The 72,089-nt window shown below is 42.8% G+C and overlaps 1 pseudogene; it reads right to left on the bottom strand.

Moving 5' to 3' along the window:
- Positions 1 to 38,696: 38,696 nt before the first annotated feature.
- Positions 38,697 to 39,617, bottom strand: LOC129633361 (ribose-phosphate pyrophosphokinase 1-like; annotated as a pseudogene).
- Between the last annotated feature and the right edge of the window lie 32,472 nt (positions 39,618 to 72,089).

Below are 72,089 nucleotides of genomic sequence, written 5' to 3' on the forward strand. Positions count from 1 at the left end.
AGCTTGAACATCAGGAAGTTCACGGTTCACATATTGCTGAAGCCTGGCTTGGAGAATTTTGAGCATTACTTTACTAGCATGTGAGATGAGTGCAATTGTGTGGTAGTTTGAGAATTCTTTGGCATTGCCTTTCTTCAGGATTGGAATGAAAACTGACCTTTTCCAGACCTGTGGCCACTGCTGAGTTTTCCAAATTTGCTGGCATATTGAGTACAGCACTTTCTTTCACAGCATCATCTTTCAGGATTTGAAATAGCTCAACTGAAATTCCATCACCTCCACTAGCTTTGTTCATAGTGATGCTTTCTAAGGCCCACTTGACTTCACATTCCAGGATGTCTGGCTCTAGGTCAGTGATTACACCATCGTGATTATCTGGGTCATGAAGATCTTTTTTGTACAGTTCTGTGTACTCTTGCCATCGCTTCTTAATATCTTCTGCTTCTGTTAGGTCCATACCATTTCTGTCGTTTATCAAGCCCATCTTTGCATGAAATGTTCCTTTGGTATCTCTAATTTTCTTGAAGACATCTCTAGTCTTTCCCATTCTGTTGTTTTCCTGTATTTCTTTGCGTTGATCGCTGAAGAAGGCTTTCTTATCTCTTCTTGCTATTCTTTGGAACTCTGCATTCAGATGTTTATATCTTTCCTTTTCTCCTCTGCTTTTCGCTTCTCTTCTTTTCACAGCTATTTGTAAGGCCTCCTCAGACAGCCATTTTGCTTTTTTGCATTTCTTTTCCATGGGGATGGCCTTGATCCCTGTCTCCTGTACAATATCATGAACCTCATTCCATAGCTCATCAGGCACTCTATCTATGAGATCTAGGCCCTTAAATCTATTTCTCACTTCCACTGTACATTCAGAAAACGAAGATCATGGCATCCAGTCCCATCACTTCATGGGAAATAGATGGGGAAACAGTGGAAACAGTGTCAGACTTTATTTTTCTGGGCTCCAAAATCACTGCAGATGGTGACTGCAGCCATGAAATTAAAAGACGCTTACTCCTTGGAAGGAAAGTTATGACCAACCTAGACAGCATATTCAAAAGCAGAGACATTACTTTGCCAGCAAAGGTTCATCTAGTCAAGGCTATGGTTTTTCCTGTGGTCATGTATGGATGTGAGAGTTGGACTATGAAGAAGGCTGAGCACCAAAGAATTGATGCTTTTGAACTGTGGTGTTGAAGAAGACTCTTGAGAGTCCCTTGGACTGCAAGGAGATCCAACCAGTCCATTCTGAAGGAGATCAGCCCTGGGATATCTTTGGAAGGAATGATGCTAAAGCTGAAACTCCAGTACTTTGGCCACCTCCTGCGAAGAGTTGACTCATTGGCAAAGACTCTGATGCTGGGAGGGATTGGGGGCAGGAGGAGAAGGGGACGACAGAGGATGAGATGGCTGGATGGCATCACTGACTCTATGGACATGAGTCTGGGTGAACTCCGGGAGTTGGTGATGGACAGGGAGGCCTGGCGTGCTGCGATTCATGGGGTCTCAAAGAGTCGGACACGACTGAGCAACTGATCTGATTTTTGCTCTGAGGTAAGAATGTTGCCTATAGCCTGAAATATACAGGATAGCCCATCCTGAAGGCTCTGACCTCTAAGGGTATAATACTTTTCCATTCATACAGAGATAAAGAGTTGCAGAACAGAGAAAGACATTTGCCTTGTTGGTTTGCAAGAACATCATGACCTGACCTACATGCACAGCTGTAAGAACAAAAGATTCTGACACCAAGAGGTTTGCAACAACCAACCACATTCCGCCCTCATCTTACCTTTAAAAATACTTTTCTGAAACCCCTGGGGAGTTCAGAGTTTGGGGGCTTGAGCCACCTGTCTCCTTGCATGACCCTGCAAGAAAGGTTTCTCTGCTCTGAACTGTGACATTTTTGTTTGTTTGGCCTCACTGTGCTTCTAGCACAGGAACCTGTGTTTGGTAATATATATATATATATGTATGAGGGAGGGTGGAGAGAGAGACAGAAAATGCACCAAAGAGCAAAAGAAGTGGAAAAGCCTTGGAGATCTAATTCCAGCACTTTCTTTTACAGATGGGAAACTGATGCCCAAATGAAGGAAATGAGTTGACCAAGAAATATCTGGCTTCTGAGAGATGTGTATCCTGGTTGTAGAATAAAATTGAATTTTTCTGGCGTTATCTCTCTCAGTAGATCTCTGTTTGCCCAAAGCCTACTGCTGGGAAACAAAACATTCTTAACCTGAGGCTGGCACAGTCACCCCAGAGCCAGGCAGGTGGCTGCTGGAAAAGCAGAGCAGCTGGTGGGGTACGGACATATGGGAGTGGTGAGGTCTGTGGTTCACAGCAAGAACACTCTGGAGTGAAGGAGGCAGCTGCCACTCAGCACCAGGCAGGTATGGCTATGGGTGAAGGAGGCCCAGGAGCCCCAGGCTCCCGCCAGGCCTCAGGAATCTCAAGAGAATCCAGATCGTTTTCGTAAAGCACAGTCTCTACTTTGTTAAAAAACAAAACAAAACAAAAAAAAACAAAAACGTAGACAACCATTTAAAACTTTTTTCAACACTCTGACCCACAGAACTCATCTGCAATCAGAAGGGCACATAGCCCTGATTGTGACTACCTTCTGTTTTATTGATGGAAATACTGGGCTCCAGAGAGAATTTGAACCTGAACTTGAACCTTATGCTTCCTTGTACTGTATTATTTTTTTCCACTGCACCATACTGTGTATCTGTAGGTGTAAGGGTGTGTGTGTGTGTGTGTGCATGTGTGTGTGTGTGTGTGTGTGTGTACAGTTGGACACGATTTGCTAAAGAACCAGGACTCCACATACCAATATCTACAGCTCTTTATGGTATAGCATGATCTTTACCCACATCATCAGTACAGCTGTAGCAGGCTAAAAATGTTTCCATGTGTTTGTTCACTTTTTATCCAAGACTGCACAGTTCAGTTCAGTTCAGTTTAGTCACTCAGTCATGTCTGACTCTTTGTGAACCCATGAATTGCAGCATACCAGGCCTCCCTGTCCATCACCAACTCCCGGAGTTCACTCAGGCTCACGTCCATCGAGTCAGTGATGCCATCCAGCCATCTCATCCTCTGTCGTCCCCTTCTCCTCCTGCCCCCAATCCCTCCCAGCATCAGAGTCTTTTCCAATGAGTCAACTCTTCGCATGAGGTGGCCAAAGTACTGGAGTTTCAGCTTTAGCATCATTCCTTCCAAAGAAATCCCAGGGCTGATCTCCTTCAGAATGGACTGGTTGGATCTCCTTGCAGTCCAAGGGACTCTCAAGAGTCTTCTCCAACACTACAAGCATTTATCTATCGCTGCGTCAGTTTCCCTTACACATACTTTCTCATTTGTACTCCAGCCCTGGAACAGAGGAGACTTAAGTAACAGCATTATCCCCATTGACCAGATAAGGAGACTGAGGTCCAAGGTGGTGCACACACCAGCCCAAGGTCGCATAGGGAGAGAGTGAGAGGCAGAGGTGGAACTCAAATGCCTCCAGACTCCCGATGCAATGTTGATTCCCCCATGCTATTCTGCATTTGTTTGTTTCACCTCCTGACATGCGAGGCCTGCTTATGTTCCTTCCTGGTTTGGGTCCCTTCAGACATTCTTGAGCAAAGCAGCCTGGAATCCTCCCTAAACTCCAAAGAGACAAAAACTTCCCTGGAGACACTGGGAGGCAGTGGGGCTCAGAAGGGGAAAATCCAGCTCTTTTCCCTCCCGTGGCCTTCCAGCATAGTTTCATTATTTTCTGACATCCTCCTGGAGGGGTAGGACTTGGCTGAAGAAAAGACCATAATTTCAACCCTTTATTTCCTCCCCATGTCTGTATGGGACTAAAGCAGAAAATGGACTTCTGTAGCACAAATTAACCACCAAATTCTAGATATTTGCAGAATCTTGGCAAAATTTCAGCATGATGTCCCCAAGGACAGTTTATCACATTTCTGGTGTATTCTCAGAGTCTGGGACAGAGCTTGGCACAGGTGCTCAATAAATACAAGGGAGGGAAAAGGAAGGAAAGAGAGAGAAAGAAGGAAAAAGAGAAGAAGGAGGGAAATTTATATGTGGATGCCTACCATCGGAAGGACTGATGTTGAAGCTGAAACTCCAATACTTTGGCCACCTGATGTGAAGAATTGATTCATTTGAAAAGACTCTGATGCTGGGAAAAATTGAAGGCAGGAGGAGAAAGGGATGACAGAGGATGAGATGGTTGGATGGCATCACCGACTTAGTGGACATGAGTTTGGGTAAACTCCAGGAGTTGGTGATGGACAGGGAGGCTTGGCGTGCTGTAGTCCATAGGGTTGCAAAGAGTCGGACACGACTGAGTGACTGAATTGAACTGAACTGAATCCTGACAAACTCCAAAATTTAAGGCAGCACCCAGGCGCATGCATATATCTAGAACATTTTGGATAATTCATAGCAAAGAATTCCAGCTTCAGTTATGCTCCATAGACAGGTATAGGTAGCAACAGGTAAAATTTTATGATCACTGAATCAATCCTAACTATACCACTGACCTTGGACAAGGTGTTGTTTGTTTTAATCTTTCTCAGCTTCAATTTATCCACTATATTAATTTTCTATCATCACTGAAAAGACTTACCCCAAACTTAGAGTCTTAAAACAACACACATTTATTCACTTGCGGTTCTGGAAATCAGAAATCTAAAAGGGTTGGAGTCCTTCTAGAGGTTCCAGGGTAGAATCCATTCTCTTGCCTTTTAGAGGCTGCCTGCATTCCTTGGTTGGTAGCCCTGCTTCTCTCCAATCTCTGCTTCTATCGTTGTTGTAGTTCAGTTGCTAAGTCGTATCCGACTCTTTGCAACCCCATTAACTGCAGCACACCAGGTTTTCCTGTCCTTCACTATCTCCCAGAGTTTGCTCAAACTCATGTCCACTGAGTCAGTAATACTATTCTACCATCTCATCCTCTGTTGCCCCCTCAATCAGTCCAAGCATCAGGATCTTTTCCACTGAGTCTACTCTTTGCATCAGGTGGCCAAAGTATTGGAGCTTCAGCTTCAGCATCAGTCCTTCCAATGAATATTCAAGGTTGATTTCCTTTAAGATGGACTGGTGTGATCTCCTTGCAGTCCAAGGGACTCTCAAGAGTCTTCTCCAGCACCACAGTTTGAAAGCATCAATTCTTTGGCACTCAGCCTCCTTTCTGGTCCAATTCTCATCTTTAAAATTGACCCTCCTGCCTCCATCCTGTAAGGACCTTTGTGATTATATTGGACCAACCCAATGATCCAGAGTAACCAATCCATTTGAAGAACCTTAAGTTAATCACATTGGCATAGTCCCTTCTGCCATATAAGGTGACAGACAAACAAGTCTGGAGCCATTATTCTAGGACACACACACACACATATATACATGCATGAGATAGTACCTCACATGTCCTTTAAATCATCTCTAGGTTATCATCATACCTAATACAATATGAGTGCTATGCAAATAATTGTAAGGCCAGCATGAATTCTATGTAAATAGTTGCCAATGCAGACAATTCAAGTTTTGCTTTTTGAAACAGTCTGGATTTTTTTTTTCAATATTTTCCATCCACAGTTGGTTTTGGATGCAGAACCCCCAGATACAGAGAGCTGACTGTACTTCTTACCAGGTCTCAGGATATCCTTGTGTCTTGCTTGAGGACCATACAATTGTGAAACATCTTTCCCATACTGAGAAATGTGATACACTCTCAAAGAAGTGCTTGAAAAAAAGGCCCCGTGTCTCACTACCTGAGAGTAATTCTAGTTCTTGTCATCCTTCTAGTCTTCCCCAGAAAACAGATACATTTGACGTGGCTGCCCTCCTACTGCATGTGCCTGTCCATCAAACTTGCTTTTCCACCACTTCTCATGTACTTATTTGCCTTGTTCATGTTACACTGTCATGAAGTTATAACAAAGGGGTCTATCAGGATGCCCTGCAATTTCCTCAGCCATTCCCTAGTGTTAGGCAAACTCAAGGTGACTCTAATTTATTTGCTTTTTCATATAATTTTGGTTTTGTTGCCTTCAATAAAGTTACTAAGATTACCTTTATTGCATTCATAGTAAATATATACATAAATGTATATATTACATATTTACATATAATGCACATTTGTTATAGTCTATATGTGTGTATGATATATACATCATATATATGCATGCCTGCCAAGTCGTTTCAGTTGTTTCTGACTCTTTGCGACTCTGTAGTCAACCAGGCCCCTCCGTCCATGAGATTCTAATACTGGAGTGGTTGTCATGCTCTCATTCAGGGCATCTTCCCAACAGAGGGATCGAACCTACATGTCTTACAACTCCTGCATTGGCAGGCAGGTTCTTTACCACTAGGGCCACATGAGAGGCATATACATTATATGCATATTATATATTTATATAAATATCTTAAATATTTCAGCAAATAAAATTCTATATTTATAGGTATAAAAATACTGAGTAAGTGAATGAATGGACAAATTAATACATGAATAAGAAAGTCAATATATATATAGTGAAATAATTTCATTAGTAAGCAAATTGCTGAGTCATTCACTTGTTGCTTCTACAAATATTTACAAATATTTAAGTAACTAAAATGGATAAATGGGATTCCCTGGTGGCTCAGAAGGTAAAGAGTCTGCTTGCAATGCAAGAGACCTGGGTTTGACTCCTGGGTTGGGACGATCCCCTAGGAAATGGCAACCCACTCCAGAAAATCTCATCAATGGAAGAGGGGTTGCAAAGAGTCAGACATGACTGAGCAACTTCACTCTCGCTCAAAAAGGATAGTCAGACATGAACCCACCCTCATGAAACTTATATTCCAGAGGAGAAGGGAGAAAGAATAAGCAAATAAGTAAATGAATAAGATAATTTCAAATAATGATAGACAGTGTAAAAAAATAACCAGGGAAGAGGGCTGGAGGGAGACAGGAGAGGTTGGGGGTGAACTGTAGACAAGGTTTTGTCTACAGTTTTTTGCAAATGCTCCTCTGAAGATGGCAGCTCCAAGCTGAGACCCAGATGATGCAAAGGACCCAGGCTACAAACATCCCAGGGAGCAGGATCTAAGACAGAGAAAAAAATACAGGCAGTGGTAACTAAACCAGGAAAGATTGGTGTTCAAAAAGCTTGGCTACAGCAGAGTGAGAGAGACAGGGTGAAGCTCATACCCAACCAGGGCTCAGATCAGGAAGGCCTTGAAATGCCAAGGGAAGCTACTGGAAGGTTCTAAGCAGAGAAGGAGCTTGCATACATTAAATAAACGAATGACAAAATGACTGAATGGGTGAATGAGTGAGTCATGAAGGGAAACTCAGAGACATGCGTGCACAGATGAGTGGCCGTGGTGAAGGGTGTGTGGGGTGGGTACTGTGACGCACCATCCACATGGCCCCTCAGGAGTGAGGACGTCTCACCCCAGACACTGGCAGTGCTGCCAGCAGACCGCGCTCAGCTCTCAGCAGAAGAAGCCACCTCCCTTCACCACACTCCCTTTCCAGGGCAGCCCACATCCGACAACTGGTCAGCCTGCGGGCGTGAAGACTGGGCCCGCTTCACCCGACTTAGAAGAGCTCTGAAGGCTCATCCCAGCTTCAGAGCTTTCTTGGGGACAACTGAGGACTCCACTAGACTGCCTCACAGCCGTCTGTCCCCCTTCGCCCCTTCCCCTTTGCCCCTTCCCTCCTAAGGTGCTGGTCATAAGTTATACTCTCATGAACCTCCCCTCTGCTTAGCAGGGAATCCAACCCGAGACAATGTGAGAAGGAGAGGGAGAAAGAGAGAAGTGAATCAACTTCAATGTGTGGGATTCAGCCTCCTTCTAATCTGATCCTTCCGATCAGATTTGCATAACATCTGCTGAAAGTGTCTGCCAGAAAATGTCTCCCTTCCCTGGTGGCTCAGATAGATGGTAAAGAATCTGCCTGCAATGCAGGAGATGTGAGAGATGCGGGTTCCATCCCTGGGTCAGGAAGATCCCCTGGAGAAGGGAATGGCCACTCACTCTAGTATTCTTGCTGGGAAAATCCCATGCACAGAGGAGCCTGGTGGGCTACAGTCCATGAGGTCACAAAGAGTCAGACACAGCTGAGTGATTTTCACTTTTCAAGTTTTTCCCAAGTGCGAGTTTCACTCTTCCTGCAGATCTGCATGTGATGTTGGCATTTGATTCTAAGAGCTGGGAGTGGCAATGGCAGACAGAGGTGTCTGGAGGCCCTGCTATCCATACAAACTCAATTTCTCAGTCCACCAGCCCACCAGGCTCCCACCCCAAGACCCTCCCCTTCTCCTAACAACATGTGTTGGGAACACAGCACAGGGTGTCCTTTGGGAGACGTTTTTAAAACAAATTTTTGTTTAACCTCCTCTGTGACCCACAGAGTAAATTCATTCCTGAAATATACTCCATTTCTGTTTATTTAAAGAATGTTTGCTTATTTGGTGCTTGCTTGAGTGGAACCACTGTTATTATTCACTTCTCTGTGAGCGTTAACCTGACATGATTTGTCTGGCATCTTTAATTAGCCAGAGATTATTTTTCTGGGTATTTTTTGGTTTTCTCTGTTGGGGGGAAGGTGCGGGACAGGCAGCAAATACCAGCTTGAACTTCTGCTCCAACCTGGTGCTGGTTATTGAGAATCCAGACCACACTATCCAACATGGTAGCTCCCAGCCACATATGCTCAGAGAGCACTTGAAATGTGGGTTGTTCCCATTGAGATGTACTATCGGTATACCAGATTTCCAAGAGTTCGTGCAAAAAAGTGTACAGGCATAACTAGGAGATATTGTATATTTGGTTCCAGATCATTGCAATAAATTGAGTCACACAAATTTTCTGGTTTCCCAACACATATAAAAGTTATGTTTAGGTATAGAGGTTCTTTAAAAAACTAGAAATAGAGTTATCATATGATCTAGCAATCTCACTCATGGGCATATACCCAGAGAAAAGTCTAATTCAAAAAGGTCCATTGTACCCCAACATTCATAGCAGCACTATTTATAATGACCAAAACATGGAAGCAACCTAAGTGTCCATCAACAGATGAAAGGGTAAAGAAGACGTGGTATATGATGGAATACTACTCGGCCATGAAAAAGAACAAAATAATCCCATTTGTGGCAACATGGATGGACATAAAGATTATCATACTAAGTGAAGTAAGTAGGACAGAGAAAGACAAATATATGATATCACTTATATACGGAATCTAAAATACGGATATAGATGAACTTGTTTATGAAACAAAACAGACTCACAGTCGTGGAGAGCAAACTTACAGTTAGATCGCAGGGGGAGGAGATGAATTAGGAGTTTGGGATTAGCAGATGCACACTGTGCTGTGCTGGGCTTAGCTGCTCAGTTGTGTCCGACTCTGTGTCATCCCGTGGACTGCACCCACTAGGCTGCTTTGTCCATGGGATTTTCCAGGCAAGAATACTGGAGTGGGCTGTCATGCCCTCTTCCAGGGGATCTTCCCAATCCAAGGATCGAAACCCAGTCTCCCAAATTGCAGGCAGATTCTTTTACCAACTGAGCTACCAGGGAAGCCCAGATACACACTACTACATATAAAATAGATAAACAGCAAGGACCTACTCTATAGAACAGGAATCTATATTAAATGTCTCATAAGAAACCATAATGGAAAAGAATATAGGAAAGAATATTTATGTAACTGAATCACTTTGCTGTGTACCAGAAACTAATATATTGTCAATCAACTATATTTCAATAAAAAAATAAATAAAATAAATGAATCCTTAGAAACCAAAACAAAAAATGTTATGTTTTCACAATACTGTTGTCTATCAGGTGAGCAATAGCATTATGCCTGAAAAAAGCAAGATACATGCTTTAATTTAAAAATTCCTTATTACTAAAAAACACTAACCATCATTTTAAGCCTTCAGTGAGTGGAGGCAGTAACAATAAAGATCCCTGATCACAGATCGCCACAAGAAATATAAAAATAATGAAAAACTTTGAAATATTGCAAGAATTACCAAAACGGGACGGAGACATGAGCAGATGCTATTGGGAAAATGGTGTTCATAGACTAGACACAGGATTGCCACAAAACTTCAGTTTGTAAAAAACCCAGGATCTGCAAAGTGCAACAAATGGAAGCTTGATAAAAAGAGGTCTGCCTTTAAATGTAAAATATCTTTCATCTGTCTTTATACTGATGACCTGCTGAACTGTTCAAATAGCAATATTTAGAGTATTTTCTGTTCAATTAAAGTTTATCATTAAAATTAATTTACGTATTTCTTTTGACTTTTTTAATGTGACTACTAGAAAATTAAAAAGAACCTATGTGATTCGTGTTGTATTTTTACTGGACAGTGCTGGCTGGCCCCGGATTCTGTGCTGTGTGCCCAGGCAGAGCAAGATCTGGAGCTGACTCAGCAGCAGCACCTTCTACCGGGACTTGGCTGCCACCGGCTTCACACAGTCAGACTCTCAGAGAGAAAGACTCTCCTCTTCCCCGCCAGCCTCCTCCTTGTCCATATGAGTATGCTGCTGTCTCTTCTGCATACTTTGGACCAACTGTCGTTTGCTCCATTTGCATTTGCAATAGCTGCAAATTCTCTCTCATTATTTTGGTCTAGCCCTCCTACTCACGGCCAGCTTGTGCTGGCATTCAAGAGGTGTCAGGGAAGGCAGGGGGTTGCTGAGGTCTGTGTTGGTGTTTGTGGGATGCCAGACATCTGGGCTGCTGGAAAACTTCTGCACCAACTCTGATTTCTTTTTGCAGCTTCCATCCAGCTGTTTGGCAGCGGGGACCGCCGCCTCTGCTTGACTTGAAAATGTGTGGGAAAAGCTGTGTTTATACAACTGCAAACCCCAAGACTGAAAGTAGGCAGGGTACGTTCTTGGAGACTTCAGTGGCTCACTGACATGAATAAATTATTGGATTCAGAAAATCGGGCGGAAACTCATTACTGGAGAGAACAGAACAAGCTAAATAGCTCCAGCCAAACGGAGCCTCTCGAAGCCTATTTAAGATGTGCCCTGGCTTTTCATGTGATGGAGCCCCTATCTGCAGACACATCATTGTCTGTGACTTTACCTGGAGTCTGGATGGCATCTCCCAGGAACTTGTAGGAAATGTAGAATCTCCCATCCCCTGTATTAGTCAGGGTTCCCCAGGGAAACCGGCTTCCCAGGTGGTTCAGTAGGTAAAGAACCTGCCTGCAATGCAGGTGACACAGGAGATGCAGGTCTGAACCCTGGGTTGGGAAGATCCCCTGGAGGAGGGCATTGGCAACCCACTCCAGTATTCTTGCCTGGAGAATCCCATGAACAGAAGAGCCTGGGGGGCTACAGTCTACAGGGTGGCAAAGTATCAAACATGACTGAAGTGACTGAGCAAGCATGCACGCTTCAGAAAAACAGAACCAGTATATACATATACAAGATATCTATATATACAGACCAGCTTCCCTGGTGGCTCAGGTGATAAAAGCATCTGCTTGCAATGTGGGAGACATGGGTTCAATCCCTGGGTCGGGAAGATCCCCTGGAGAAGCAAATGGCAACCTACTCCAGTTCTCTTGCCTGGAAAATTCCATGGATGGAGGAGTCTCGTAGGTTACAGTCCATGGGGTCACAAAAGGACACGACTGAGCGACTTCACTTTCACTTCCATATATATAGACAAGATATCTTTCTATACATATTTACCCATGCATATATATCTATATCTCATTAATATGTGTTTATATAGATGACATGTAGAAATAATAATAGGGTTTTTTCTGTTAAGTAAAATATATTATTAAAATTAATTTGTTATTTATTATATCTTATTAAAATTAAAATATACTATTAAATATATTTAGTAATATATTATTAAATATAAAATGGGCTTCCCTGATAGCTCAGTTGGCAAAGAATCCACCTGCAATGCAGGAGACCCTGGTTCAATTGCTGCATTGTGAAGATCCCCTGGAAAAGGGATAGGCTACCCACTCCAGTATTCTGGCCTGGAGAATTCCATGGACTGTATAGTTCATGGGGTCGCAAAGAGTCAGGGTGTGTGTGTGTGTGTGTGTGTGAAGTCACTCAGTCATGTCTGACTCTTTGTGACCCCATGGACTGTAGCTTACCAGGCTCCTCCATCCATAGGATTCTCCAAGCAAGAATACTGGAGTGGGTTGCCATTTTAATAGACTATATTAATAGAATATATTTCTATTAATAATAGAAATAGTCATAGGGTATTTTCTGTTAAGTAAAATATATTATTAAAATTATTTTACTATTTATTATATGTTATTAAAATTATAAACTAAAATTAAAATATACTATTAAATGTACTTAATAATGTATTATTAAATATAAAATATATTCAGATCAGATCAGTCGCTCAGTATTAAAATTAATATATATGTTATCTATAGGTATCATCAATCCATCTATCTATCTAACTACAGAGAGAGAATGGGAGAGATTTTCAGGAACTGGCTCATGCAATTATGAAGGCTGGCAAGTCCAAAGTCTCCAAGGCAGTTTGGCAGACTGGCTACCCCCGGAAGAACCAATGTTGCAGCTCAAGTCCAAAGGTGGTCTGGAGCCAGAATTTCTTCTTCCTCAAGGAACCTCAGTGTTTTTTCTCAAAGCCCTCAGTTGATTGGATGAGGCCCACTCAGATTATGGAGGATACTCTGCTTTATTCAAAGTCCACTGGTTTCAATGTTAATCACATTTAACAAAGACCTTCACAGAGACATCTAGACTGGTGTTTCACCAAACAACTGCGTAGCATGGCCTAGCCAAGTGGAGACATGAAATACGCAATCACACTCTCCCATCCCCAACCCTACTGAATCAGCATCTGCATTTTTAAATTTTTTTCTAGACTTTAAATTTTTTATTTTGTATGGGGGCTATACCCGATCAACAACGTTGTGGTAGTTTCAGACAAACAGCGACAGGAGTCAGTCATACATATACGTGTGTTCCTTCTCCCGCATGAACTTGCTTACAAAACAGAAAGAGATTCACAGACTTAGAAAACAAACTCATGGTTGCCAGAGGGGAAGGGACAGTTAGGAAGTTCGGGAAGGTCATGTACATGCTGCTATATTTAAAATGGATAACCAACAAGGACTTATTGTATAGCACATGAAAGTCTGCTCAATGTTACGTACCAGGCTGGATGAGAGGAGGGTTTGGGGGAGAATTTGCATTTTAACAAGCTCCCTGGGAGAGTAGAAGTACACGATGATCTGAGAGGTAGCGCCTTTGAATTTATCTCTGAGAGCCTCCTCTGAATGAGTGGGGCCCCCTTCCCAAGCCCCCTCCAGCTCGGCTGTGCCCTGAACTTGGAACCAGCATTGTGGGAGGAGGCAGTGAGGTGCTCAGGCAACCAAGCTACATATGAAACACACAGTTTTTACACGCTGTGATTTGACCCCAGAGAAAACCAAAAGCCCAGAATCACTTTCTTGTGAACGCCAAAAACTTCCTGTGAGAAGATCAGCGCACAAAAGCAAGAGCCCCTTCTCTTTCCTCACCCCCCCCAACTTTATCTCCAACCCCTGAGGCATAATGCCTGGCAATGATGAACAGCCAATAAACAGTGCTGAATAAATCCATTATCTAAGCTTCAGCTTCCCATCTGTAACCTGTAAATACTCCTCTGGTTGTTAATGGAGACACAACCAAGTATGAGAAACAGGTGGAAGCCTGGGACCCTGAGCCGGACACTTAGTGATACTCAGAAAGTCATAACTGAGGTGTTTAGTGCACGTCTGTTGAGTGAGCAAGCAAAGCCACACTTTGGCATGCAAACTCGGGGTAAAGCAAGCATCCCGTGCCCTGAGCGCAGACAGCGGAGCCCTCACAGGATGCCTTCTTGTCGGGTTGGTTACACCTCCTAGCTGCAAACGGCATGTGCAGGTCTCCGGGCATCTGACACAGTCAAATGCTCTGTGGGTGTTATCTCCTGGAAGCTGACGGTGGAGCTAGCAGGTATAATTATTGATACTCTGACGGTTTACAGAGGAGCAACACTGGGGCTCAGAACCATTCAACATCTGTGTGAAAACACACAGCTGAGGGGTCTCCCTGGTGGTTAAGGGAAGTCCAAGCTTCCAAAGCAAGATACTGGGGTTTGATCCCCAGCTGGGGAACTAAGAGACCACATGTTGCCTGACTCAACCAAAAAAACCTTTTTTTTTTTTTTTTTAATGCAGCTGATAACAGGATGGAGCCCAATCTGGAAACACTTTTTCCCTGACTTCAATACCTCCTACTATCCCTTCCTCTTTGAAGGGGGGTGGTGGGGAGATACACACGTGTGTCTGGATGTCTGCTGGAGTGTATGCACATGTGCCCATGTGTGGGTGTGGGTGTGGGATACAAAAGAGTAAATATGGAGACTGGAGGGTGGGGAACAGTTTAATCTCCTCCTCAAAGGGCCAGCAGAACTCTTGGGTGTCCCTCGAAGTCAAGCTTCTTTCCAGATCATCAGAGTTGACACTTGGGCAGTAACACATGCGTAATTAACTGAACAAATATAATGAGACTATCTGCAGTGACATGATAGTTGGTGCTGAATCCTATTAAAGCACATTTAATTAAAAATGCATTAAACCGTCAAGCTTCGGAACACACCCTGCCCTTCTTCAAAGCCTGCCCCTCCATTAAAGCCTTCCCCACTATTAACTGTGAGTCAGCCTGTGACCCTATGGGCATGACCGGGTGAGGTGAAGTGGCTCTTAAATGCCTGAACCAGTAGATCACAGGCACTAATGGATTTCAATCAGGGAGATTAATTCTATTCATTTGGCTCCTCGTTTAAGAAACAACTGTCACGCTGAGCCTAATTGCTGGAGATGTTTGACGGCCCCAGGAGGTTGGAGACTCTTAAAGCTGGTTGGTGGCCAACAATCAATTATTTGGGCTACTGTGCCTTTGGGGATGTGAAGATGATGAAAATCCACAGACAACCCAATGGCCCTCGTTTACCATTAGCGTCAGTGGAGTTTCTCCAGGCTCAGAAGGCAGTGAGGGGGTGGTGGGAGGCTGTCTGGACCTGTTTGGACCCCAACTCTTCCTCCCTGTGCTCCAGACTCCTCCAACCATGGGATTTCTGCAAAGGTGATTTCCCTCCTGGGGTGCCTTTGTCCTTCTTTGCCCACTTTGCACCTATCCACCTCCCAAATTCTGCCTGAATGAATGAATAAGTAAGGAATTGAGAGGAGTGACCAAGAGTCTCCAAGGGGAGATGCACAAAACCTTACACTTGAGAAGCAGTAGGCCGTCAGCAAAGGGTGTATTCAGGCGTCATCACCCTCATTGGCCCCGACACCATCCTTTCTCCAGGACAGCCATTCCTGTCTTTTTCCAGAGGAGCGTTCTAAAAGGGACAGTTCAGTTCAGTTCAGTCGCTCCGTCGTGTCCGACTCTTTGCAGCCCCATGAATCGCAGCATGCCAGGCCTCCCTGTCCAGGAAAGGGACATAAAATTGCTCACCATTATTGAGAGGGGAGAGGCAAGAAGCCAGGATCTGAACCCCCAATCTCTTGCCCCATTTCTTGTTGCCTCTGAGTCATCTCCAGACACAGTGCTTACTCAGTAGCTGGCTCATGAAGAGCTGGAAGAACGAGCTTCCTGCCAAGAAGGAGGGGAGAAAGCCAGTCTCCAAGCAGCACCTGAGGGGAAGGGAGGAGGAGGAGGTGAAGGTAGGCATGATCTGATTGGCTCCCTAGAGGGCCAGGGCTGCCGTTCTTGCCACAGGTCCAAGCTGTGCATGTCAGTATGAAATGTGCTGTTGTTAGAAGGGCCCCGTGCTTGCTTTAACTCTCTCTGTCATCTTGGAATTCTTGGTCATTTTTTAATAAGGAGCCACATGTTGTCATCATGCACTGGTAACTGGTCCTGGTACTAAGGGCAGGTTTGGGGAGGGAGTCCCACTCATCTTCCATGAAGTTACCCCCAAACTCTCACCAGTCCTCCCTGGTTCTTCCAAATACCTTGCCAGGAAGCCTTTTCCTTGAGACTAGGTTCATTTCCATTTTCCCAAAGCTGTTTTCCTAGAGTAAAGCACTCAGCACATAGATACTCAATAAACGAGAGAGTCAGTGCGTGCAGGGGCTATGGCAGCACTTTGGTGCATCCTCTAAACACGTGCAGATTCCTGAAGCTTTCTGAATCAACAGTGTTTCTTTAGCTCCATGGCAAGTGCATGATCCAGGAAAGCATTTCCAAAGCTTTATTTATTTATTGGTTGTGCTGGATCTTTGTTGCTGCACACAGGCTTTCTCGAGTTGCTATGAGCGAGGGCTACTCTTTGTTGCAGAGCATGGGCTTCTCCTGTTACGGAGCACAGGCTTTAGGGAGCACGGGCTTCAGCAGTTGTGGCACAGGGGCTCGTTAGTTGTGGCTCACAGGTTTTAGTTGCCTGCAGCATGTGGAATCTTCCTGGATAAGGGATTGAACCCATGTCCTCTGTACTGGCAGGCAGATTCTTATCCACCATACCAGCAGGGAAGTCCGCCAAAGCTTCTTTCTGCAGAGCATTTCTTCAGTTAACAAAAAGTACCCTGTGGTCACATTCATTTTGGAAATGCTGCTCACCCTGTCCCCACTAACAGTCCAGTGCACATTAGCAGATTCAAGGCTCTAAGAAGTCCAGAAATAAAAATACCTTTCTATTTTGTTGGTTCCAGCCTTCCTCAAACTTATGTGACTCTGGAAGCTTTTTTTTTTTTTATCCTGGTACTTATTCACCTCCCATGGAACATTTATTAATAGAAGGCAGTTATCTGGTCCTAAAAAAGTGGTGATGAAGATGTGGGTGGAAGGGCAAGAGATGACAGCAAGGAGAAGAAGATACATGCTGTGATGGGGAATTGCCAACGTCTAAATCTGTATACATAGTATCAATACTAACAGGACTGGACCCAACTGTGTTGCTTTTGTTTTGTTTCTTTCTCTCACTCTGGTCTGATTAAAAATTTATAAGGTGACTCATCGATGAGGCTGTTTTAGCCCTCCCTTGGGTTATTCCCGCAGCAGAGGTCTTAACTCTGACTGTAGGGTGAGTTGCCCAGGAGACAGGAGAGCAGTGATTTCAAGGGGGCTGGGGATTTCACACGTGCTCATAAACAAGTGAGATCACTTTGAACAAAGTAATCAGAGTATCAAGTAATATAAACACCACAGTTACAGCAAAATGTGAATCATGCAGCGGTTAGACATGCACAGATCGGCTGCGAAGAGCAATCAGATACCCCTCGACCTCAGCTCCGAACACTGGTGTGGAGCACAGAGCAGTGCAAGGAAGCCTGACTGCCAGAAACTCTACCTGAGCTCTGACAAAGGAGGCCTTGGTCCCAAGTCATACCTCTTCATGGGAGAGTAAAATCCTGGCACTTTCCGAGCAGAACAGAACTTTACAGATGGGCACACTGAGGACTAGGGAGCTGGAAGGGACTTGACTTGCTTGATAGGGACAAAATCAGGTCTCAGGTCCAAGTTTGTAAGTCCAATTTTGAATCTTTGTGGGTGGTGTTGTCCATCTCCCTTCCAACTCCCTTCTGCACTCAGCGTCCAGATGGCTTCTTCCTATAGTCACTGGGGACCCTCACCTAAGGACTCTCTCTGACTGCAAAGCATGCTCCTCTGCACACAGGCCAGACCAGAAGTGTCGAGACAATGAGATCAGGAGTTGATGTAAATATTACAGTTCCCATGCAATTCAAAGCAACAGCCCTGAAGTGTGTTCCACAAAATCTCAAAGGGATCCACTATGAGGAGGTATTTCAGGTGCCCAGTGAAGTCACCTGTAGATTAATGCAACCTGTGCTGAATTCTGTCCTTTCCTTAACTGTCTTCTCTCGCCACCAACCATGCTTCCTTGGGATCCTCTTCCAAATACACGGCTTGAACTCGAATCCCTGTCTCAGGGTCCGCTGCTAAGATGATTTAAGGAGTCTCTGGCCTTGAGACTTTGGCTCCTATGATAAGGAAACTAGAGCAATGACATCTCAAGTATATGGCTCCTTTGAACAGATAAAACTTTCCAATTTTCTCCAGTGGTTACAGTAGCTGGCAAGAGATGCTAAGCTGTCATTCTCTTCTTTAACCCATGACATTTCTTGAGCTTCATGCCGGTCAGATGCTGGGTGTGCAGACTGAGTCAAAGCCTGGAAGGCTAGCAAAAGAATGGCAATAGTTACCTACTTATTTATTTATATGTATTCTTTTAAGTAACGAGTTTCTACTGAGGACCTATTTTGTATCCAGAATGTCTAGGAATACAAAGAGGAAAAAAGACATTATTTCTGGTCTTAGTTCATCATCTATAAAAAGAGAAACACTTGAAACAAATACAATACCTGGACAAATACCATGAGAAAAGGAACCCAGAGTGTCTAGGATCATATAGAAGAGCTGTACCCAGGTTTAAGGGGTCAGGGATGAGATGTAGTATATGAATTAAAATTATGAAATAATGATTAAGATGCTTATCCTGTTAATTGCTTGATATTGAAAACATAAACACAAACTTCCTTGAAATTGCATTGATTTTAGGGAAATAGGAACTTTTGTCAAAGTGTGGATTTTATACAAAGATGTAAAAAGTTCATCAGTCAAATGGGAGGACAAATCTCCTTTCACTGAATAATTCTGGGATAGCAAGCACGGTGTGGAAGTTCTCTACATGCATCTGCTTTAAACAGTTGATTCAGAATAGCTGCATTTTGCAGACGACTATGATAGATACTTTTCTAAATGGTACAAATCATACCTTCCTGCTGGTAATCCCCTCCCCTTAAGTGTGGACTATACTTAGTGACTTGCTTCTAACAAATAGATTCTGACAAATGCATTGGGATGCCCATGGATTGAATCAATAGTCAAAAACCTTCCAACGAAGAAAAGCCAAGGACCAGATGACTTCACTGGTAAATTCTACCAAACATTTTTTTTTTTTTAATTAATGCCAATCCTCCTCAAACTCTCCAAAAAAAGTGAAAAGGAGGTAATTCCAAACTCATTCTATAAAACCAGCGATGGTACCAATGACAGAAAAAAACACTACAAGAAAAGAAAACTACAGGCTAATATCTCTGATGAATAGTAAAGCAAAAATTCTCAACAAATACTAGAAAATAGAACTCAACACAGATTGCAAGGATTACGTACCATGACTTAGTAGGATATATTCCTAGAATGCAAGGATGGTTCAATATTAAAAAATCGATCGATATTAACCAATGAAAAGAAAAACACAAGATCATCAGAGTTGATGCAAAAAATAATATTCTACACTCTTTCATGGAAAAAAAATAGTTCAACAAACTAAGAATACAAGGAAATCTCTTCAACATAGTGAAAGTCATATATGAAAGCCTCATAGCTAAAAGCCTCATAGCTAACATGTTCAGTTCAGTCACTCAGTCGTGTCTGACTCTTGGCAACCCCATGAATCTCAGCACACCAGGCCTCCCTGTCCATCACCATCTCCCAGAGTTCACTCAAACTCACATCCATCGAGTCCGTGATGCCATCCAGCCATCTCATCCTCTGTCGTCCCCTTTTCCTCCTGCCCCAAATCCCTCCCAGCATCAGAGTCTTTTCCAATGAGTCAACTCTTCGCAGGAGGTGGCCAAAGTACTGGAGTTTCAGCTTTAGCATCATTCCATCCAAAGAATACCCAGGGCTCATCTCCTTCAGAATGGACTGGTTGGATCTCCTTGCAGTCCAAGGGACTCTCAAGAGTCTTCTCCAACTGTTCAAAAGCATCAATTCTTCGGCGCTCAGCTTTTCTTTACAGTCCAACTCTCACATCCATATGTGACCACAGGAAAAACCATAGCCTTGACTAGACAGACCTTTGTTGGCAAAATAATGTCTCTGCTTTTCATTATGTTACCTACGTTGGTCATAACTTTCCTTCCAAGGAGCAAGCATCTTTTAATTTCATGGTTGCAGTCACCATCAGCAGTGATTTTTGGAGCCCAAAAAAATAAAGTCTGACACTGTTTCCACTGTTTCCCCATCTATTTCCCATGAAGTAATGGGACCAGATGCCATGATCTTCATTTTCTGAATGTTGAGCTTTAAGCCAACTTTTTCAATCTCCTCTTTCACTCTCATCAAGAGGCTTTTTAGTTCCTCTTCACTTTCTGCCATAAGGGTGGTGTCATCTGCATATCTGAGGTTATTAATATTTCTCCCAGCAATCTTGATTCCAGCTTGTGCTTCTTCTGGTCCAGCATTTCTCATGATGTACTCTGCATATAAGTTAAATAAGCAAGGTGACAATATACAGCCTTGACATACTCCTTTTCCTATTTGGAACCAGTCTGTTGTTCCATGTCCAGTTTTAACTGTTGCTTCCTGACTGCATACAGATTTCTCAAGAGGCAGGTCAGGTGGTCTGGTATTCCCATCTCTTGAAGAATTAATTTTCCACAGTTTGTTGTGATCCACACAGTCAAAGGCTTTGGCGTAGTCAATAAAAGCAGAAATAGATGTTTTTCTGGAACTCTCTTGCTTTTTCCATGATCCAGCGGATGTTGGCAATTTGATCTCTGGTTCCTCTGCCTTTTCTAAAACCAGCTTGACCATCTGGAAGTTCACGGTTCACATATTGCTGAAGCCTGGCTTGGAGAATTTTGAGCATGACTTTACTAGCGTGTGAGATGCGTGCAATTGTGCAGTAGTTTGAGCATTCTTTGGCATTGCCTTTCTTCAGGATTGGAATGAAAACTGACCTTTACCAGTCCTGTGGCCACTGCCGAGTTTTCCAAATTTGCTGGCATATTGAGTGCAGCACCTTCACAGCATCATCTTTTAGGATTTGAAATAGCTCAACTGGAATTCCATCACATCCACTAGATTTGTTTGTGAGGATGCTTCCAAAGTCATCATATGGCGCATCAATTCCACTTCTGAGTATACCCAAAAGAATTGAAGGCAGGTTCTTGAAAAGATATTTGTACACCCTTGTTCACAGTGGTAGTATTCACAAAAGTCAAAAGGTAGAATCAACCAAGTATCCACTGATTAATAAATGTACAAAATGTACTATATACATGCAATGGAATAGTAGCCAAAAAGGAATGAAATCTGATGCATGTTATAACATGACTGAACCTGAGGACATTATGGTGAGTGAATTAAACCATTTATCAAAGGGCATACACTGTATGATTGCACTTGCATGAAGCATCTAGAACAGAAAATTGTATAAATACAGAAGTAAAATGACAGTTTAGGGGCTGTGGGAGGGGAGAATGAGGAGGTACTATGTAACAGGTATAGTTTTAGGTTTATAAGATAAAAAGAGCTCTAAAATGGCTTACACAACAATGCAAAAGTACTTAACACTGAACTATACTCTGCAGCTTAGTTTGGTTTAAAATGGTTAAGGGGGCAAATTCTTTTTTTTTAAGAGGACAAATTTTATGTTATGTGTATTTTGTGCTCAGATGCTCAGTTTTGTCCAACTCTTTGCATATGTTACCACAATTTACTTTTTTTTAAGTTTAAATATAAAAAAGACAACAAAATAAAAAGAAATTCACAGAAACAACAATGACAAAACCAAAACCAAGTGAAACAACATGACGGGATGTCATTTCTGAGACACAGATTGAAAAGACTGTAACTTCCGTCTTACTCTCCTGCTTATCCTGAGAAAACTTGCTGCCATGTTGAAAATGCCCATGTGGCAAGTCATTAAGGATGGCCTCCAGCCAACAGCCAGCAAGAAACTAGGGCCCTCAGTTTAATATCCTGCAAGAAACTGAATCCTGCCAATGACCACATAGGTAAGCTTGGAAGCAAATTCTTCTCCAGTTGAACCCTGAGATGACTATAGCCCTGATCAACACGTTGATCACAGCCTGGGACAGACTCTGAGCTGGGGCCCAGCTGTACTGTGCGCACATTCGTGCCCTAGGAAAGCTATGAAATAATAAATATTATTTTCAGCCACTAAGTTTTGAGGTGACTAGTTACACAGCAATAGCTTGCCAAATAAAAGGACATTGAAATGAAAAGAGAATAAGCAAACAGTAAGAACAATAAGAGAACAAGTGAGTGATGTCTGAAGCATGTCTAGCTGCAAAGTTTCCTTTTTACACCATTGAAATTCTTCCCAAAACCTCTTCCTGGGTGAGGAAAACAGTTGATGGAGACCATACTACATTTCAACATTTTCAACACGGGTGGCTCTGCCCGAGGAGGATTCATGGTTCCTGGACTTGCAGGAAGCTGAAGTGTTTTCCTGGTAAATATGTATTTAAAAGATAGAAATAAGAACACTTGGTTGTATTCTCTGTGTGTGTGTTAAAACCATTCTATTTGAGTCAAACAATTTAGAAACTGCAATCACTGTAAGGGATATTAATGTCAGTCACAGACGACTGAAGCATTTAAACCAATTCACTCCATCCTTCCAGAAATTAGAAACATCTGAGAATTTACAATTATAGGAAAAATAAATGTCTTCCTGACTCCCAGGATGAAGTTCCATATTTAAGAAAGCTAGTTAAAGACTGTAATCTACATTCCAAAGAGAATCCTGTTACTCAGAGACTTGGCCTTATAAATCTAGGTTCCAAAATTAGAATGAGGCTACCCCCTAAGGCCTGACAAATAGAGCCAAAGGCTCTGCTGGCCACTAGACCAGCAGCAGCCCCAGGCCCCTCTCCACCGCAGCAGCAAGAAGGCACCTGGTGACGTCACCCGTGAGCTGATGATATGATGGTGGTAATGGGAAGCCTAGCCACCCAGTTCTGAGCAACTCAAACATGCAGGGCTGCAAGTCCATGGCAGTGCAGGAAGTAATGCAGTGTAGTCGTTCAAAGTATGGGCATTAGAGCTGATAACCAGAGCAGGAATTCAGGCTCCGCCACTTCTAGCTGAATAACTTTGGCAGGTTTTTTGGACCCTCCTTGTCTCTTTTCTTGCCTGTAAAATGGACTTATAGTAGTTACTAAAAGGTAATTATGAGGATTAAATAGCATAAAGCACATAAATCACACAAAACAGTGCCTGGTACAGAGCTGCTGCTGCTGCTGCTAAGTCACTTCAGTTGTGTCTGACTCTATGTGACCCCATAGACGGCAGCCCACCAGGCTCCCCCATCCCTGGGATTCTCCAGGCAAGAACACTGGAGTGGGTTGCCATTTCCTTCTCCAACGCATGAAAGTGAAAAGTGAAAGTGAAGTCGCTCAGTCGTGTTTGACTGTTAGCAACCCCATGGACTGCAGCCTCCCAGGCTCCTCTGTCCATGGGATTTTCTAGGCAAGAGTACTGGAGTGGGATGCCATTGCCTTCTCTGGTACAGGGCTAGCAGTCAATGAATGTGTAATAATAGCAATAAGAATTATCATTATTAATTATCATCATTACTATCACTATCACCTTTGTTATTTCTTAGAATCAGATTCATTTTGATATTTGGCAAAACTAATACAGTTATGTAAAGTTTAAAAATAAAATAAAATTAAAAAAAAAAAAAAAGAATCAGTACAGTAATAATGCTAACCTGGATTCAGGAATGGGCTTTTCTCTTTTCCAAAGGAGGAAAATAGAAACTCAGAGGAGTGAGATGTCTTTTCTAAGGTCACACAGTCACTGAGGCTCACCTCCAGGTGTGTCTGACTCCAAGCCCGGAGTGATATTCCCACTATCTCAGGTTTGGGTACTGATACACCCTGTCCTCGTCTAATTCACTCAAGCACCTTCCTCCTTGCTTTCAAGTCTTACTTAACTTAGATTCTGGAGGTTTGCTGCCTAGGTGGCTTAAAGAGAGGCCAAAACTGGAACATGTAAAGAAGTAAAAAGCACTGGAAAACTCTGTGGGATGAGATGGAGGAGAAAGGCTGCTTCCTCCTTTTGGGAATACATAACACAGGAACAGCCATTTCCTGAATGAAATTTCCATATATGGATTTGTGTAAACTTTACGACATCCCAGTGAAATGTAAATGATCATGCCTATTTTTAAGATCATTTTTTTTTTTCTTGTTTGAATGAATGAATAAATTGGCTGAAACTCAGAAAAATAAATAAATCTATTTTTCTTGTTTGGAAGAGTGGATGGATGAATATGTTTTCTGAGGCTCAGACAAGTCAAGTCATTTGCCCAAGCCTCACTATTTGGGTCTAGCAGAATTGGGACTCAATCCCTTCTCTTCTGACTTTAAGCAGTAGTTCTTGTTATTGTGTCCCATTTCACAGACAGAAAAGCTAAGGACCCAAAGACAAACTGACTGGCTCCAGATCATGCAGCTAAAAGGTAGTTGAGATAGGATTTAAGCCCAGAATTCTCTGGCCCTGAAGGCGTTGCTCCTTTTTTCTGCATTTTATTTTTAAATTGCGATATAGTTGCTTTACAGTGTTTCAGATGTACAGAAAAATGATTCAGTTATACACACACACATTCTTTTTTCAGATTCTTTTCTGTTATAGGTTGTTAATGATATTGAATATAGTTCCCTGTATTATACAGTAAGACTTTGTTTATCTATTTTATACATAGGCTTATGTATCTGTTAATCCCAAATTCTCAATTTATCCCTCTCACTCCTTCTCCTTTAGTAACTGTAAGTTTGTTTTCTGTTTGTGAGTCTATTTCTGTGACAGAAAACAACAAAATTCTATAAAGTAATTATCCTTCAATTTAAAAACAAATAAATTTTTAAAAATTAAATAAGTTCTTTGTATCAGTTTTTTTTTTACTTTCTTTTTTTTTTTTTATTTTATTTTTAAACTTTACATAACTGTATTAGATTTGCCAAATATCAAAATGTATCAGTTTTTTAATTACACCTATAAGTCATATCATATAATATTTGTCTTTGTCTGACTTGCTTCACTTAGTATGCTAATTTCTAGGTCCATCCATGTTACTACAAATGGCAATATTTCCTTTTTATGGCTGAGTAGTATTCCATTGTGTATATTCCAAGTAGTATTCCACATCTTTTCTATCTATTCATCTGTCAGTGAACATTTAGGTTGCAAAGGCATTACTCTTCGTATTGAGTAGGCCAAAATGTTTATTTGGGTATTTCCATAAGTTATGGAAAAACAAGAATAAATGTTTTGGCCAACCCAGTACAAAACCTGATGGAAGGTACCTGGTGAAGAGGAAGCTCCTTCCTCATGGCCTTGCCTGGTTGGTCTTCTGCCCTATTAGACTCCACGGCTTAAAGTATTTCTATTTAGGAATGTTCCAAAAGCCAGCAAACCCACTAACCACATCAAAACCCCTTCAGCTCTGCCCACCACAAGTTGGCCTTAGTCAGTGCATGGGCCCTCAGACTTTGGACTGTTTCCCTTTCTTCTTTGCATTCAGTCATCATAATCTGAAATTATTTACTTGTTTTCATTTGCACCCTCTCCCCAAATGGAAGCTCTATGGAGCCAGAAACTTTGCTATTTTATTATCACTGCATCCTCAATATCCAGTCTCTGACATGGCATGTAGGTGTCCAATAAATCTTTCTTGAATTAATGAATGAATGATGAACATTAATTTCATGCAAGACTGAAAATTTTCATCAGAAAAAGAAGTCACTCTGGCTTTATCTTTGTCATGGATTGTCTCAGCACTGCCGATCTCTGGCTAGCTGGGCAACTTCAAAAATGCTCTTTGAACCTAACAAACCACTTTGCCTCCGAAACTCCCCAGTTTGCTGATCAGGACAATGAGGGAGAGAGAAGGGGACATGTTGGAGACCCCATGTCTGGAAGAAAATGATCCAGGTATGAAGAAGAGTTGGTGGCATCAAAGGTTAGACCCTGGGAGTAAGGAGAGGATGGGGTGGGCCAACCTGTCTGACCAGATGAGTCCGAGGCCACATCTCTGATTTACGCTGCAACTTTGTCAAATGCCCTCTATCAAGACAGCCTAAGCTTCACCCCAGACAAGTGCACAGGCGGCACAGTAGTAAAGAATCTGCCTGCCAGTGCAGGAGACATGGGTTCGATCACTAGGTTGGGAAGATCCCCTGGAGTAGGAAATGGCAAGCCACTCCAGTATTCTTGCCTGGAAAATTCCATGGACAGAGAGACTGGAAGGCTACAGTCCATGGGGTTGCAAAGAATCTGACACAACTGAGCATGCACACACACACACACACACACACACACCAATGCACACAAAGTGTTTACAGCCTGTGTGCAAGCCCTTATTCATGTTTCACCTAACAAATATGTATCAACTGTCTACCTTATACGTGCCAGGCACAGAGGATAGTTTAGTGACTAAAACCTCCTCTTTGCTTTCCGTGCAATCTAAGAATGACTCTCAAAGTGGGGCTCCTGGAGCAACAGCATCAGCATTACCCAAGAACTTGTTAGAAGGGCAAATTTGCCAGCCCCAGCTGAAGTCTATTGAATGAGAGTCATTACAAAGAAAGATGCAGAGCTGTATGTTCTGATACCAAATATGGTCAACAAAGATAAAAAAACAAGGAGCAGAGGACATGGGCACTATATTCTTATTAGTGTGTGCATCTTTTTAAAAAGTTTTATTTTATATTGGAGTATAGTTGATTTGGGCTTCCCTGGTAACTCATCTAGTAAAGAACCTGCCTGCAATGCAGAAGACCCCAGTTCAATTCCTGAGTCAGGAAGATCCCCTGGAGAAGGGATAAGCTATGCACTTCAGTGTTCTTGGGCTTCCCTTCGGCTCAGATGGTAAAGAATTTGCCTGCAATGTGGGACGCCTGGGTTCAATCCCTGGGTTGGGAAGATCCCCTGGAAGAGGGCAGGGCAACCCACTCCAGTATTCTTGCCTGGAGGATCCCATGGACAGAGGAGCCAGGTGGACTGCAGTCCATGTGGTTGCAAAGAGTCAAACATGACTGAGCAACTAGTTGATTTACAATGTTGTTAGTTTGAGGTATACAGAAAAGCAATTCAATTATACATCAAAATGATTCGACTATACATCTATTGTTTTTTTAATTGTCTCCCATATAGATTTTTACACAGTGTTGAATAAAGTTTCTAGTACTATACAGTAGGTCTTTGTTAATTACCAGTTTTCTATACAGTAATGTGTACATGTTAATTTCAACCCAAACCCTAGCTCTGATCCCAGCTTCCTGATTTATCCCTCCCCCAACCTTTTCCCTTGCTGCTGCTGCCGCTAAGTCACTTCAGTCATGTCCAACTCTGTGCGACCCCATAGACAGCAGCCCACCAGGCTCCCCCATCCCTGGGATTCTCCAGGCAAGAGTACTGGAGTGGGGTGCCATTCTTTCTCTATGTCTATAAGTTTCTTTCTTGCGTGTGTGTTTTTTTTTTTTTTTTATAAAAAAGTATCAAATTTATTTCAATATCTAGTTTCATTTTTAAATTAAAGCTATTGGACAATTTTTTGCAAATTAAAATTCATTATTAGAGGTGAGGAAAACATTAATAAGCTATTACTGAAAACAAAATTATCAACCATGCATTTAAAAAAGCCATGTTAAAGAGTAAAAAGTTCCAATTATACTATTTAACTGAAGGAAATATCCTTTACCTCTTTATTTCTAATTATAACATTCTCATTTTGACACAATTTACACTTTTTTCACCCAATTAATACAATGCAAACAAAATTTTTCCAAATATTAAGAGGATATTGTTTACCATTTATGACATATAACATAACTGTAACTCTTTAAAAGCTCCTTAAAAGAAAGTTGAAATTTTAATTTTCACTGTGAACCTGTCCGATCAAAAAGTAAAGGACATCACCACCACCTGAATTAAAACAAAGAATGGAATAAAAAACAAAAGTGGTATCTATATAATCAGCAAATTATCTGATAAGACATGTTAACTACTTCACATTTCTACTTAGCACAAGTGAGAATAAACTGGTTCCAAGGTTTGGCATTTTTACTCTTAAGCTTTAAATCATAGTGTTACTCTACTCAAGTCATCTCTAAGAAAATGGCAGTGTTCATAAGTACAAAAATGATTATATCCAGTAGGTGGTATTCTACATAGTCAAGACAATTCTTTATAAAATTAGATTTTTAAAAATGCAGACTATCTGGTAATTACCAGTATCTCAAAAGCTAAAATAAGAAAAATACAGAAAATAAAGAAGTACTCATTGAATAATATTATTTTGCTTTGAGGAAACCAGAAATGATTCTATTCCAAGAAATAAGTAATGATAAAGAGATGTAATTAATACACCATATATCTTTTAAGCCAAACCACGCTTTTCTGCTCAGAACAACTCTTGATTTTTACATTCTTAATCTTTGTCCAGAACAGAACCACATTTTAAGCCATTTTTGAATACAGTTCATAATCTAAAGCCACTTTTCTTCACAGGATGTTTTCATTTTAGTATTCACACATAAGCTGCAAAAAGGCAAATGAAAGTCAGTTATAAGAATCTGTAGCATAATAAATCCCGATTTACAGTAACTGTCAACAGAGTTCTATACCGAAGCCGAAAAGTTGCTACAGTACAGGTGAGAACTGACATGATTCTTCCACAGACTCAGACTTCATTTAGTAATACTGTCATAAGATCCAAAAAGAAACCTTAATTTGGGAGGGGGGTAGTTTTAGGGATACAACTGAGAAAGTTGTTCTCCATAGGGTAGGTGCAGATGGTATAGATGAGGCAGGAAAAAGAGGCAGGGCAGGTGGACTGAGGTGGAAATGGTCTGGGGGAGGACTTTGACTGTGCTTGGCTGAGGCTGATGGCCTCCTGCAGTCACAGCCTCTGTGGTACGCACACATCTCCACACTGCCCATCTTCAAAGTGAAACATCCCAGATTCCTCAGGTTTGAAAATGCACCTTCTGTTTACCTATATATCTTACCTCTCAGTCTTAGACAAAACAGCAAATTTTATCTCTCTGCATTAGAGCAAGTTTGGTGTGTAAACCTCCCCTGCATCGTCTCGTACCTGTGGTCCTAGAGCCCTCTCACCCATTGTCATGGTCAGTATTCAGGGGGCCTGAGATAAAATCGGGTCATTTCCAGGACGATATAGTGGGAACGGCGGAGAAGGCAATGGCACCCCACTCCAGTACTTTTGCCTGGAAAATCCCATGGATGGAGGAGCCTGGTGGGCTGCAGTCCATGGGGTCGCTGAGGGTCGGACACCACTGAGCAACTTCACTTTCACTTTTCACTTTCATGCATTGGAGAAGGAAACGGCAACCCACTCCAGTGTTCTTGCCTAGAGAATCCCAGGGATGGAGGAGCCTGGTGGGCTGCCGTCTCTGGGGTCGCACAGAGTCAGATACGACTGAAGCGACTTAGCGGCAGCAGCAGCAGCAGCATAGTGGGAACGGAATGTGCAGAGAGGATTGTGAGAAAGGAGCCTTTATCCTCACCGCACCCCCCACCCCCCACAGCCCCTCCTCTGTGGCCTCTGGCTTGAACTGGGTGCAGCTGAGTGCAGGTGATTACATCTATTGCCCAGCCCATTGCTTTTTGATGACCTAAGTGGAAAGGCTTGGTGACCTAATTCTGTTGCCCCTGAGATTTCTTGCCCAACCTTGGATCACAGTGGTAATTGGTCTCAAGTGACCAGGTCCAGGTCTGGGGCCTCTCTGCTCAACTCAGCCCAGCACTCAGACACAGGGACTTGGGGGAGTTAGTTGTTCCTCACCCCACCCCAAGCAAATCAGGAAGACTCCTGAGGAAGTACACCCTTGCCTAGTTCTCTCTGGAAGGCAGCTTCCAACCCCAAAAGCTTGGTGGTAAGTTGACATCTCTGCATCTACTTCCGCAGACTTTGGGGCAAGACTGGGTCTGGGGGCTGAGATTTATTTGCTGCTGCTGCTGCTAAGTCGCTTCAGTCATGTCTGACTCTGTGCAACCCCATAGACGGCAGCCCACCAGGCTCAGCTGTCCACAGGATTCTCTAGGCAAGAATACTGGAGTGGGTTGACGTTTCCTTCTCCAGAGATTTATTTGACCTGCATGGAACTCGAGGGCTTAGAAGTCCTTGGAGGTTATATGGTCACACATCATCTTGCAGATAGGTAAACTGAGCTCAGAGGTAGGAAGATACTTGCCCAAGGTCACTGGGATGTGCTGAATTGTGGTTCCCCCACCACTGTCCCCCACATCCCACTGTTTCAATTCACATGCTGGAGTTCTAACTCACAGAATCTCAGAAGGTGACCTTAGTTGAAAGCAGGGTAATCAAGTTAAACTGAGGACATCAAGGTGGGGTCTAATCCAATAGACCGGTGTCCTTACAAAAGGGGGAAATTTGAGCACAGACAGGCACACAAGGAGGATGCCATGTGAAGATGAAGGCAGAGATGGAAGTGACACTTCTATAAGCCGAAGACTGGCAGAAAACCACAGGAGCAGAGGCAATGCCTGTGACGGACATCTCTCACGGCACTCACCAGGAACCCACCCGATGGACACCCTGCTACCGGACGTCTGCCCTCCAGGACTGTGAGACAATGCATTTCTGTTGTTTAAGCCACCTAGTTTGTGGTACTTTTTTAAAAATTAAACTATAATTGATGTCCAGTGTTGTGTTCGTTTGTGGTACTTTATGTAAAGAGAATAGTCCTATTAGACTAGGGCCCATGTTAATGTTGTCAGCTTTAGGTCGTTACCTCGGCAAGACCCTATCTTCAAATAAGATCACACTCTGAGGTAGGGAGGGACGGGGTTGGGTCTTCAACATGTGAATTTGGTGGACGAAGTTCAGCCCATGACCCAGCAAACTGTTAACGTGGAGAAAGCAAGGATCCATCCCAAACCCGACTTCTCGTGCTGTGTTTTCATAGACTCTCCCTGAGAGAAGAGCTGTGTCGGAACAGAGTTTCATCTCTTTTGTTAAAAGATGTACATGGCCACTCTGGTCTTTTCTATAAACAACTTCTCATTTCCTCTCTTTGGTGGAGAGGGCTGGCACCAGATTCCGGGGCCATCACCCGACGCCCCGCCCCACCCCTGCCCCCTGCCCGGGTTCCTGGCAGGACACAGGAAGTCCCAACTAGTCGTCATGTCTCTTCAAAGCATTTTTCTCCTACCTTTGATTTTTATTGGTTTGTGTCTGAAATGCTTTGTCTGTAATTACACAGTTTGCTGCCTGTCTTGTTTCATAATGACTCATATGAAGTACATGTAGCAGCAAAGGGAAGCACATAACTAAGTGGACATTTAATAATTAGTATTCATTAGGACAATTATTTAAATAAATTAGACTCAGTTAAATACAACCATTTTGCGGTGCTTCAAAAACAAAACAAAAAACACCTGCCTAGTTTTACATGACAGCAAAAGAAGAGAAGGGAGTAGAAGGAAGGATTCAAAGACAAGAGTAGAAGAAAGAGGGGCCTGGGGAGAGCACAGCAGATGCAGATAAATGTCTGAAAACGTTTGAAAGTAACACATTGCGTGTTTCACATCAGTAATCAGAGTGAGCATCTATTAAGGACTCCCTAAATAGCAAGTCCTTTGCCTGCATGATCTTTATTTCATCCTCATACCAAATTAATGAGGCAGGGACTTTTATGATTATTGCCATTTTACAGATGAGGAAACTGAGGTTGGCCCAAGGTCAAGAGCTGGTAAGTAGGTAATGGAGCCGAAAGTTGAACCTTGGCAGCTGCCTTCCAGAACCTGCCCCAGTAACCTCTTGACTCAAAGGCCCTCCCCTTACAGGTGTCGGACAGTGGGAGGAATAAGCCAACTCCCTCAGGGGGGGTGGAAAATGCGCAGTAATGCCTGAAAAATAAGCAGCTTCTTTTGGGTCAAGCTTAGGGTAGTGGTTAAGAGCCTAAATTCCTGAAGGAAACTGCCAGGGCTCATATCTAGGTTCCCTATTGATTCAGAAGGCCCTGTTTCCTAGTTTGCAAACTGCAATAATAATAGTACCTTCCTGAGAAGAAAGAAATAGTAGCTGCTGGGTTGTGAAGGAAGATCTCAGGGAGCCACCAAATCAATCCTCATCCAGACCTTGGTATAATGACATCTGATGATCCAACCTCACCAAGGACTGGCCCAAGGTCTGTCCATGGCAATCACTGAGACCTGCGGCATTTGTCACCTCTGATTTGCCCTCCAGGTAGGTGCATTCTCTTGATGTGTCCCAAGTATGGAGAAGAGTGAAATCTGAAAATTTCCTATGAGGGCATAAGCCCCAGGGCCCCTATCATGAGAGGGAGCCTCAGTCTAGGTCCCTGGTTGGTTCCTTCCTGACCATGGTGGGTGTGGTATCTCAGAAAATTGGCAGAGTCGTGGTGCCTTCCAGTCACTAGAAATGACCCAGCACTGAGGAGTCAACCCCTTTGCCTCATGAACTCCCACCTATATCCAAGTATGGTCTTCATGGGCATGCAACCTGGCCCATCACATAGGTACCTATGCTTAGAAGAACCCTGATTGTGATTTAATGCTCTGTCTTGAAATTCTTCACAATTTTGGAACAAGGATCCCACATATTCCTTTTCACTGAGTCCTGCGAATCTTGCAGCCAGTGCTAAGAACAGTTTCTCTGCTGTAACAAAGAGACCCAGAAATCCAGTGACTTAAATAAGACTGAGATTTAATTCTCTCTGTCATAGTAGCCCAGAGGTAGGTTGTTCAGACAATAGTGTGCCTTTTCCATCTTCAGGGTGTGGCTTTCCAATCCCTTTGGATCCAAAGAGATTGTGTCATTCTCACCTGCCTTCAATCAGCGAGAGGGAGAAAGTAGCCTGGAAAGCACATAGCCAGTCTTAAAGGGCCAGGGCTGGCAGTGGTGCCTATCACTTCTGCTCTCACCAATGGTATGAACAAGATCACGTGGCTAGACTTAGCCACCAGGAGGGCTGGGACATATAGGCATTAGCCAGGGGGGTTTGTTTTGAGATAGAATTCCACAAGAACCAGCACATTGGCACACCACTAAATCTTCCTCAGACTACAGCATTCTCAGACTGATGTTCTCATGCCAACCAGCTGTCCCCAACACTTGCAGTTTCCAGAAAGCTAAGATGCATTCACTGATCTCTCAAGAATAAAGAGAATCTGTGTCTACAAGCCCCACTGAAATTGTGTGCAGAATTGCATACACTTGCATTTTCCTTAGAAGAGGGTTTAGGGGATCTCAATGGGCTCTGGGACAGCCTCCTTCACCCTCCCCCCAAGACAAAAGAGTACTAAGGCAAATACTTCAGTGCTGAGATGAGTTTCAGGCAAAGAGGAGGACTACATCAAAGATAAGTCAGAAAAAGTCTGTTTGCTAGATGTGAGACCAACTATGCCAGGAGGCGGCAAACTAGTGTGTCGCCTCTTCTTGCAAATAAACCTGTGCTGGAGCACGGCTACATCTGCTTATTTATATATTGCCCATCGCGGCCTTCCTACTGCAACAGAAAAGTTGAATGGTGACAACAGGCACCTGCAAAGCCTAGAATATTTACTATCTGGCCCTTTGCAGAAAACTTTGGCCAGCTCCTGAACTAAACAGGTGAGGGCTACCTTCTTCCATCTGAGAACCCAAGGTGCTCTCCCAACTGGAAGCTGGCAGTGAAGAGGTCTGTGTATTCAGAATTGAAGTCCTGGGGCTTCCCTGGTAGCTCAGCTGGTAAAGAATCTGCCTACAGTGCAGAATTGAAGTCCAAAGGGGAGCGGAAAATCCTAAGATGACCGTATTGGTGATGGCAGCTAATGGTTTTCTACAACACTCTCCCATCCTCCGAGAACTTTGGAAGAGCCGCATGAGAGGCAACATGAGACACGGAAAGCTCGTCTGACCGCCCATCTCACTTACTCCCTAACTTTCAAGTGTTCTTTGTTTTGAATCTCAGTGGCTTGGTCTTTAAAATGTGGCTACTAAGTGTGATGGTGAGGGTAATAGACGTGAGATGCAGCACAGAGGGTCTGGCCCAATCCATGTTAACTCGTAAAAGGAAACCTTTGGGGCCACCGTGGAGTTTGGAGGTTGATATGTCCATCTCCAGCTAACCTGGAGGCGGGCATATAAAGCCTCAGTAGTTAGTTGAGGCTTCTGAGATTTTCTTCTTGGCTGTTATTTTTGCCCAAAGGCTAATGTCAAGAGTGAAGGTTTTTCTGTGATGACGGCCTTGGATGCCTTTGTGGTGGGTTGGCAGGCACTCCACCTGAGTTTCAGCCACTTTCAAGGAGGTGGGGCCTCAAAAGGCAGCTTCCTTCCTGGCAGGGGAGCCCTCCATGAGGGGCACGGGGGTCCAAGTGTGGGGATCTGAATGGGAGAAATGAAAGAATTATACCCGGGGGAAAAAAATTTGATGGCTTATCACTATTTACAATAGCCAAGACGTGCAAACAACCTAGATGTCCATTGACAGAAGAATGGATAAAAAGGATGTGATACATATACAATAGAATATTACTCAAACATAAAAAAATAATGAAATAATGCCATTTGTAGCAGCATGATGGACCTAGAAATTACTATACTAAGTGAAGTCAGACAAAGACAAATTTAATATATCATTTATATGTGGAATCTAAAATATGATACAAATGAACTTATTTGCAAAATAGAAATAAACTCACAGACATAGAGAACAGACTTCTGGTAGTCAAGGGGGAGGGAGGGATTGAGAATTTGCAATTAGCAGATGCAAACTGTTATGTATAAGATGGATAAACAAGGTCTTACAATATAGCACAGGGAATATCCTGTCACAAACCTTAATGGAAAAGAATATGAAAAAGTATATATACATATATGTATAACTGAGTCACTTTAGTGTACAACAAAGTTAAGATGACATTGTAAATCAGTTATGGTTCGATAAAATTAAAGTGATGGCTTATGCAAGAGTGTTGGGTCTGCCATCAATGTCCTGTGTGGCCTTAGGTGAGTGTCTTAACCCTCCTGGGCCTGTCTTCTCCTTGGTGTCATGAGGGAATGATGAGCTGGTTCTGAACATTGTAATTTTCTTTGATTCCCACCCTGTGATCAGAGAGGCTGCTTCTTTCTGAACTCTTTCTCCAAGTGTTCCTCATTCCTCAGGAAGAATACCTCCTGATGCCTGGAAAAGGGCCTGGTCAGGACCATATTTAGAGCCGTATTCCCTCACAGGTCCTCAGGGCCCTGCTCCTGTCGATGATCACAGCAGCGGAGCCAGTGGTCTGACTCATGGGGCTGCACCACCCAGACATTAAGGGATTTCAAACTGGAGGATGAGACACTGCTATGATTTAATAGGATGAGAGAATAATGTGGCCTTGTTAGTAACCCGGTAAAACTAAGCTTTCCTAATGCTTAGGGTGCACTGGCTAATTAGACATCCTAAGTATGTGAGTGCTAAGTATAGTGGCCAAGGACAGGGACACTGTCAGACTGATTCAGATTTCTTTGCTCCTCTGGCACTAACTAGCTGTGAGATGCTAATCTTCCCTGATCTTCGGTTTTCTCTAAAGTAAGTGGGAATGAGTAATAATACCTAACAAATGCCATTATGGCAAGAATTAGATTAAAAAGAATGAAATTCTGCAAGAACAGAGGAATCCAAAAGTTCCTAGACTTACTCTGCTCACGGTGTCTGAGCATCTAGGTAATTTTTTCACAGTGCCCTAATGAAAGGAAACACCTAATAGCTCCAGTTATTAATTAAGCAGTTAGTTCCACCTACAAATTTAATAACTATCTATGTCCTAACAATTTAACATTCATTTAAAAATAGTATACATAAATCAAAAGAAAACTAATATTTTTGGATTTATTCTTAAAGAGTCAAAATTACTTCCAAAGGGATATGCTTGAGTCCCACGTGCATTTATGCTCAGTCTCTTCCATCATTTCTGACTCTTTTGACCCCGTGGACTGGAGCCCGCCAGGCTCCTCTGTCCATGAGATTCTCCAGGCAAGAGTACTGGGATGGGTTGCTATGGCCTCCTCCAGGGGATCTTCTCAATCCAGGGTTCAAACCTGGGTCTCCTGCATTGTAGGTGGATTCTCTACCCACTGAGCCACCTGGGAAGCCCTTAGGTACCACACACCTTCTCAAACCTTGAAAAGTACATGAAACACCACCACCCTCATATCCTATTTCACACTGATTTTTGTGCTGCCCTTGTCTTTTATTATAGTAACTGCTGAAAATCAAAGTTATGGCATTGTCAAAAGGGATATAGCACAGTCTAAGGTTGCAACTGGGATCTACCTTGAGCTATTAGTTTGCAGGGTACCCTACAAATTTCAAGTATCAATGTCTTTCCTTCGAAATTTAAAATAGGATAGAGCATCATTTGTCTGCTGCACCACTCTAGAGAGCTGGAGCTCACAAATAAGAACCTTGCCAAGGTTCCTTTCCCTTGTTTCTAGCAACCACCAACTCCTGGAGGCAACATCGGATTCATACTGTGTCCCCAGCATCCAGAACTAGCTGCAGCAAAGACTAGGTGTTCTGCTTGATATGAAATGAAGACCTTCTTCGTCTCCATATTCAGTGACCCTCCTTCTCATGTCTCACTCCCCTCCCCAGACCAAGCCAACACTTTGCCAGGAAAAACCGATCCAACTCTTGCACGTGGCTAATTCATTAGCTGACTGTCTGACTCCCCAGATTTGACTCCATAAATAACAGCTGTGAGGTGGCTTCCTTGTTCGTTTCACCTATCTTGACTCTAGGTTCTACCTGGTACTATACAGTGTTAGATTTAGCTGGGCTCCAATTACTAGGACTTTCAAGTACAGCAGTGCTCCTCACGGTGGGGATCTCAAACGACTTGCATCAGATTCATTCACACTGGGGTGTTGTTCAAAAGAGAGGTCATGGGCACCAGCTCACAACAACTGACTCTTTTCTTTACATTTCTTTAAAGAATCTCCCCAGGTCATTCCTAGAATTGCCCCACTACCCTTATGCCCACTGACATTCATTTGGAGAATTAATGTCAAATGATTGTTGTACAAGAATCAGATACCACTTAACACAGCCCTAAGGGCCCAATAGCTTCTGAAAACATGCTTGCAGGATGGTGATTTCTGAAAGCAGAACCTCCTGCTTAGATCATCTGGGGGTTGATGGCTTTCCCCCAAACATTCTTGTTATTGCCAAGAGACTTTGGGAACAGATTAATGAGCGCTCTTTCAACTGGCTCCAAAGGATCTTGGTTGAGAACTTCCTGGACAGAGACCCCACTTCATCTCCCAAGTCTCCAAGATCTTCCAAGCGCTTGTTTATGGTTTATTGAACTAGTCTCGATTCCTGAGTCTATAGTCACTTTGTCTTTTTAAACCTCTTCTTGTAAAGTGACTCTAGAAGCCTGCGCATAATTACAAATGATTCTTTGTGATCTCTAGGCACTTCATATCATTATCAATGGTGTGAAGTGTTTTGAAAGGCTTACAGAGGTAATTCCCTGGTGGTCCAGTGGTTAAGACTCCATGCTCTCACTGCTGAGGACCCAGGTTCAATCCCTGGTCAGGAAACTAAGATTCTACAAGTTGCGTGTTGTGGCCAGAGAAAGGCTTGCAGAAAAGTTATTTGATGACTCTTCTTTCTCATGAGGGAGGGGAATTTTGGTGAACCCTCAAGAAAATTGTGATGGCTTATGCTTCAGCCCCATCCTGGCATCCTAATGGCCTTTACCTACCCCAAGAGAACTAGATATTCTTTCTGAATGGCCACACTCAAGACTCCAGAGACCACCACACCAACTTCACTCCATCTTGGTCTGCTCCTATAGTACTCTGGGCTGATTAGGCAAAGTAACTATTAGTGAAAAAAGTTACCAGATTTACATAAAACATTAAAATAATTTTTTAATATTTCAGAGGTTTTCTTAAAAAAAATCAGATGAGTTAATGAATCTCAAAGTACTAGACCGTTTTTCTTCATAATCAGACAGATAACTTTATTAGTTTCTTCTACAAGACAGTAACATCAACTTTTTTAAACAAAAATCTCAGATCATTTGAGAGGCCAAATAGATCCAAGGAAGGAAGATGATAATTAGACAGTTAAATAATCAAAAGTGGTGCACTGCAGCACCACCTAAAACCTACCTCCATGGTGGTAGTAAGCTAAGGAAGATTAAGCTACAGTGAAATAATTTCATGTTAGTGCTCCAGATTATAGAGCAGAAACTGAGTTTGCTTTCCAGAAGACTATGGCACAGGGGTCACTTGGTAACAAGTAGATATTTGGCCAGGAAAAAAAGTCAGACCAAATAGGGCTGCTCCAGTCTTACAGGGATTTAGCAGCCAGAGTTGGGTTCAGGCTGCCCTAGGCTCTTGCTCTAATTTAGTATAGACATTAGAGAACTTGTCTCATGTTGGGGTGTGGGGGCTGAAACATTCACATGCAAAGTAGTCTGAGCTTCCCCAAACACGTTTACACACCCTACAACAAGCTTTCCAAAGTCTCCCATCTTGCAGCAGCTGAGCTGTAGTTAAAGCTGCAAGGCTTACAGGATCAAAGAAGCCAGGAAGAGACAAAGCAAGTAAGAAATCCCAGAAGCTAATCTCAATCTAGCTTTCTCCAATATACCGGGTTGGCCAAAGAGTTCATTCAAGTTTTCCCATAAGATGTTATGGAACAACCCAAACAAAATTTTTGGTCAACCCAATAGGAGAAACGCTCATATAACTGATACGGGATGTAGAAAGCTATGCTGAAACAAGCTGGGTCTTCTGCTGGATTTTTCATCAAATACCAAAGGAAAACAAGGGGCGGGGTCCACTTTATTTATTTATTTATTTTTAATCCTCAGTTATTCTATTGTAAAGGGATATAGCTGAACAGATAGGAGACAGATTCCCCATTGTGAATTTCCCTGATGGCTTCTGCAAGGACCATGGAGATAGGGATCGCCTGTATTTTGAAGCAATGCTTCATCTGATCCTCCTGAGGTACGGTTTTGGTGACTACTGCTGCTTCAAAGCGTGTGTTGTTAATGTGAGAAATGGCTGGAACAGAAAAGATTCCATGAGTCAGCACAGCATAAACACAACTCCAGGGGAGAGAAGTTTGTCAGCTGCGTGGCAGATTGAATCACAGGTGTCAGCCATGTGATCCACTAGGAGAGCCACCCAGGCCTTCACGTCGCCCACCAGCACCATGCAGTCCACTTCATCAGCCTTCCTCCATTCTCCACATTCAACCAGTCTGAGACAGAAGTCGCTCTCTTAGCTCCTCCGGCATCAGGTGAGACAGTCATGGAGTTCCTCCACTTAGACTTCTTCTCCCTTATCCACTTAAGGACAGCTGACTCTGCAAATAAATTTTCCACTGGAATATCAAAAATTTGAGGAGCATGCAGGTCCCTGGTGGTACTACGACCCTTGTCTACTACAGAGATCATTTTGCCACAAGCTTGGCTAAGATTGGAGCCCAGCTCTTATCCTTCTTATTCTTCCAGACATAAGTAGGAAGCACAGGCTTACCTCAGTAACCCAACTAGCTGAAGCAATCTTTGCAGGCATTACTCATAATCAAAACCATTCAATTAACTTGATTTCACCACAGCCGCTCTGAACAATGTAGACATCCTTTCCACGCACTTTTTCACCGATTTCCACATAGGTCTGATTGCTGAATTTCACAGTCACTGCCTTGACCAGCCACAGGCCCAGGGAGGGCAGCAGTCTTCTGGGATAGGTCCTGGTGGGAGCTGCTGAAGATTTTGATATTCGGCATCTTGGCCAACTGCCCTAGGCCCTCTTTGCTTAGTGATTGCTCCTGCTGCCGAGACGCAAATCAAGTTGGCCCAAAGACTCAGTACCAGGCACTTTAAGTTGCTACTCTGTCATCTTCCATCCCTGCCCTGTGTGCAACTCTAAACTGTCCCAGTATTAGACAAATTAAGACTGTCCAGTCTGCTTCCTAAACACCTCTCAGAAACATTCCCTCTTCTGGACTCTCAAAATCTCTTCCTTAGTTCAAGTCTCACCATTTTCCATCAGCATCATGATGACATCCCCTCACCCGATTGGCTGTCTGGGTCTTACTCTGCTCTGCTGAAATTATACTTTCTTAAAAGCAAATATCACATTACTTTTGCTAAAATCTCCATCAGTTTCCCAATGGTCTCCGAGGAACATTCCAACAGCGCTGTGCCATGCTCAGGCTTCTCCTGGCCTGGCCCAGTCTCCTCGGCCCGCTTGTCTTACTCCTGCCTTCTTGCCCTGAAAACTCATCCCACTCCTCTCTGCTCCATCCACCTACCCAGCTCCCCCAGCCTCCAGGCCCTTCCTCCCTGGGCTCCTCACCCCTCCCATCCTTCCCCCTCCCCCTGTGCTACCTGAAAACCTTCTAGATGAGCCCATCTCCCAAGTTCTGCTCTTTGGTAAGACTCGCATGTGGCTATATCCTCTTGGAAAGGCAACTTGCAAAATTAACATGCATGTATACTTAGAGTCTACTTCTGGAAATTGTTCTGTATTACCTATGCACTCCTCACATAAGTGCCCAAAGATATTCATTGAATTATTTGTTATAGCAGCAAAAAACAAAATACAAATAAATAAAAAGGGGGATAACCATTCTGTCAATAGGCAGCTGATTATGTATAAGCAATTAATCATAACAATAAAGGAGATCAACACATCCTGATATAGCATGGTCCTCAAGCTACTTACCTAAGTAAAACAGTATAATACGCTGTGGGGATGTTTATTACATGCCACCTGTACTGATATTCACAGGTGGACCCCACCAAAGGCTTCCCTGGTGGCTCAGCTGGTGAAGAATCAGCCTGCAATGTGGGAGACATGGGTTCAATCCCTGGGTTAGGAAGATCCCCTGGAGAAGGAAACAGCTGCCCACTCCAGACCCTACAAAAGGTGGGGCCTCTGAGACGGAAACTCAAGGACTGGAAAGAAGACTTACTTTTACTCTAAACTATTTTGGAACTGTTTCTGTTTTTTTCTGTTTGCATGTTTTTCTTATGTAAAAAATACTAATGATGCACGAGTGAGATCTGATAAAACTTTCACAGGCATCAGCTTCTCTGAGAAGCTTGCTTTAATGCCCCAGGGTAGAATGAATCACTTCTCAGTCTGAACCTTATACATCCATCTATTGGTAAGTACTTTATCCAAACCAAGAGTAATAACTGGGCTCTTTTCCTCCAAACCCAGGACCCCCTAAGAAATCTGTGTCTGCTTCATTCCTGTGTTTGCAGCAGCCAACCTGGGCCTAGGCCTGGCACTTAGAGCTTGCCATTGGAGTGATCTGAGTTCTTAAGCTCTTACTGGGTGGGGGAAGAAATGATAGCAAACCTGTTCCCTGCACTCTGGTTGCTGGCAGCCTTGACCCAGAGGACAATTCAGATAATTCGAATCCTAGATACGGGAAACAGAAGGCATTGCTATAGGCCAAACATCAAATTAATAATAGATATAAGAGCAGACTGAGAGCAGTGACTTGGGACAAGAATCCTCTGTACATTATTGACCCTTTAGAGGGTCAGGAGTGAACACAGGGGCTTCTGGAGACCTCGGCTCTGTGGTTAAATTGGAAAGCAGCAATAGTGATTAACCCTAGAGTAATTAATGCTGGCCACGCGCCAGGCAATACTAAGAATGTACTTGCCCATCTTGTTTAATCCCCAGAATTACCCTAATAAAGGTATTATCCTCACTTTGCAGTTGAGGGAACTGCTGAGAGGAGACGGTCAGAAATGATAAGCAGCTGAGCTGGGCAAGGAAGACACGTCTGGTTTGCTCAAGTGTCCACTCTCAACCACTTCTAACACAGAAGGACATGTGCCCAAGAAAACAGCAACTTTGCAACAGCCTTCTGAGTCATCTTTTCCTGTTGCTCCCACTGGACAGATAAGAACACTGAATTCCACAAGGAGAGAGTGACTCAGCCAGGTGATATGGTGTTGGTGACCCAGCACCCCACAGCAAGTTGGGCAGGACAGAGGGAGTGTAAAATCCACTCATGAGTTCCCACTGCACTTACAGTGAAATCAGACCTCAGAATTGAAAGCAACATAATTCTCTGTTCCCGTATTAAAAAATACTAAGTTTGGTTAGACATTCCTGTCCACGTTTAAGCAATACTGACCATCAGCAAAGATAACTTAGCTATGTGCTCTAAAAAAAGACTTGCTGATGGAAGAGAAATTTGTGAACCAATTGAAATAACTTAGATAGGAAGACGAACAGCAAGACTCACTATAAGACCCTCTTTCCAGTGTGTTCACAAATTCAAGGCATAAACAAGTCCACATTGTAAAACTCTGCTTAATCCCAACTAATTCTTTGCCTTGTAAAATCAGCCTTAAAACCATCAAACCCAGGCCCTAAAACTCGATAAATAGCCTGCCCAAATCTTCACCTTCTGGGAACTCACTAAAACTCTTGTCGAGGTTGTGCTCTCATCTATTTCAGTGGGTCTAATAAACTTAGCTTTGCTTGATCAATGTGCTTTCTGTTTTATTTGGGGATTTCATGGTGGTTTTTCCAGGGAATGTAAAGTCATATACCTTCTAACCTCTAGCTGGCTTCTCTCACCATAGCTCTTTGAACTTCAGCCACAGAGGCACTTGGTCAGTTCTTTCATCCTACCATGCTTCCTCTGACCACAGGGCCTTTGCACGGACCACTCCTTTTGTCTGAAATAATCCCATCCACCTTCTTTACCTGGTTAGCTCCTAAACTTCTTTCAGATCACCTCACTTGTCATTTCTACAGGAAAGTCATCCTTTGCTATCTCTATGAATAAGGCAGACCTCCTTGTTATTTTTGCCTACAGCCACTTACCTTTGCTTTTTAGCACTTACTCCTGTTGCCACTTTACCCTTAGGTTTTGGTAATTTGATTACTGTGTCTAAATTACCCTCTAGAATGTAAGGTCCCTGTGGGTAGGCACTGTGTCTGTTTTGATCACCCACCCACTCCCTTGCACTTTAGCTTGAATAGGTGACAGCAGAATTCTTGGATAAATGGATGCTGCTTCTAATAAAACCTCATCATTGTGCATATGTATCAATGAGTCTGTGTGTGTGTGTGACATGTTTGTAGCATAAATTTAGATCAGGAGACATACAGGAATCCCAGGATGTGGGAACGGTGACACCATTAGCAGCAGGGGGAAGGAGTAAGTTTAGAGGATACCTTAGTGTCTGGGTTTGGCATGGGACCTATCTGCATTGAGATCAGTTCAATTTAGTTCAGTTCAGTCGCTCAGTCAAGTCTGACTCTGTGACCCCATGGACTGCAGGCTTCCAGGTCCATCACCAACTCCCAGAGTTTACTAAAACCCCTGTCCATTGAGTCGGTGATGCCATCCAACCATCTCATCTTCTGTCATCCCCTTCTCTTCCTGCCCTCAATCTTTCCCAGCATCAGGGTCTTTTCAAATGAATCAGCTCTTCGCATCAAGTGGCCAAAGTATTGGAATTTCAGCTTCAACTTCAGTCCTTCCAATGAATATTCAGGACTGATCTCCTTTAGGATGGACTGGTTGGATCTCCTTACAGTTCAAGGGACTTTCAAGAGTCTCCTCCAACACCACAGTTCAAAAGCATCAATTCTTCAGTGTTCAGCTTTCTTTATAGTCCAACTCTCACATCCATACATGATTACTGGAAAAACCATAGCCTTGACTAGAAGGACCTTTGTTGGCAAAGTAATGTCTCTGCCTTTCAATATGCTGTCTAGGTTGGTCATAACCTTACTTCCAAGGAGCAAGGGTCTTTTAATTCCATGGCTGCAGTCACCATCTGCAGTGATTTTGGAGCCCCCAAAATAAAATCTGTCACTGTTTCCATTGTTTCCCCATCTATTTGCCACGAAGTGATGGGATCAGATGCTTTGATCTCATGAATGTTGAGTTTTAAGCCAACTTTTTCACTCTCCTGTTTCACTTTCATCAAGAGGCTCTTTAGTTCTTCTTCTCTTTCTGCCATAAGGGTGGTGGGGTCTTCAAGCGTCTTTTAATTTCATATGGTGTCATTTGCATATCTGAGGTTATTGATATTTCTCCCAGCAGTCTTGATTCCAGCTTGTGCTTCTTCCAGCCCAGCGTTTCTCATGATGCACTCTGCATATAAGTTAAATAAGTAGGGTGACAATATACATCCTTGATATATTCCTTTCCCAATTTGGAACCAGTCTGTTGTTCCATGTCCAGTTCTAACTGTTGCTTCTTGACCTGCATACAGATTTCTCAGGAGGCAGATCCAGTGGTCTGGCATTTCCATCTCTTTAAGAATTTTCCACAGTTTGTTGTGATCCACACAATCAAAGGCTTTGGTGTAGTCAATAAAGCAGAAGTAGATGTTTTTCTGGAACTCTCTTGCTTTTTCAATGATCCAACAGATGTTGGCAATTTGACTCTGAGTCCTCTGCCTTTTGTAAATCCAGCTTGACAACCTAGATGTCCATCAGCAGATGAATGGATAAGAAAGCTGTGGTACATATATACAATGGAATTACTCAGCTATTAAAAAGAATGCATTTGAATCAGTTCTCATGAGGAGGATGAAACTGGAGCCTATTATACAGAGTGAAGAAAGTCAGAAAGAAAAACACCAATACAATATATTAATGCATATATACAAAATTTAGAAAGATGGTACCGATGACCCTATGTGCGAGACAGCAAAAAAGACACAGATGTAAAGAACAGACTTTTGGACTCTGTGGGAGGAGGCAAGGGTGGGATGATTTGAGAGAATTATGTATATTATCTCAAAAACATGCATATTATCTCTGAAACATGTATATTATCATATGTGAAATAGATTGCCAGTCCAGGTTCGAAGCATGAGACAGGGTGCTCAGGGCTGGTACACTGGGATGACCCTGAGGGATGGGATGGGGAGGGAGGTGGGAGGGGGTTCAGGATGGGGGACACACGTACACCCATGGCTGATTCATGTCAATGTATGGCAGAAACCACCACAATATTGTAAAGTAATTAGCCTCCAATTAAAATAAATTAATTAATTTTTTTAAAAAATACATAATAAATAAGCAATATATTAAAAAAAATAATAATAAATCCAGCTTGAATATCTGAAAGTTCACAGTTTATATACTGTTGAAGCCTGGCTTGGAGGATTTTGAGCATTACTTTGCTAGCGTGAGATGAGTGCAATTGTGTGGTAGTTTGAACATTCTTTGGCATTACCTTTCTTTGGGATTGGAATGAAAATTGACCTTTTCCAGTCCTGTGGCCACTGCTGAGTTTTCTAAATTTGCTGGCATATTGACTGCAGCACTTTCACAGCATCATCTTTTAGAATTTGAAATAGTTCAACTGGAATTCCATCACCTCCACTAGCTTTGTTCATAGTGATGCTTCCTAAGGCCCACTTAACTCGGCATTCCAGAATGTCAGGCTCTAGATGAGTGATCACACCATCATGATTATCTGGGTCATGAAGATCTTTTTTGTATAGTTCTTCTGTGTATTCTTGTCACCTCTTCTTAATATTTTCTGCTTCTGTTAGGTCCATACCATTTATGCCCTTTATTGTGTTCATTTTTGCATGAAATGTTCCCTTGATATCTCTAATTTTCTTGAAGAGATCTCTAGTCTTTCCCATTCTATTGTTTTCCTCTGTTTCTTTGCATTGATCACCGAGGAAGGCTTTATCTCTTCTTTCTATTCTTTGGAATTCTGCATTCAAATGGGTGCATCTTTCCTTTTCTCCTTTGTTTTTCGCTTCTCTTCTTTTCTCAGCTATTTGCAAGGCCTCCTCTGACAAACATTTTGCCTTTTTACTTTTGTTTGTCTTGGGGATGGTCTTGATCCATGCCTCCTGTACAATGCCACAAACCTCCATCCGTAGTTCTTCAGGCAGTCTGAAGATCTAATCCCTTGAATCTAGTTGTCACTTCCACTGTATAATCATGAGGGATTTGATTTAGGTCCTACCTGAATGGTCTAGTGGTTTTCCCTACTTTTGTCAATTTCAGTCTGAATTTGGCAATAAGAAGTTCATGATCTGAGCCACAGTCAGCTCCCAGTCTTGTTTTTGCTGACTGTGTAGAGCTTCTCCATCTTTGGCTGCAAAGAATATAATCAATCTGATTTTGGTATTGACCATCTGATGATGTCCATGTGTAGAATCTTCTCCTGTGTTGTTGGAAGAGGGTATTTGCTATGACCAGTGTGTTCTCTTGGCAAATCTCTGTTAGCCTTTGCCCTGCTTTATTCTGTACTACAAGGCCAAATTTGCCTTTTACTCCAGGTATTTCTTGACTTCCTACTTTTGCATTCCAGTCCCCTATAATGAAAAGAACATCTTCTATGGGTGTTAGTTCTAGAAGGTCTTGTAGGTTTTCATAGAACTGTTCAACTTCAGCTTCTTCAGCATTACTGGTCGAGGCATAGACTTGGGTTACTGTGATATTGAATGGTCTGCCTTGGAAATGAACAGAGATCATTCTGTCATTTTTGAGATTGCATCTCACAACACAAGTTCTGCATTTCGGAATCCACATCTAATCCAGTTCCTCTGACCAACCACCTAAGGAGAGTTGTGTAGGTTTGGGGAGAACCTCAAGATGCTTCCCTTCAACTCAGGCTAAGTTAGAAAGTTACCAGCTTCCCAGAACATTGCTCACCTACCCACTGTCCAGGGATGGGCAGACAGATAACCCCTGGGCTTATGTTGAAGCATATAAGGACTTTTGCTTGGTTAATTGGTTGATTGTTTGAAGACTTTACTTTCTAGAGAAGTTTTAGTTTCACAGAAAAACTGAGAGGCAAGTACAAAGAAGTTTCACATACCTCCTGCACAATTCCCCTTGTTATCAACATCCCCCATCAGGGCAATATATTTGTTTAAATCAATGAACCTACATGGATATGTTGTTATCATCCAAAGTCCAGAGTTTACCTTAGGGTTCACTCTTGCTGTTGTACATTTTATGGGCTTTGACAAATGTACAATGACATGTATCCATTATTATATTGTCATACAGAGTAGTTTCACTGCCCTAAATTAGTCTGTGCTTCACCTATTCATCCCTCTTTCCATCCTCAAAACCCCTGGCAATCCCTGATCCCTTTTACTGCCTCCTTAGTTTTGCCTGTTCCAGAATGTCACATAACTGAAACCCTATAGTATGTAGCTTTTTTCAGATTGGCTGGTTTTTTGTCTTTTGTTATTTTGCTCAGTAATTTACATCCAGAGATCCTCCAGACCTCTTCACAGGTTGATAGTTCATTTGTTTTTAGTGCTGAATAATATTCTTTTGTCTGGATATGCCATAGTTTATGTCCCTACTCACCTACTCAGGGATATCTCAGGTGCTTTCAGAGGCACATAGGTTTTAACTACATGTCTAACTGGCTTCTTGGCTGAAAACCTTTCTCTTATCCTTTAAGCTGGAAACACTAAAACTAATTCATTGTAAAATATATATATACTATTTAAAAACAAAGGAAGTAATTCACTTTGTTTTTACAACTTTATTGAGGTGTAACTGATAGCTAATAAACTACATATTTTAAAAGTACAGCATGACAAGTTTTGACAGAGGTATGCATCTGTGAAACTGCAAATCGAGATAATGAATACATCCACCTCCCCCCAAATTTCTTCATATTCTTTTATAATCTATCCCTTCCTTTCCTCCTCCACACACAATCACTGCTCTGCTTCTTGCCACTATATATTAGTTTGCACTTTTATTGCAATTTTTTTAGTTAGTATTTTATAAAACTTCTCTTTTTGTCCTACAATTGCCAAAAAAAGTGTGATAGAAAGCAGCAAGGGTAGCCTGAAGTATTCCTTCTTTGGGCAACAATAAGGTAACCCACTGGCTTCTCCTGAGGGTACTGAAGCTCAGTATGCAGGGGAAGGGAAGTAGGGGGGCGCAGAGGGCCAGCCAAGGGAACTGTACTGATTTCTGTGAGCAAGTAATCCCTTGGAACATAGGGACCCAAGAAGTTAAGCCAGACACTGGACTCAATGAACTCTCCTTTGCCCACAAGAGCACCACAGTTACTTAGAAAATTCTGAGTTTGATTTATTTTCAAATCCTAGGTTGGTAACTCAGACAGTAAAGAATCTGCCCACAATGCAGGAGACCCAGGTTCGATCCCTGGGTTGGAAAGATCCCCTGGAGAAGGCAATGGCAACCCATTCCAGTATTCTTGCCTGGAGAATATCATGGACAGAGGAGCCTAACAGGCCATAGTCCATGGGGTTGCAGAGTCGGACACAACTGGGCAACTAGCTAACACACAGATTGGTTTGAAGGAATGAAAGAAGGTGCTCCATGTAGAAGAATGACCAAAAAAGATGAAGTGGAATCGACACTTCTAGAATGGGTCTTTCCTAGGTCCATTTTTAATTTAACAATAATTACCCTTGCATTTCATTTCAAAAGCTGACTAAGAATTTAGGGAGGGAGGCTTATCCTAAAATTACTCTGGCAACTGGCAGCAGAGTAATTTACAGGCAATTTAAGACTGTATATTTCCATGATGCTCACAGGGAAAAAATAAGGTATTGATGGTTGACACACTTCCTTGGAGAAGGCTGTTAGAACTGAGTCCTTTCCAAGCACTTCTTAGGAGCCTTCAGACCCCAAAGATGAGTCACACTCTGCCATGTGCCCACTGGATTTGTAACTACGTTCCCCTTTAAAAAAAAAAAATACTGACAACCTAGAGGGGTGGGAAAAGGTGGGAGGTGGGAGGGAGGTTAAAGAGAGAGGGGACACATGTGTACCTGTGACTGACTCGTGTTGGTGCATGGCAGAGGCCAACCCAACATTGTGAAGCAATTTTCCTTCAATTAAAAAGAAATAAGTTGGGGGGGGTGGGAATATGCACACTGTCCATACACTTGTATGTGTCTCAGTGTTCCCTGTAAGGAAACACCCCTCTGTGCTTCAGAGGAATGAGCAATTCTTCACCAAAAGATAAGAGCACCAATTGGGCAGAACATTTTCTAACTTTGGGCCTATTAATAGCAGTAGCTGTAATAAGACCCAATGTGAGGACTTATGAAAAGGCATCTGCTGAGCCCTTTTACTTGCATTGTGTTGTTAAGTCCTTACAGTGATCCTAGAAGATGAAAACAAGTATTATCCATGTCTTGCAGAAGAGAAAACAAAGCTCTGTGAATTGAAGTGACCTGTCTGAAGTCCCCTACTGTGTGTGTAGAAGCTGGATTTTAAAGCTGGATCTATTTGCTGATGGGCTTCCCTGGTGGCTCAGTGGTAAAGAATCCGCCCACCAACGCAGGAATTTGATCCTTGATCCAGGAAGATCCCACGTGCGTTAGAGCAACTCAGCTCATTGGCCACAACTATTGAGCCTGTGCTCTAGAGCCCGGGAACCACGACTATTGAGCCCACAAGCAGCAGTTATTGGAACTTGGTGCCCTAGACCCTGTGCTCTGCAACAAAAGAGGCCACTGCAATAAGAAGCCTGCGCAATGCAATGAAGAGTAGCCCCCGCTTGCTGCAACTAGAGAAAAGGCCATGCAGCCACAAGGACCCGGCACAGCCAAAACCAACCAATAAATAAAATTATTTTTTTAAAAAACTCACCTCCCAACACAGGAAATGTAAGAAACCTGGCTGGGTTTGAAAACTGGCTGGGTTCAATCACTGAGTCAGGAAGATCCCCTGGAGAAGGGCATGGCAACCCACTCCAACATTCTTGCCTGAAAAATCCAGTGGACAGAGGAATCTGTTGGGCTATAGTCCATAGGATCGCAAAGAGTCAGACATGATTGAAGTGACTCAGCTGCACAGCACACATTTGCTGATATGTAACGTTGAAGATATTTGTCTCCATTGATTGAAACATGTGTGCAGCAGATACTGTCAGTGTCCCAACCAAATGCACCCAGTGCTGTTCAGAACTGCCTCAGAGGCTCACCCCACACACACCCTCCTTCTCCCCCATGGGCCTGTTTCTGCCCATGGCCAGGACTTATAGCCTTGCCCCCTTGCCTTTGAGCAGGGTAACCTCCACGGTGTAATTCACACTCTAGTCTTCTTCATTGGACCCAACTAGACTTTTCTGGAAATCACATCTTTGCCGATCTTTCCCTGCCCATCCTGCTTCCTTTGCTCCTGCCCCAGGCTTCAGGAGAGATCACATCCTCAGTCCATCACCTGTACAAGGAGCCCCCTCTCCAGCTCTGCTTCTAAGGCACCGACCTAAGACAAAGTTTCTCAGTGAAGGGCGAAAGTAAGTTTGCTTCTTGGGAAAAACCTCTTCTCTCTGGCCCAGCTGGGGCTCAGAAGTAGTAGGGGCCCTATGGACAGTGACAAGGTGAATTTATAGGGTGCAGTCCAATAGGGTCCTCACCAAGGGTGGAGGCAGGCTCCAGGCTCAGATCTCAGTTCTCGGGGTAAAAAGTGCACGTGGTACTTTCCTCACAGAGATGCAATAAACATGGCAGGGATGAACGTGCATCAGGAATTTTAGTGAAGAAAAGTGTGTTTCCTTCCCCTCCCCTTCCTATCTTAATCTTAAGTATTGAGCAGAATTGTTAAAACGTTACCCCTAAGTTGGACAAAATAACATGATATTAACAGATGCTAACTGACCTCTTTTGCCTCCAACACCTAAAGTTGGGCTGATGGGCTCCAATCAGGGAAAGTTTGAAATCAGACTTTTGACTATGGCCCAGAATCTATTGCCCAACTACAAAATGCCTCAGGAAGTGGGGTATTTCTGAGATTAACCTGGAAGATCTCAGGTTCTGGGTCTGGGAGCCTTTGGGATCTTCGTGACGAGTCTATGAACATGCTCATTCAGCCAATCCATCTTTCGGTTCAGTTCAGTCGCTTAATCGTGTCTGACTCTTTGTGACCTCATGGACTGCAGCACACCAGGCTTCCCTGTCCATCACCAACTCCTGGAGCTTGCTCAAACTCATGTCCATCAAGTCATTGATGCCATCCAACTATCTTATCCTCTGTCATCCCCTTCTCCTCCTGCCTTCAATCTTTCTCAGCATCAGGGTCTTTTCCAATGAGTCAGTTTTTCCCATGAGGTAGCCAAAGTATTGGAGTTTCAGCTTCAGCATCCTTTCAATGAATATTCAAGACTGATTTCCTTTAGGCTTGACTGGTTTGATCTCCTTGCAGTTCAAGGGACTCTCGAGTCTTCTCCAACACCACGTTCAAATGCATCAGTTCTTCTTTACTATCACTGAAATTCCAAACCACCCTTAGAACCATCTCTTCTTCTCCATCCTCAGCTTCAGCGTGCAAACGCATTCAAGCTTAATTCAACGCCACATCTCAATTATGGGTAAAGTGTCATTCCTTCATGAATTCAATTAACAGACACTTACTCCAGGTCTCCTCTGTGCCAATGTCTAGATTCTGGGGATACAGGGTGAACAAAATGGAACCCACAGCCCACAGGCAAGTGAGGGAGTTCATATTTGAGCTGCATGAAGGTGCTGTTCTTCCATATGTACATATGGTTCCCTCTACCTCCCCTTGTTTTTGTCTGGACTATACTCAGCCTTCAAGCACGTACTCATTTATCACTGCTTCCTCCTCAAAGCCGTTTCTGAAGTTTCCCCTACCAACTGGTAACCCTTCACTTAATGTCCAGAGTCCCTTGTTCTTCCCTTTTCATAGCCTTTATTGCATGCAGGGTGTTAAGGTGATCTGTTTACAGATAGTGAGCTCCCTGAGGGCAGAGATCATGCCCTTCATTCACCTACTTGTTTTTCCCTCTCTTCATTCTTTGAGGAGCCAGGCATGTGCTAGATGCTAGGGTTTGCAGTGGTTCTTTGCTAGCTCCCATCCTGGCCTCACAGCCCTCATTCCATGGGGAAGGCAGGCAAAAGTAACTCATCTTCAGATCCCCAAACTCTAGCAGAGGCCCTGATGCCAAGTGGTTCCTTGTTAAGTCCATAAAGTGAATGAATGAGAAGGTCAGCAATTTCTTTTCTCTCAGGAGAGGACTATGGGGGAGGGAGATAGTTATGTTAATAGAGAATGAAATGAACACAAGTAGAAATCTGACAATTGTCTGACCAAATCCAAAGTTCTCTGAAGGAGTGATGCCTCTTTGGTTTGGGCTGCATAGGCGAGGGGTCTGAAACTCAGGCACTTACGGGGCCCCAGAAAGTCATACGCACATGCAACTTGCTTCAGGTACAAGATCATGGTCTTATACCACCCATTTTTGGAGGCTGTGCTCAGCAGGAGAGTGGATCCCAGTTGACATGAAACTCTCTTTCTCAGCTACTTTATCTTTTTACCCGTAGAAATGTGGACCATGTCTCTTCCAATTTCTTAACAGAAGCCAAAAATTTGCAAAAATTTTCCAAATCTTTGGCTCCAATCCAACCTCCAGACTTTCACTACACAGCCATTTTAAAGAACCAGACCACAATAGCCTACAGACAACCACTTGTAACTTTGAGTACTAATTCACCCCCAAATCAAAGTCCCACTCAAAGAGACTTCTTTGTAGTTAATGCTTCTTGCCTGAATAAATGCAGAGGGAAAAAGGAAAAAAACTAACAGGAAAAAAAAAAAAAAACAGGAGGAACTGGACAAGGCTGAGAAACTAAGTTCTTTTGAATAGGATGTTCTTAGCAAGACCTCCCCACCCCCACCTTGTAAAAGCCCCAGGTTTGAGGTACGGGGCCGAGGTTTAGAGAGAGGATCAGGCCTGGCATCAATGATCTCCCCAGATGGCCAACTCAAAGCCATTAGAGCAAGGGCGGTCCTTCTGTGTTTGCTATAGGTCATTTCAATGAAGAGGAGCCTGCCAGGGTGCAACCGGAGAGCTTCCTGGTCAGAGGGCTAAACAGTATTAATTTACACAGGCCCACAAACAGGCCAGGCACTCTCCATCCTATTGGGTTACATGCAAAGCACAAATAAACTTCCTGGGCTGACTAATAGAGGAAATTGGGAAGGAAGGAACAATCTATCAATTATCAATAGCCAGCTAGCAGGAACCTGACAAATTAAGCAGTTAACACTGGTAATAGAGATGAAAAGAAAACTATAGGATTAAACAAATTTCCTCCATGATGCAACAGATGAAAGAAATAGGCTGCTTTGCTTGCAACCACAATAATGCTCCAGATCAAGTAAAAGAGAAGAAGAGGAGCAGAGGAAAGAAGTGTGCTGTGGGTATTTTGCCTGGCTGCAAGCATCTGTATATACCACCTGGGGAAATGGCCTTCCATCTGAGAAGCTGCCTCAAGCAGGAAAGCATGGTGTAGCATTTTCCATACTGCACAGGTTGGTTGATGGTGGGTGATTTTAGGTGGGATTGATTCAGTGACTCAGGAACACCAAATGAAAACATGGTCCTTTCTCAATTCTGTCTCAATCTGGTGGTGCTACTGCCCTTGACCACCTTCTTGACCTTGCAGATGTTGCTCATTGACAAGAGGACATAAGTTCGCAGCCTTCCGCAGGCAGCCGGAGCCAGCTAGAATGTCAGACTTTCATATCATCTTTGTGAGCTTCCCGGGTGGCTCAGATGGTAAGGAATCTGCCTGCAATGCAGGAGACCCAGGCTCAACCCCTGGGTCGGGAAGATCCCCTGGAGAAGGGAATGGCTACCCACTCCAGTATTCTTGCTGGAGAATTACATGGATAGAAGAACCTGGCAGGTTCATGGGGTTGCAAAGAGTTGGACATGACTAAGTGACTTTGGTTTGTGGTATTTATTTTTCTAATTACCTTGTTCATATCCCAAGTGTCACTTCATGCCCATTGAGTAGCCATCTGCTGGCTTTTGGAATAGATTTAGCTGCCTTTTTAAAAATGAAGTGATTTTTTTAAATTATAGTGAGGAAATCATAACACCTAGTTACAGGGAGAGGATCATGAGATGTTGAGTCCCCTACCAACTCAAGCAACTCTTGGAAATGGCTTTGGATTTTCCACTGGGTCTATCATTATATGAAGGACTGACATTACTCATCTCCAAGGACCAACCAGAAGGACCAGATATGAATTAAATGCATTATTTCATGAAGCTTTTCCAGTTCCTTTGTGAGATACATGATACTCTGGGGGACCCATTTTAGAAATGTGGAAACTGAAGCACAGAAAAGCTAACTAACTTGCCCAAGGATACGCAGACATGAAAATGTGGAACCTAAATTGTTCCCTGGGCCTGAGTGACTCAGAACACAAGAGGTAGGATAACCTGGCTGTCTTTTGAGTCCGCCAATATGTTTATCAATCTCAAGGATCTTCTGAAGATTCAACGAGAGAAAGCCCAGGGCTCAGTGCCTTGCTCTGCAGCATGTATTTTTTTTTTTTTTTTTGCAGCATGTATTTAATCAATTCCCTCCTCCCTTTACACTGAACAGGGCTAGAGGAGACTTTCAACGTCATGGTCTCAACTTCTGCATTTTATTGAGGTTCCTAGATAGGGTTAAGGGACTTCCCAGGGCCTTGCAGCAAGTTGCAGTAAAGTTGGCACTTTGGGTTCAGTTCCTGGCTCCAACCAGATGTTCTCCATATTCCTCCAGGACAGGACACCCACTAGCCTTCTTGGTGGTAGCTGGCTACATGTCCAAAGGTTAACAGACTACTCTCAGTGCTTCGGAAGACACAAGTCTGACCCCAGTCCCCTCTGACCTTTTCATTCAACAGCTATTCATGGAGCACCTGTCATCTAGGTGCTGAGATTCGCAGACCAAGGCCCCTCTATCCTGGATTTCTGGTCTAGAAGTGAAGGCAGACATTAATCAAAGGATTACCCAAAGAAATACACAATTAGAACTGTTTTATATCCTGTGAAGGAATAGCTCACAGGGCTGGAAGAGTGTATGCCTCTTTCATCCATTTGACAGACTACCCATTCCTACCTCTCTGTCTGCTTTTCAACCAGTCTCCACATGACTACTGCATTAATCTAACCAAATCCCAATTCTGATATCACTCCAGCTTTCAAAGCCTCAGTGGCTCCCCACTGCCCAGAGAGTGAGCAGAAATGTAAATGCCTCAGCCTGGCAATCAAATCTTCCACGAGAAGCCTCCGAACCAGCCTTCCACCTAACCCCGTTCACAGAGACAAGAGCCAGGGTTTCCTGCCACACTATCTTTGTCTTTAATGGTCTGTGATATCCGTGATGCCTTCTTCATGGAAACCTCAACACACCATCCCCCAAAGCCTGTTTATAAAGGCCTCCTCCTCCTCCATGTGGCTCTCTCTTTACCCCTCGCTTCCATCGGTCGCCTGCAGCACTTGGCTTCATCTTTGTCTGAGAACCCGTATGCTCCTGTGCATCAGTTACATGGGGGCCCTTCTTATGTTTCCAACTTGAGTATCAAGTTCCTTAGAGTGAGACAGAGATAGCAATGCTTTATTCATTTTTTGTGTGTTGTTCATTGTATTAATAATGCAGTCTGTGTTCAGTAAGCATGACTCGAATTCAATCAGTGCTAAAGGGTAGCCTAGAGATATGGGTTATACTCAAGCAATAAAATACAAATTAGTTATCCTTTGTTTGAGTATAACTCATATCTCTAGCCTGCCCTGTAGTAACAACTGAACTCAGTTTGTGCCTACAAAACCAAGGCTGGAGACTAAGAACAGAGAGTGAGTGAGACATGGCCATCGTGCTTGAAGAGACAAAGCCTGCAGGGAGAGGCAAACCCCCAAACACATAACAACTGCCAGGGTGATAAACGCAGATGAGGAATAGTAATAACAACAGCCTGCACCCACGAAGTGCTTTCCGCATGCTAGGACTGCGCTGGGCTCTTCACATGCATAGTATCACTCAACCCTCAGAGCAATCCTATGAATTCAGTTCTTCCTATTTCTCTTTTATATATAAGGGAGCTATGCTGACTTGCATAACGTCCTAGTTGGGGAGTGCATCCGGTGGTATATTACGGAAGCCCTCCAACAAGCAGCCTGTGGCAGGGAGTCCAGGGCTGGGGCATTGACACCGGAAGCCATCGGAGACCAGGTGCCTCCTGTCTGTCCGCTCAGCCACTCTCAGAGCGCGACCTTTATCCTCGGGTTGTCACCCTGTGGCGGTGAGACATTGGATCCACATCTGGTCTAGCATCTACAGTCTAAACGGGGAGTAGGGAAAGGGCAGAGAGTGAAAGTCACAGGCCAGTTAGTCTGCCCCCTTTTCAAGAGTTTCTAGACAGCCCAACCCTAAACTCCATCCACATGCCATTGGCTAGAGTTATGTCATTTGAGTATTCTTAACCGCAAGAGAGGCAGGAAATGCAGATATAAATGGACTCATTGCCAGGCTAAACGAAACTAGAATTCCTTAAATAAGAAACAAAGGAGAGAAGGGATATTGGGTCAGCAGTGAGCCCATCTGCTAGCCTACTTTCAAGCCTGAACTAGTGGTGAACGAGTAGACATTTAACTGGTTGGAGGTATAGATGAGGGGACAGGAGAGCTCTGATGTGTACCATTTGCCAATTTCTATGGTGTAAATCCTTTCATAATGGGTCACATCAAGCTACAAAAATGACTGCACACAGTTCACAGATTTCCTGAAGATTTAGCAATCAGCTTTCATGAGCTGGTGCTAGCCAACTCCAGAACATCATGGACTTGAACTTGCCCAACTCCAGGTAAGCACTCTGTACCATGCTTCCCTCGAGTTACACAAAGAAGGGACATAGAGTGTGCCCCCGCCACCATGCAATTCTTTAAACTTTGGAAATCTGCTGAGGAAGAGAATCCTTCACAAGACCAGATGCACTAAGTGGTTAAGCAGCAAGAGAGAGTGAGAGCTGCCCCCTTCCAGGCAGGTAAGTGACACTCAGACCTGAAGCCTCTGGGAGCATGGCAGGGGGTGGGGGTGGGGAAGTGGTGAAGGAATGTCACACTAAAGAAAAACGTGGGTGCTCTTAAGGAACTGTTGGGTTTCAGGGCCTTCAGAGACTCCAGGCAGAAGGCTTGATTAAGGAAACTGGTGCCTGAAACTGAGAGAAAATAAAAAGTTTTCTTTACTAATCTTCTTTCCTACCTGTATGCCCTGGTGGCTCAGATGGTAAAAAATCTGCCTGCAGTGTGGGAGACCTGGGTTTGATCCTTGGGTTGGGAAGATCCCCTGGAGGAGGGCATGGCAACCCACTCCAGTATTCTTGCCTGGAGAATCCCCATGGACAGAGGAGCCTGGAGGGCTACAGTCCCTGGGGTCACAAATAGTTGGACATGACTGAGTGACTGAGCATACACAGGCCTATATGCCAGTGGTTCTCAACTTGGGGTGGGGGGCGCAGGGTGGATCAGCCTGCTCCCCAGGGACATTTGTCAATGTCTGGAGACATTTTTGGTTGTCCCAACTGGAGGAGGAAGTTAGTGTGGCTGGCACCCAGTGGGCAGAAGCCAGGTGTGCTGCTAAACACCCTACAATATAAACATAGCACCCATCACTTGCCAAGGAAGAACTATGTGACCCCAAATGTCAGGTTAAGAAATTAGCCAACATTGTTGTCTATTTGATGATGGCTGTACCATTTTGCTCTTTGAGTTCTGTGAGTCACAGAAAAGACTTATTTTCTTTCTTTCTTTCTTCTTCTTTTTTTTTTTTTTCTTTTGGTACTGATGGGAAGGAAGGCCTTGAGTGGGAAGGACGCTGTTTATTATTCAACTCTCACTTCCCCAGCAGGGAAAACCCTGTTTATACAAAACATCAAAGGTCGCTGCCACAGATATCAATTCCATACTGCATGAGCCTTTGCCAAATCAAATTAGCTTATTTTCCTTGATATTAAGTTTGACAAGCAAAAAGACTGTGAAAACCAGAATTCCAACTGGGTGTGCCTCTGTAATTTGGTACATTTTCGTAGCAAGGCGGTTCCAACAGTAGCCTTATTCTTCAAGTCAGGATTATGTTACTGTCTGTATTTATCTTGTCTGGAAATTTACCTCATTGTATCCTCCATTCCTTCTAATATTCAGATTCTTCAGGAACGGGACAGAGGCAGTCAGCACTGTTTGGATTGGCAGAGATGTCCATGGCGGTCAGCCGAGTGGTGCCCAGGAAGAAAGGGACCCCAGCTTTGCGTGAAACCCACTATTAAGACAATTTGGTGTGACGCAGTGGTGTATCAGCATCTGTCTCAGTCAAAAGGAAAAGCAAGAAAGAAAATATCCCCAAGCCAGTTCCTCTTAATGGTTTTGAGTTCCGGAAAGCTTTGAAAATCTTATGAAAGCTGTGATCTTCCTTCTGCAGACCTGTGCTCACATGCCCAAATTTGGCACAAAATCTTGAATGTTCACTGGGTTTCTGACACTCCACGGAGAAGCCCCCTGCCTGGTTTATGAGACACTATAGGCCAATGCGTGTCATAAGAAAAGAGACTGTATGTGACATCAGACAGACACAGTCATGTCCTGGCCCTTCCTTGGCATGACCTTACATCCATGAACTTAACCTCGCTTCCTGGAGTCGGAGTTCTCTTTACTGTCAAATGGGCACTAACATCTCCTTGGCCAGGTCGCCCCATCCATGAGAACAAGATCACTTAAAGACCAGGTGGGAACTAGACCAGATGCAGAAGGAGATGGAGGCAGGCAGGCCACTGGCTGATCGAACTGATGTTTTTGAGGCAGAAGGCGGGCTGGGACTCCGAGGTGAAGGGGACTAAGCTCCTGCTCTCCTAGATCTCCAAGACCATTCCAAATTCACAGGAGAGAGCGGGGGAGGCTTCAGTACAGGTTGGACCCACAGAAATGAATTCAGGAATTTAATTTTCCTACCAGACTGTGCATTTTTAATACAAGCCCAGAATAAGACAGCTTCTAAGGCTAGTAATGGCACCCAGAATATCTATCAGAGGGTTGAACCTCAAATGTAATTGTCCATCAGTCATTGTTTGGTGCCTGTGATTCAAGGTGCTCATGTTATCCATGCTTCCCTGTTGGAGCTAGGTAATGAGGGATCTGCTCCATAAAGTCTTTCCTATTCATAGCTCCATCCCCAAGCACCCAGGATGAGACCTGACAACCAGGAGGTGCTCACTTAACATCCACTAGAAAGAACAAATGTGGACTCCCCAGTGGGGGGCACCTACTTAACTGGTGAAGCAAAAGGGAAGGGAAAGCTGAGAAGTGGACGCTGCGTTGGTTAGGAGGCCTTAGGGACGAGGCCTTGGGGATGAGCGCTGAGCAAGAAGTCATGAGGTAGAGCGCGAAGACGGAGGAAACAGTCCGTGGGAAGGTCAGGTGACAGGCAGGAGACTGGCAAGTTCAAGGAACTGAGAAGGTCATCATGGCTGGTGACTGGAGGCGCAGACCATGCAGGAACTTCCTGGAGCCCCATTATTCTCAGCCAGCGAATACATATCCTCCCTTTGATGGTGAGAACTGGTTTGACGATGGTCACAAACACAGTCAAAGGAGGTAAAAGGAGACATTGGCCTTGAACTTCCAGGATATGTATGAGATCCTCTCTTCCATGGGAACTGCTAGAAGAATCTCTCCTTTTTCTCTTGGATTGTTTGGTACGTAACTCCCCTCCTGCATTAGGAGTTGTAGCTGTCAAGAGCCTACAACTGCTGGAAGCTAGCGTGTGGGACTTAAAGATGAAGCTGATATCTTGAAAGACAGAGGAAAGAAGTGGAGCTAAACTGAGCCTTGATGATACTCTGTGAGCACCTGGACCAAGCTTCACCTGATGACAAGTACTTCTGGACCTTTCACCTTCCTGAACCAATAATCCCTCTTTGTTTTTAAAGCCGTTTTTGAGTGGGATTTGGACGCAGAAGTACATAATGGAATCAGGCAGTTGAACCAGTAATCTAATTTTGCTGATTCTGCGGAACAATTTTAAAAAACACTTGTCGAAAGACAGGGCATCTGGGAGTAGAAGCTATGTGGAAGCTGTAATCTGAAAGCATGAAATTTCATATTTTACCAAAGTATTATGATGGGCCATCAGACCAAAACTTCACACCACGGTACAACTGAGTTCACAGCGAGTGGTCTGAAATGCTTACGGACACAGTTGCAAAGATTCAGGATTCAGTTTCCATTTGGAGGAGAGCCTAGAATTTTTGGATGTTTCCCCAAGGATTCAAGCTGGTGGATCTGAAAAGCCAGCAGGGGGAATCTCCTGAGAGGCGCTTTCACAGCTCTCCAGGATACTTCCTCCCTGAGGATAAGAAGGCACTTTTCTTCTGGGCCTTCAGCACTTCCATGGTGGAAAGTTGGCTGGGAATCAGAAGGGATGAGTAATGAGGAAAAGTTTGCAGGCTTCAAAGAGCAGCATTGGGTTTGGGCCGGGCTTAAACAATCAGGGGAGGGCCTGGTGGGTGGGTTCACGTTTGCTGAAGCTCGTTCATTCCTCCCTGGTGTCAGGCACACTTACCCATCTCTTTCTTTTGAACTAAAGTCAAAAGATAAAGGGCTAGTGGCAAGCCTGCTGGGTTGAAGCCTGAGTCGCAGCTGGCAGAATCTACCCTGAAGAATCAGCATGGCGTCTGTTCTGTCCAGATGTCTCAAGCTTTAGGGTACTTTCTCCTGAGCAAACTGCTCAGAGACTTTTCCAGAAGGGAAATGAAGTGGGATCTTGATGCAGGTAAGAAGAGTAGAAATAGAAGCATAGTAACAACATTTGATTCACCTGTACTGATCAAATGATTTGTTAGAGTTTGACATTTCTAGCCATAGTTTTTGAGCTCATCCATGAGTTTGACAGTTCCCTAATATCTCTGAATGTCCATTTCTTCTTTGGTTCAAAGAGGACCATGCCACCCATTCTGATAAGTCTCTCTAACAACGACATAAAATAGCATTTAGAAGTTGCCCAGCACGATCCAACAGGTTAATGAGCTCAATAAATATTGGCTGTAATTGGCAAATTCCACCATGAGAATGCTGCAAAAAGAGCTAACTTTCAGCCGGTGTCATGAAAGGTCATGTTGCCACAAAAAGGATAAATAAAAACCTAACTGAGTAAAAGAGAACTGCTTCCCAGTGCTTGTTTGCATGAAAACACAATGATATACTTTCAGTTTTGCAGTAGAGGGGTCATGGAGTTCAGCCCACGCGTCGGCATGTGAACTTGCGGTTTCTGCCCAATGAATCAGTCCATGATGGGAAAATTAACTTATTCAAGCAGAGTGATGTCAATGTCACTCTGAAGAAGGTGCTGGTACAATGTACAGTGACTACAAACGTCTGACGTCGGGAGACTAAATAATGTTGTCTAGGGGGCTTGCTGACATGCTGTTCACATTTAAAGCCCTGATGTTAATCTAAAACATTCTGGTTTGACATTGGGGTTGGGGGGAGGGCAGGAGGTGGGGGACTCTTGTGCGCCCATCGATAACAAGTAAGCAGGGACTAAATGTCCCCCATGCTTGGCTCTTGGGGCGTCCGTTTAGGGTGAGTCACTCTGCCAACTGTGCTGCAGCTGTGTGACTCAGACAAAGCCAGCCCTGGGTCCCTCCTGTCCAAGTTGGTCCAGTTTGCTTATGAGCACTGGCTCATCCGCCAGTCTCAGAACCAGTGGACCAGAAAGCTGTCTGGACGTGGATTGTTCTTTCTTTCACTTCTAATGGGAAACTTCCTTTCCCAGAGGGGATCTCTCCAGCAACTTCTGCTTAGTTCTCATTGCAGAGTTGTCTGAGCCAGAGAAGCAAGTGCAACTTGCAAACAGGCAAAGCCAGCCAGGCTTCTCAGTATCCCTCGAGCGGCACTAGATTGACTTTAGCGGTTTGGAGGAAATTCACATTTTTCCAAACCAGCTCCTCCATCACCATAACAGCCAGGGTATCTGGGAAAACTGCCTGTCTTTTTGCAGGAACCATTAAGTTAAGAGATAAGTTAAAAATAATAGGAAGGGATCAGAAATTCTCTCACTCTGAGCCAAGAAGAGAAAGAGTGAGAGGTGAGTGATCACAATCTTAGGGGGACCTGGGCAGGTAGGCTGCAGTGGACCAGTGGGACTGTTCCCATCCCAGAAGGGGACATTTGGTGCAAAGAGCCACGGAAGCCCTTTATGGACTTCTCAGCAGAAGCTACTTGGAATGCTAGAAACAGTTTGCATGCTCCTGGCATGGGATCCCTAAATAAGGTCTGAATGGGAAGAGGAGATTAGAGAAGAGAAGGAAAATCTCGCCACAAGGACTATTTACAAGCTATAAACCCGGCTGTTAATTTCAAGCCATCAAAACCATTCTTCTGTCTCTAGCCTGAAATAACAACTGATGGTCATCAACGCACAAGTAATCCGCCAGAGGAACGCTGAGTGGAGCTGTGGAGCCCCAGCCACGGCAGCCACTGCCTTTCCCTGCAGATAAAATATGACCTTAATTATAAGTCAACTCGTTCTCATTAGGAGAGGGGGAGGGGAGACTGGAGAAGGATGGTTGAGAAATGGAGGCTGGTCACAGGGAGCAGAAATGTGCATGCAATTTGCAACAGGAAGAAGGCAAGGCTGACTTTTATAAAAGATGTGCCAAGAACACCTCAGGCTCCAGAAGAGACATGAGACTGGAGCAGGCAAATCCTTGTTGATTACACAGAGGCAAATCTAGTACCACCCTTCATTCCGTGGGCTTCCATTCTATGTGAAAAGCTTACATTAAGACAGAAATTTCTCATAAATGTTCAATTAATAATATGTGGGAGGAGGTATGGTTTCACCACTCACCTTCAAAAAGGAATGATTGATAATAACTTCACGAGGTTATTATCACATCTGCTGCCTCTTTTCCTTGTATGGCTTACCTTACTGTGCATTTATTATATGCTAGATAAAAGGTTAATTACAATAAAATAAATATTATTATTGCTCCCACTTCACGGATGAGGACTGGAAGTATAAGAAATTGTGCACAGACACATAGCTAGTGTTTGCATTTTAATTAGGATTTGAACCTAGATTTGTGTAGCTTTATTGGCTTTGCTTTTATTCGCTGCATTAGAGTGCTTTTGCATTTCATAGCTATTTCCCCAAATCCTATGCGGTCTCCTATTTCACATACGAGGAAACTGAGACTAAAAGAGGTGAAGAGAGTTGCCCAAAGTGACTCAAGTCCTTGAATGCTGAGGCTGGAATTCTGCAATATTCCCACCAGAAGAGCTGGGCATGGTGTTCCAGACACTAAAGATGAATCTGCCTTGATGTTGACCCCAAACAACCAAAAGAAGGGTCAAAGAGTGAGGAGAGTTAGTATCTCCTAAACAGATTGCCCACTAATTGCTGTGTCCTTGCTCTTCAGAAGTGCCCTGGTTCTCTCCTTACACTGAATTTATTTTTTCAGCTTCTCATTCAGTTTTGCAAACTTCCCCGATCCTTCTGCTAAATCTCTTTTTTGTCGTTTAAATAGGCAGAATTGGATTTCTGTTGCTTGCCATCACAGGATCTTAACTGTTACAGTGAATATACTGAGTATGAAAGATTAAAACTGGGAAATCAGATTCTAAACTCAAGACCATGGGGGTCACAGGTCAAAGAGAGAGGGACAAGGCAGAGGATTAAAAATCGTAAAGATATAAAAAGCAAGTGCTGGTGGAGAAAGAAACTTTGGGAAAGAGGAAGTAGTCTGGATTGCTGGATGCTTGGTTTTTTATTGACTTCTGATCTTGTGGTGTTGCAATGGGTTGGTATGGTTTAAAGCAGTCCTAAGGCCTTGCCTATTAGATCACAATGGTTATCTACAAATTATGATAACCACACCACTGGCAGTATAAAGGGCTTCCCTGGTGGCTCAGTTGGTAAAGAATCTGCCTACCAATGCAGGAGACCCAGGTTATATCCCTGGGCTGAGAAGATCCCCTGGAGAAGGAAATGGCAACCCACTCCAGTTTTCTTGCCTAAGAAATCTCATGAGCAGAGGAGTCTGGCAGGCTATAATCCACGGGGTCACAAAAGAGTTGGACATGACTTAGCAACTAAAACAACATCAAAGACAGCACAAAGCAAATCTTTATTTTAAAAAGTACTTTGGTTTTTATCTTTATACTTATGCTGTAATACTCCTATCTATTTATGAGGAGAAATGAGTTAATTTAAAGAAAAAAATCTGAAATAAATGTGGCAAAAGTCATAAATATTATATTAAAAATAACAATCTTTTAAACACTGCCTAGACTTGTTATTACTAAGCAAAACACTTGAGTTCAACATGGATAAATGAAGATGAAACTTTCCCACTTCAACCTTTGTTACCCAGGTACATAAGTTTGGGGAAATTTTAACCTTAAGTGTCCCAAGGTTAACCTGTCTTTAAAAAAATTTTTTTTCTTTTTTGTGAGGAAGCAGAAGCTGCAACCAGATTGATCTGTTCAATTCAGAAACTATATGTGTTACTACTGGGTCAAAAAGAAGGCAGAAATAGCAGAGGTAGAAAAGAAAGTTACAGGACTATGCATATATCCCTGCCAGACAAGGGATCATGCACCAGTGGAGAAATTCACTGAGCAGTTCTGTGTGGTGGAAAAAAGTCAGTCCTGGAAGAGGGGAGCTCCTGATGGTTGGTCTAATTTAGCATCGAAGGCTGGTCCTCTGGATGGAACAGACCTAGGCCACAGGTCTGAACACAGCTGGTTAAAGCAAGTCCTGCTGTCATTGGTCAGGAACATCCTCAGTGATGTCCTCTGAGAATTTGAGGTTTAAGGCAATTCAAAATTCATCTGCTTTAACTCTTTAAAGCCATTGTAATGACAAATATTCAGTTTTGTTATCATCTAGACAAATGGTTGGAGAAGGCAATGGCAACGCACTCCAGTACTCTTGCCTGGATGGAGGAGCCTGGTGGACTGCAGTCCATGGGGTCGCACAGAGTCGGACACGACTGAGCGACTTCACTTTCATTTTTCACTTTCATGCATTGGAGAAGGAAATGGCAACCCACTCCAGTGTTCTTGCCTGGAGAATCCCAGGGATAGGGGAGCCTGGTGGGCTGCCATCTATGGGGTCACACAGAGTTGGACACGACTGAAGTGGCTTAGCAGCAGCAGCAGCAGACAGATGGTACTGTAATTGGAAATTTCCCACAGATTGGTTCTCCTTCTCCTCAAGGTAATGAAGGAGAGCATAAAACGCAGATATATCTCAGGTGTTCAGGACCACACCACAGTCTTGTTTCAGTGCTATTTTCATGGATCCCATTGTGCTTAAATATGTCACTTATTTAAGTCTCCTTGGAAATAGAATCATCTGATGTATGAACCAGCAAGAAGGTAGCTGTGCAACAGCATTTAAGACCTTGTCAACAATACACTTGACAACAGCTGCAATTAACAGAACAGTATAATTAACACTAAAATATGCCCCTTAATCGGGTCCTTATGTAGACTAGTCCTGGGGAGAGATTCCATTGGTCAGTTCATCCCACTTTGGACAAGGAATTCCTTGTTCTTGAATTTGATACAGGAACCACCTGACTTATTCTGAAACATTACTCCAAATACCACAAGAGGTGTTAGCCAGTGCACAAAAGCTACCTTGTTTGGTCAGTAAATAACGTAAAGTAATGCAATTGCCCAAAGTCATTGCAAGTAAGCAAGTGAGTAAGGTTCTCACCATTGAGCTTGACCAGCAGACATCTTCTAGACAATGTCATTCAGTATGACTGCCATTGCTAGGGACAGTTTCTAAAGCAATGTTCTGATGAGGAACCCCAAACCAAGGGAGAGCCCCATGCACAAAGTGCAGCAGCTCTCCTTCCCCTGGACATCTGCTCTAGCAAGGCAGGTCGTTTGGTGGAACCCCAACATTAGTACACGTTACATATGGATACAGCCAAGCCTATGAAGATGGTAGACAGCTTTCCCTCTCCCCAGCCCATGTTGGGTCATGTGATAATATCTTGGTAGAAATTGACAAAGCCACAGCGGGCCCCATCTGACGTTTTGGTAAATATCATAAGTAGACTTCTCAGGCATCAAAGTGCTATTTTAACCAAATATACATAAAGTTTAACTGAAAATAGTATAGTGAGTTCAACAACTACAAGGACATATTCTTTGATGTCTCAAAAAGAAGTAAAAAGAGCTTTATTAATTATTTCCTATGAAATAATAATTTACCACGAGCAAAATTTTACAGTGTGCCACTTGGAAAATTTTTTAGCTAGCATTATTTTTCCCAAAGTTGGTTGTTGAATATTATCCAGGTAGATGTCATTCTTTCAAGTAAAGATATTAATTAATTAAATTAATGCCATGAATGTCCTATTGTGGCAGCTAATAACCTTTTCAGCACAGCACCTTAATAGAAGGGGCACCATGAAATTCCATTAGAAGGATAACAAACTCAAACTCTTACCACTGTTGGTGAATAAAATAAGCTCTTGCAGTAATTTTGAGTTACTTAAAATCTGGAAAATGCCAGACAAATCTAATTACTTTTATTGTCTTTTCTTTTTATAAGGTAAGAGAGAAGGTTTTTGTGTTTCCTCACTGGCTATCCAGAAAAACCCAAAGATATTTTATGTTTTAATAATATCCTTAGAATTTTATAACTCTAAATTTGAGATCTACTTTTGGGGAAGCAATATTTTAAAAACGTCATCAGAGTAGGTTGGTCATCAGAACAAAGGAAAGCCTTGGCTGCCTCATCAAATAGAGCAACAGATGAACAGAAGTTAACATAAAAAGAAGAAGTAAAAATTAAAAACTGAAACTCTTAAGAAATGAATCTACATCAGACAAGAATACCTCTTTATTTTCTTATGTGGAAAGAAGATAAATAGTGCAAGGTTATAATTTTCCTTTATCAGACCTTTCCTTTCTGTCTTATTTAAGGTTTTTGCTTATTGAATCACTGTGTTTATATATTAAAACATATAAAAATAAGCATAGTGTACAATCTTTTACATCACTAATCTTATTAACTTAAGACAATGTATACGTTGATTTTACCATTTGGATTCAAACATTGTAAAAGGGCAAATGAGTTCATGTATAGGCAAGAATTAAAGTAGAAATGATTTCAGGTATGAAGGGTTGATTCTTGACTCCCTCAAAGATGTCCACATCATAATCCCAGAATCTGTGACCATGTTCCCTTACTTTACTTGGCAGTAGGGATGTAATTAAGCTGAGGATCTTGAGATGATCCTATATTATTTGGGTGGGTCTGATATAATCACAGGAAGGTAAGAGGTTAGAGAGAAGAAAAGATGTTTAGCTGCTAGCTTTGAAGATTGGAGGAAGAAGCGAAAAAATGCAGGTGGCCCCTGGGAACTGGAATAGGCAAGAAAACATATGAAGACTTGCCAACACCTTGACCGTAGACTTTTAACTTCCAGAATTGTAAGAGAATAAATTTGTATTCTCAGGCTACTAAGTTTATGGTAATTTGTTATGGCAACAATATGAAACTAATATACATTATAACTCTGCACAGATTTTCCTCTCTGCTTTGCGAATTTAAAATAAAAATTATTCATTGCTAGCTTTAAAAGTTTCAAATTCTACTGAGGATCTTAGAAATTAAATATAAGTCACCCTTCAAAGACACTCCCATCATTAATGATATTAGACATAACAGAAAAAAACCATGTTAGAATTTACATTGATAGTTTAAGTCAAGTGTTTCTGTAGGCTCATGGAATTTGTGACATGACTAAATTTACAAATATCAACCCTTTTTATAAAGAGATTGGCTATTATAATTCTATCTAATTGAACACATTTATTTACATGCTTGTAATTTTAAGTATTTTTGAAAGTAATATTAGCTTAAGACAAGAATAGGATATTTAGAAAATTCAGATTAAACAGGCTTTCTAGCCTAAACTGGAATGTTATGCTAACATCTTTATATGGTGACAAAATCAGAGAGAAGTCATTATCAAAGCAGAGCTAATTTTTCAGGATTCACCTTGATTATAAATATTTCTCTTATTTTATATCATATAGCAGCAATTAACATTTTAAATTGCTTAAAAGAACTAAATGAACTACATTCCATCTCAATGTGTAACTTACTAACCAACACGAGCTCACAGATAACTTTTTTTTTTTCCCAAAGATACAGTCTCAACAGGAAAATACCCCTTGAAAAAACTAAAATATTTAAAGTATTAAATGGCACCCCACTCCAGTGTTCTTGCCTGGAGAATCCCAGGGACGGGGGAGCCTGGTGGGCTGCCGTCTCTGGGGTCGCACCGAGTCGGACACGACTGAAGCGACTTAGCAGCAGCAGTAGTAATGGCAGTTAAATGATTTTGCCTTTTGAAAATCTTTGAGTTCTCTTATTTTATATTTATATCAGTGCTTTTAAGTCTCTATAAACAAGTTAAGCGCTCCCATAGACCTTGAGAACATATAATCTGATTCATTAGTTTTCTCATATCTGGACCAGATATAAGAACTGAGTTTACAGCTAATTAAAAGACTGACTATTGTAGAACTGAAACAGTTTATATTGGGGCAAAGTGGCGGGGGGTGGGGGACATCATATTAACTGCTTTTGAACTTGACAGTCCCTATGTTTAACAAACAAACAACAACAATAAAAAAAACAGACACAGAAAACAGACTTATGTAAGCTCAAGGAAAGACAATATTTACCTCCCTTTTCCAGACAAACCATAGACAAATAAGCATAACAAACCAAGACTGAAATGCGGCTGAAAAAAGCCTCAAGTTAAAATCAGCTCCTGGGGACTTCCCTGGTAGTCCAGTGGCTGACTTCCTGCTTCCAACGCAGACAACTTGGGTTCGATCCCTGGTCAGGTAACAAGATCCCACATGCTGCAACTAAGACCCGAGAAGCCAAATAAAGAAATATTAAAAACAAGACAACAGCAACAACAACAACAAAAAAAGGTCTTTCAGGAGATTGCTGGCTAGAACGACAGAAGTCAAAAGTATGATCACCAAGTTAAACAAAGTCAACTCAGCCAGGAGGTAGCAAACACAATTACACGTCAGAGCTTGATCATGAATGCAGGACTCTAGGGTCTACCCACAGTGCAGAAAGACCAGACTGAAACAGAAAAGGACTCAAGTGTTCTAGTTCAGAAACTGGGGACGTGTGCAAGGCAATCTTGCGGGAACCTCCATCCTTTATCCCTAAAAGTAGAACAACTGCCACCAGAGCTGCAAACTAACACGAAGCAAAATCAAAACAGTCACAAGCAAACAAAAATGAGCCTATTAACCTGACAGGCAAGGGAACCCATGTTGTTGAAGAAATTTGCTAAGTATATAGTTCTCTAAGGAGGAAAAAGCCAGTGATCTTTAAGCACTGAAAAGGGGAAGTTCCTGATGGTTACACTAATAAAGCATTGAAAACTAGCCTTTAGATGGACTAGTATCTAGGACTATACACTGTTAGATAAATTCCGTTATTGGCTAGGAAAGAGTTTCTGGATAGGTCATGTAAGGGTCTAGGCTACTGAGTTACTCCAAGTTCATGGTTCTTTACAGCTTCAGCTGTTGAGAGTTGGTTGTAATGAAATACAGCATTCACTTCTGATGGCCCTTCGTCCAGCACTGCTATAAACACAGGGTTGCTCTTTTATAAATGGTGTAAAAAAGAAGGGGCTCCTAACTGTGTGTCTATGGTTCTCCAAACTATGAATTGGCCCACAGAGGTTCTAGTGACCCAGAAACTGCACCACCCTTCAAAACTGGACACTAAGAGATGACAAAGTAACTGGGAAACGGTAGAGGGCACTCTTGCTGGCATGCAATTTCAGACTGTCAGCTAGGATCCAGGAAGAAGGAAGTAGTATTATTACTGGCATCTATACTTGTTTTTCACTTGGTCCTTTGTGTCTGTGTTGTTGAACATACCAGAGGAGCATCTCTTTTCAATTAACCAAGTTATTTTTATTTGGATTGAGCACAACCCCGATAGGGGCATGCTTACAGTGTGCTATTAATGAACACAATAATAATTGAGCTTCTTAGAAACCTTTTATTAATATTATGGCCATTTGGAATGAATGCATCAACATAAACTCAGTTGCTCTAAACAATACTTGATGCTAATAAATCTATTCCTTGGTTAAGTTCTAACCAATCAAACATGTTAGGTTTCCAAGGCATAATAAACTATGATTAAGGAGACCACTGAAAGAGGCTATTTCCTCCTTTTCTATGTTAAGCTCAATATACACAGTAAAAAAACTTTGTGTATTTTATCATCTATCTAGTGCTGGAATATCTGAGTTCTTTGAGAAAGGAATTCCAAAGAACTGTCAAAAGAATTCTCATTTGTCAAACTCAGGACTAAAAGTGTTAAGCCTAAAAGGGCTAATTTTACCATATATAAATTTTACCTTGATAAACTTCATGTACAAAAAGGGGATTGGGATTATTTCCCCTGACAAAGAGAGAACTAAGAAGTTGAAACATAACTCCTGATAAGCTGTAGATAAAATATCTGAAATATGCTGCAGAATATACCAAGTTCGTGATGGCTGTTAACTACTTATTGTGATGATCACTCTACAATATGTACATACATTGAATCATTATATTGTACTCCTAAATCTAATATAATGTTATAAATCAATTTAATCTCAATTTTAAAAATTAATTAACTAAAAAATATATACCAAGGTTGGGAGTAGAAGGGGTTAAAAATGAGACAAGATTGGCCAATGAGTTCATAAATGTTGAAGCTGGGAGGTGGACGTAGGGGGATTCATGAAATTATTTTCTCTCATTCTTTGTATGTTTGAAAATTTCCACAATAAAGTTGAACAAATAACTTTGGAGTTTGGGAAAGGCTCTTATCTGGAGAATCCTGGATTAGTGTTCCAGTGCGAGACACAATGCTCAAAATATGAAACATCAGGTAATGAGTGTTTACCACGAGCCACGTTACAACCTGCGTGCTTTACCTGCACCAGCTTCCTCAGTACTAGGAATCCTATAAAGTAGCTATTAATATCCTCACTCTACAGGTAAGGAAACTGAGGCGAAGAATATTAGGAGACTTGTTTCAAGTCCCACGGTTTGAAAACGAAGAAGCCAGGCTCCAAATTTGGGCTGGTCTGACTCCAAAGTCCAGTTTTTGTTTTGAAATGGGTTTTGGTTTTGTGTCGAGGTGTCTATGTGTGTGTGTGTGTGCTTACAATGCTTTAATATTAAGAACTATTTTCTCATATTATTGCTGTTTAGCTTTGAAAAAAAAATTAACTAGGGAAAGATACTCAGATTTTTTTCCCCATGCAAAATCAAAATATTACATGTGTACATTTTTCTGTCATGCTTTAAAAAAAATCCTGTTAGCTCCTGCTAGAGCAGGTTGATCAGAAAATGATGTTACCATCCCAAGATCTGTCTCACCTCCTTGGAAAGCCTTCCCTGATCACACAGCCCCAGTAGACACTCCCTTCTGATTCCTGCATCCTTTAAGGCTCAGTCCATCAATGAACACTGAGAACCAGGTTCTGGGAGATGCCTACTTTATGTGACTCCCTGGGCAACCCAGCCAGATTGTAATTTCTTCCACTCCATCAAAGATCCAGGATCTCCCTTCTGTTTTATATCCACATACAACTCCAGGAAAATCCACTTACAAGGTTAGACTATGTTAGTGAAGCAACTGAGACAGGAAACTGTTCCACCTTGAGCCACCTATTATGTGCTTTATTACTGATTATGTAATTAACATATGTGATACCATTCTGTTTCCACTGGAACAATCTTAATGTAAAGGGATTATTATTCCCATTTTACAATGCTCACAGTGTTTGAGGTTGTCCAAAATGGAGGACTGAACATCCATGCTTTATTTCTAGAATGCGGTTTTATTATTTTCTAGCAGGGTGACTTCTTGCTTCTCTTCCCTGAACCTCAGTTTCTTCATATGTAAAACGGTAGCATTCATGCTAACTGGCTTCCCAGGTGGCACTAGAGGTAAAGAACCTGACTGCCAGTGAGAACCAGACGCAGGTTCAATACCTGGATCGGGAAGATCCCCTGGAGGAAGGCATGGCTACCCACTCGGGTATTCTCGCCCGGGGAATCCCACGGGCAGAGGAACCTGGCAGGCTGCAGTCCATAGGGACATACAGAGTCAGACATGACTGAAGCAGTTTAGCTCATACACATGCACGGAAGGATTACAGTGAGGATAAAATCAAAATGCTCAGTACCTGGATATACACAAATGCATATCTTCTCTTCGGTGAGGATTTACTGTCCCAGAAATGGTGACACACGAATCACTTCCCAGTGGTCTCCAGAGAAGACGCACTTTTCCAGTTAGTGACAATGGCAAGTGGCATCACAACCCCTGGAGGAACAATATGCAGGAGAAAAATGCCCCAT

Source organism: Bubalus kerabau, chromosome 18 (assembly GCF_029407905.1).
Source record: "Bubalus kerabau isolate K-KA32 ecotype Philippines breed swamp buffalo chromosome 18, PCC_UOA_SB_1v2, whole genome shotgun sequence".
Classification (NCBI taxonomy): Eukaryota; Metazoa; Chordata; class Mammalia; order Artiodactyla; family Bovidae; genus Bubalus; species Bubalus kerabau.